Below are 66686 nucleotides of genomic sequence, written 5' to 3'. Positions count from 1 at the left end.
CCTTCTTATGGTGATGACTCCAGAGCTCGATGCAGCACGCCAAGTGGGGTCTCACAAGAGCAGAGTAGAGGGGGGAAAATTCAATTCACTTCCCTCCGCCTGCTGGCCACACTTCTCCTGATACAGCCCACTCTCCACCGAGCCTGTACTTGTGCTTGGGATTGCCCCGACCCAGGTGCAGGACCTTGCACTTGGCCTTGTTGAACTCCATGAGGTTGGCACAGGCCCACCTCTCCAGCCTGTCCAGGTCCTTCTTGGGATGTTGCTTTTTGCCTTGCACAGCATCCAAGGTCACTACAAAATTAGAGTCCAGAGAAAAGCAATGAAAGATTTACAAGTCCTGGAAAAAATGGTGTAAAGAGGATATACTTACAAGATTAAACTGGCACAGACTGATCAGTGAAGAGAGTGTATAGAATAGTGCATGATGTAGAGATGTGAATTGGATTTGGATGCCCTCTCTCTCCCCCCCCCCCCGTTAAACAAGATCATGGAACATTAAGCTGGAATGGAAGGCTAATGATCGTGGTAGAATGAGATCTGTGTTTATGCCATGCCTAGTTAACCTGGTGCACCTAGCTACTACAAGATACTATTAAATTTATGCATTAATTATTAATTAAGGAATTAATTATTTTAATAGCATATTTTAGGTTGAGGTAATAACTGAGATTCCACAAACATGTAAATGAATGGGAGACACAAATTTGGCTGGTGTTTGGGTTTGTTTTTTTGTTTGTTTGGTTGTGGGTTTTTTTTTTGTAATTTCATGTTACATAGCACCATATAAATCGTCAAGATAGTGGAATCAAATCTGTGTGTAGGGCTTGCTATACCTTGAAGTGTAATGGTTTTACAGAAGCTAGATAGAAGAAAAATATTGGCATTCAGCTGTTTGTCATAATGAAGGAACGTTCTACAGCACTTTGGCTTTAGGCAATACCAGATACTTCTGAGACAAAACTGCTAAGAAGACCACTGAGGGGGCTGATCGGTTATGGCAGTTCCTGTGTTGCAGCAGTGACACAGCATCTTTTCTTCCTATTCCTTTCATGGGTTTTTTCAGTATTAGAGCTGGTGAAATCAAATGCCAATTTCTTTTACATGGAGAATATGAGAAATCATTAGTTTGTAATGCCCTATTATTTTTATTTTGCTCTGAAAGAAAATATAGCTTTAAAAAAAAAAAAAACACAAAACACAACTTATATACCAAACTTTTAATGAAGTTATTGCTTAAGTTGTTACTATAAGCAGGAAAATATAACTGAATTTTTTGGTTGTGTTTGGTTTTTGGCCATGAGCATGTTTTCCAAATACTTAGTTATATCCAGGTCTGCTATATCTATTGTTCTCTTTGGTGGTTTTTGTTTTGGGGTTTTGTTTTTTTTTTTTAGTAATACTTAAATGTTTAGCTCTGTTAAGACTGCAGAAACAAGTTACTGTAAAAATCATCGTAGTAGCTGCTCATGAGATTTTGCTACCATAGGAGACTAAATAGGGCAGTTAAAATATAGAATACTACTATGGTTTCAATTACTGAGAATACCAGATAGTCTAATTAAAAATTGTTTTCCAACTGCAGATATTATAAATGCATATCTAGCTAATCTTCAGAATTTTATGAGTGAATAAAATTGAATCATTAACATTAGAAGAGGGTGTAATACCCAAGATCCAATATTAATCTTTGCAAATAATAAAAAAAGTTGTAGTTCAAAGAGCCTGCTTTCAAAATGCTTTCTACCATCAACTTTGCATTCATAACATCATAATTTCATGCAAACCTTGTTTTCCTGCCTTGTGAGTTACTTAACTCCTGAGCCACAAAATTAGGTCATAATCATCTTTAATTACAACATACATCTAAACTGCCAATAGAAATTTCATGGAGTGAAATTCTCACTGTAGTGATGAAGAATCCCAAGAAATAGAGATGGACCTGTCATCTGGCTGCTCTAGTAAATATGCTGTTTTCAGGTTTCTTATGCTTAAAGTAGAAAAGACAAGAATTCAGAGTTCTATTAGAAACCAGAATTAGGGTTTTGCAAAATTCTGGCAAATCAGAGACATTTCAAAGTAAATAGAGAGTCTTTTTGTTTGGCCAGAAATGTTCTGCTTTCTATAAAATCTTGTGTTTTATAATTTAAGATGGCCTACCACCCACAATACAAAATGCATCTAATTGAATTCTGAATGTGAAGTACTCAACTTTAGGTTATGTGAGAATAGTGGGAAGTAGTAATAGATTTAAAAAAAAAAAGTAATTTGAAATGTCCCTTGAAAGTGTAAGAAAATATTCTTTCTAGTATATTTATCTTTGAAAAAATTATGTCAAGTAGTAAAATAACGATCATAAGCATGAAAAGTGTTACCTTCAAGAACTACATTATTATTGCACAATTTGGATAATCTACCCAGAGATCATCAAAACTTGATTCCATGTATATTCAAACAAAGTTTGGGATTATCAGTGTTCACATAAATAATTCATGTTCTCACTGTTCTTCTCCTGCAGTAGGTTGTTGTCAGACTTTCTGAATACTTAGCCTAGCATGTCTGGAAGTAACCTGCCAAGTAATTGATGCTTTTCCCTTGGGCTTGAGCTCTTTCAATGTGGGTGGTTTTGCTGGGGCTCAAAATATACTTAGTAGATGTAAAAATTTTAAAAGCATAGAAAATCTGCTTAAAAATATATCCCAAAATACTAGCTAGAATTTTTTCTATTAGTTTTATCAAAAAAAATCATTTTATAGTTTGTTCTGTTTCTATTTTCTGCTTTAATGGTGCCATTCCTCAGGTTACTGGACCACACTTCAGTGACTGATTATCTTTTAGGAAGAAGAGGGACTCTAGGAAATGTGATAATATTAATGAGGGAAACATTAAAGAATTAATACGATGGGTCTCTTTCAGTGAATGCAGCTGAAAACTTTCAACACTTCATGAAGTGTGTTCATTTTCAAGGTTCAGAGAGGTTGCAGACCCACAAAAAAAAATGTGATATTTGACTGAATTAGAGGGTATTATAGTGAAGTTTATAATTCTGGGCTTCATTCGTGCTTAATATGATTACAGATCTCGCTCTAAAGACATTGACATCTGGTCTGGAACAAACTCAGCTTTCCTAGAATCTATCAGCAAAGCTGCTGTGAAGTCTTCCACATAAACTGTTGAATGGGCATTATGAAATAGAGACATCTTTGCAAATCCTACTTTTGAAATAGTAATTACTATGATTATTCTTGAAGAAATCCTTCTTCTGCAGGAAATGTTACTATCTACTTACTACTACCATCTATGAGGAATAGACAATTTTCCTTAAACATTACCCGACATTAACATATTTCACCTTTTTAGTCCTATAGCTTCCTATTTTTTGATATTCTGTTTTCCCTTGAAAATGCAGTTTGTACTGTTCAAGTTGAATTATTCTCTCTCAAGCATGTGTGTTGCTACTTTATTTGTAAGCTGGTAGCTCTTTCCTTTTGAACTCCAAACCCACTTCTGTGGTTCCTCATGTGTTCTGCCTTAAAAAAAAAATGTTTGTGTCTGTGTCTATAGTGTTATTTGAGTCATTGAAAGGAAAAATATCTGGTTTATAAACAAATTAATACCCATTGGGAAAAAAGAAAAGATGAGATTACATCCACAGTCGTTTGCCATAAGGATCTAGTCTCTTCAAAGATCGAAAGAATCAGGCTGAGCCCCTGGACTGGTCAAGCAGAACCAAAAATACTATTGAGGGACACTCACATGTTTAAGATAGCTCACAGGAGCAAGCTAACTTCTCTGACCCCATTATTTTCTCCTTGGGTCCTCATAGCCTCTTTCTGAACAGGATTGAACTATTTTTATGCAAATTTCAATGCAAAGCTGTAACCACAGATAAATTCCCGGAGGCCAAGACTTGAAACCAGCTGTTCTGAACCATAGTGCTTCAGTCTGAAGGATTTTGTCTCCACTCTTGTTCCTCCTCTTTCTCTTCCTGGCCCTCAAATAGCCATCTAGTTGATTTGATTTCTGAGATGCAGTATTTGTCAGAGTTGAGCCATGACTATGTGCTGATCTCTCCTAGCCTTGAAGAGGCCCAGGATTTTACAGTTTCAGACTAGGCAAGACAAAGTGTCCTCTCTGCCTGTGGCCCTGACATTCATGGATGGAGAAGCTAGTGAGTATTGGCTTAGTCCTGAAGCGCTACAGTGGTTTAGCTGGTTTATATGGGAAAGATAGAAATTCGTGCCAATGTCTGTGGTGTATACAGACCCACGGTTCTGCTACATATCCACAGCTGAGTTAATACTGTTAGACATAAAGGTTACAATATGATGAATCTGATACAGATAGGCTCGTTCTTTAAAAACGCTAGAGAGGAGGGGAAAAAAGCAATTATAAGTTAATTGTGTTCTAAATAAGAAGGTCGTGGCAAAAGAAATTATGTAACTCCACTAGCAAAGCTTCCTGCCAGCTGTTCATTTAATGGGGAAATGTGTGGAGGGGTACAAAATAGCAGGGAAGAAAACGAGGAGTGTGGTGTGGTATCGGCATTACTCCCAAACTTGACTTATTAGAACAGTTTTGACAGGCATCAACAGGGTTCTGGGCACGTAAGTGCATTGCTCTAAGTCTTGTATCTATGGACGGTGTAATAGAAAACAAAATGCAAACTTAATACTGAGTTTAACGTCCTAAAGACTAGTCTGAAAAGACAGAGACGTGTTTGTTCTTGCCGTCTGTGATTAGATCACATTCTGTAGAAACAGCTTCTATGGGAGAGTTCTCCAGTGCAGATTAGGCCATAGAGCAAGCACGTTTACTTTCAGGACTTGAATCACCTAAATAGTTTGCCGGCACCACTCCATTCTGCACCGCAGTCTGGATGAGTTTAATAGCCAACACTGTATCTGTTACAATACTGGGTTTGCTCCACACAGTGACAGTAATGCAGATCTCTTCCTGTGAGACCTGCTCATGCTTAACAAGAGGTCAAGAGGTTCAGAAACAGGGAAAGAAGAGATCAACAGCCTCTTCAGCCCTTCTGCAATGTGTGGCTTGTTCCTTACCTTAGCATGTCCTTGATACAGTCTCATTGTCAAAGTATTACTACCACCTCCTTAGCCACGTACCTCCTGCCTGTTTTCCCAGCCTCCACTCACTCATTGACTGTGCTTCTCCTGCTGCTTCACCCCCTTGGTGCACCAGCTCCTGCACTGCCTTCTTGCATCTTCTGCTGACCCCACTTGTTTCTTCAGTACGGCTGCTGCTTATTCACAACACTGGGATGGGATAGTAATTCAAGGAGCGGGCTGAGGGACACAAAGGTATGTGGGATAGGGAAGAGAACGTAGCGGCAGTGATATCGGATTCAGAAAGATCTAGTATTTACTTCTTACCTCATTTACACACTTGAAAGTTTGTAGGTAAGAAGGGTATCATACTTGAACTGTGGTCTGGAGAATTGGGAGTCTGTCGGTACAGACACTAGGAATTCTCATTAGTTGCCATGTCAGGTGAACACAGCTATTCCAAGATAGTCTTTAATTTTGTGCTTTCCTTTCCTTGGTACCCATACAGAAATGCTGTGCTTGAATATATGAAAACCTATGTGATGAGTAGTTTTTTTAAAACATACCATAAGAACCCTCAATTAGGCAGATTAATTTGGTGGATACCTTAATGTTCTATCTGTAAATCAAGGACAATTTTCTGTGTTTTGGTATCCATAAGTAATTAAAAAAAATTAGTCTTTTTTTTTTTAAGAGACATCAGTCTTCTGTAGTGGCACTTAAAGAAATTCTACCAAACTGCTTTGCAAAGGTCCATATTTGATTGTAGTATTAGTACAATGCTGAGATTATGTTACAGTTACTCAAAAAGGAGGATTAGAAACCTCGTTCAGCATAGGATTTTCAGAAAAAGGTTTTTTTTGGACTGCAAGCAGTGAGCTCATGATTGTGTATAGCAAGGAACTGCAAGGTTATGAATGCTGAAGGAAGTATTACTTAGTCATTGCCTTTACAGCAGTCCCTTTTATTTTCATGTCAGTGTGATAATATTTCCTTCTTTTGTGTTTACTTTTACCATTCACTTAGCCTCAAGTTTATTACTGTATTAACAAGGATTTTGTGTGTAAAATAGATTTTTCTTCCTAGCCCTGCCAATGCTACATTATTATATTCTGCATTATTATATTTTGTCTAAACAAATCCAGCAAACTGTGTTATTTCAGTAGACTAATTCTAATCTGGAATTAGTTTGTCCTTCTGGAATTCTCCTGGAGAAACTGGCTGCTCATGGCTTGGATGAGCAAACTCTTCACTCGGTAAAAAACTGACTGATGTCTGGGCCCAAAGAGTGGTGGTGAATGGAGTTAAATCCAGTTGGTTGCCAGTCACAGGTGGTGTTTGAAATCTGTGATGGGTAAGTTTAGAGTTTGAAAACAAAGTATTTTGAAAATTCCAGTACCTGAAGGGACCTACAAGGAAGCTGGGGGGGATTTTTTACAAGGGCCTGTAGTGACAGGACAAGGGGTAACGGGTTTAGATTGAAAGTGGGGAGGTTTAGATTAGATATCAGGAAGTTCTTCATGGAGAGGGTGATGAGGCACTAGAACAGGTTGCCCAGAGGAGCTGTGGATGCCCCATCCCTGAAAGTGTTCAAGGCCAGGCTGGATGAGGCTTTGAGCAACCTGGTCTAGTGCAAGGTGTCCCTGCCCATGGCAGGGGGGTTGGGACTAGATGGTCTTTTAGGTCCCTTCCAACCCAAACCGTTCTGTGATTCTGTGATTCTATATTTGTTCTTTTTTAAAATACTGAAACTATTACTGTTAAAAAGAAATTCTGTGAAGCAACCTTCTATTTTCTCTCTGTGTTAAATATGGAGGAACCATGGTACACCTTGCCCGCATGGTCAGACGAAACAAAATGAACAGTTGCCAGAGTGTCAAGAACTGTAGTATTTTATTTTTTTCTCTTTTGCATCCAGAAAGCTGTTGTCGACTTTGGGGTTACATTTTAGATGCTTTGTTGGTTTAGGCACTCCAAAGCTGCTCAGTGATACTCTCTAATACATGCGTTTTTTAACTGGGGTTTTAGACATAGTAATGTCATTAACTGGCTGTTTCCTGGAGCAATTCAGGCTGATAGCTGAACACTAAACATCTTATTTACAAGCAGATGAGTACCTCTGTACTTGGCAGAACTGGATGGCCTAATCTTTTTAACACTGAGGATAGTTGAGAAATTCAGAAACAACGTGGTAGGTTTTGCTTAAGGGTGGCTATGAATCCAAAATTCAACTAACAGTCTTAAAAAAAACAAGTTTTGAGGGTTGACTTAGTTTCAAGACCATTCTTCTCCTTTACTCCCTGAGAAATATCTTGCGTTTTGCAAAGTACCAGATCTAATCTCTCCCTCCCTCTCAGGCCTAGGGCTTCAGTATCCTGAAAGAGACTTTCTCCAGCTTTCCAAGCTCTTCGTAGGAACTAGTCCCCACTCTCACAATGCCTTCCTGGGTAGAACTTCCGTTTTTCTTGCACGCATGCCATACCAGACAGGCACTTACAGAACATAGCTGTCCTCTCAACCTGAACTACAGTTCCACAACTGTTTTTCACTGACAGCATTGTGGTACTGGGTCTGGACCTGCAGTGTGCTGCGCTGCTTTCCACAGCTTTCCTGCTCAGTTGTGATGCTCTGCAGGCCTGAAGTTCCTGGCTGGATATGTAGCGTATGCCTGGTTCCAGAAGAGCAAATTTTGAGTGAAACATCATAAGGCCTGTCATTTGTGTTGGATTCTGCTCTCCATGAAAATGAAACTACATGGGTAGTTACCAGATACTTGTGAACAGCCTGGAAGAAGGTAGAGAAAATAATCTGTACCTAAAAACAGTGAACTCAAGAAGGGCACGTATGTTTCCTTCAGCGAATTCTTGTAGTAAGAAAGAGACTTGTTAGAATGAGAAGAGGTTTGTTAATACTGGGAGCCAGTTACATAGAGACACACTAATTACATTGGAAATTAGAGAGTTCACTTAAAACCTTTCAGGTTTGGTGGTTGGTTTTAGCCCTGAGTTAAAGTAACCTGGAGTGATATGAATTGCTTTTGACTGAAACTTGAAGCGTTAAAAAATAGGCAGTTTTTTTCTTGTTAAAATTATACAATAAGATGGCTTATTAGCATTCTCTTTACTCATGCAATAGCAAAAATAACAATTCTTTACACATTGTGTGCATTTTAAGCTTCAAGAAAACTCATAACATCTTGTTTCTACAGTTACCTGAAAACTGTCTCTTACTTGAAAGTAGGTTTTGGTGGATTTTTTTTTTTTAAAGCAGGGTACTTCTTCCTTGTTTGTAACCACACAGAGTTAACATTTTATGGCTGATAGACATTATTTTTCAAACAAGGCATATTCTCTCCTTATTCAGGAAGCTGGTGGGTTTTCTATGTACATGTGTTGGCCCCATTGTCTGTCTTCTTTTTACCTTCCTGCTTTTTTTTTTTTTTTTTCTCTCTTTTACAGATGTCACCAGTCATCAGTAAGACAGGGGACCTAGAATTTAGCACGGAGTGTGACACAGAGAGAGACTCACCTGCAGCACAGTAAGCAAGAAATACTTAAAACAATTTGCAATGTTATTTCTACAGCTGCTGTGAGAAAACTGAGAGAAATATTGGAAAGGTTATTTTGTTTTAGCTTTAGGATAATCATTCAAAAAGTGCTTCACACCTGAAATGTGAAGGAGATAAGCGTTTGTATATCTGTGCACATACACATACGCATGCACACACTCTCCCCTGCTAAGAGCAAGGACTATAATGTACATGAGAATCAAAACTCAGGGATATGGGATGCCCCGTGGTATCTCTTAGCTATGAATTAGGCTTCATTGCTACAAACTGCAAACTGTATTTGCACCTTCTAAGAATGAGTTAATATAAATTGCAAAAGGTTGTAACATACTGAGAAGATGCAAGCTAGCACCACTGATGGTGACTTGCATTTTTTAAAAATTGTATGTATTCGTTGTGTGAAAACTGTAAGCAGATAAGGTGTCAACATTTTCAACAAGAGCTTCCACAATATATTTAGCAATTGCAACCATTTATACTTCAGAAAATACATCTGAAAATACTTCCTGTGTTTGCCATTACAGGCATCTGTCATCTAAGCAAAGTTATGTCAGTGACTGTTTTCCAGACTGGTCCCCTCCCCATATCTTTTGTGCATATATGGTGTATATGCAGATACGTATCTGACTTTAACTTATCTTTAAACCTTAATTTTCTGTCTCCAGCTGTATCTGGATTTGAAAATAAATTGTGAGTGGAAATTTTAACCTTCACGTATGATGAGGAATGGGTTGTATAACTATGCATTGACAGAATTCAGCATTGAATTTTGGGCATAACTATTTTGATAGCATGTACATTAAGGAAGGAAACGCCTTATAAGCACAGTTACTGTGACAGTTGATACAGTCTGTTAGAAGCCAGTATCAAAAATTTGGTATGACTCAACTGTCAGTAGAGGTTCAGGAAACAAATTATTTCAAGTGACCTTTCCAGGGCATCCATTGAAGGAAGAATGTGGGACCACAGATTTAAAATATGGAAACACAGATTATTTAATCAAATTCAAGAGTTTTGAGTCATATCAGATGTGAAATACTCATTTTAAAGGAAGCTAAGGCTCTTCTGAGGAGAGGTCACACTGAAGCGTCATGTTGAAGAAACTGAACCCCCAGATCACTTCAGTTATATTTCAGAAAGGGGAGAGAAGACATCTACATGCCTGAGTCCATACAAGGTATTCCCTCCTCCTGAACTGTAGGGAGCAGGAGCATCATGGACATGCCAGTCTGAAGTCATCCTTCATGCCATTGCTGTCCCATCTGGGCAAAGAGCAGTGTTGCAGAGCCTCATTCACAAGCTTTCAGGGTACTGAACCATTTAGACCTGATTGCTAGTGAAGGATGCCGTGCGGTAGCTAACCTTGTCAGGGGAGAACTGATTTGAAAGTGAGGAAAATAGACACGTTACTGCTGCACAGTGCTGTGTTTTCCTTCTGTGTACATGACATCCGAGTCTATTATGTTTTTGCTGCATTTGTCCTCAGTGCTTGTGTTTCCTTTGACATGGAAAAGGCAGTTTTCACTGCATGTTTTAAGATCAGAATGCATATCTGACTAATGTCTATTCCTGATGTAAAGCTTGAATCCGAAAGTATGTTCTTTGCAAGCTCTTCCATGAACTAGAACTTAATGAAATGTGATTCCCTTGTCTTTGTAATTATAGTAGTGACTGCACATACCTAGTTTTTTTTTCAGAGGAAACAACAAATTTTTGCCTTATTTTGAGAGCTAGAGAGAGAGATCTTCTGGCATTTCTGATGCCAGTAGTTAGAAAGAATGTTCCATATTTCTGTTTATAGGCTATCTATATAGTACAGATGAGATAATAAAACACCTCAGAAACATGGCTGCGCATTTTTTCATTAAAATTCTCACTTCTTTGTACCTGAAACTATGACATGCAGGGGCTGTGACAAAACTGTAGTTTTCTTGTTCACTGCAGTTGATTTGTCTTGAAATAACCTTAAAAAACGACCCGCATGCAAGTGTTGCAATCTTAACGGGAAAAGTTTCGTAGTTTACCATCTAAAAGCATGACTTGAGGCCAGTCCAATCTGTATAAAAAGCTGCTCCACCTAAAATATGGTTATCTACCTGTTTTCTGTGAAATACACTGAGTATCTATATCACATGCTAGTATATAATAGGAACTGTGCAGTAAATAAACTTTGTGAGAAGCAAATGAGATGTGATTGCCAAGTACGCACTTTCACTATGCAGAAGTGAAGTGTTCACACCTGCACCACTCATTATACCTTTCTTTGAGCCTCCAAATAAATGCTGTTTTTCCTATTAGAACAGTATTCATTAAGGCCACAGTACCTGCTGTGAAAGAACATGAATGGCAAGGCCTTGTGTCTGTCTTTAACAATTTCTGAATGGAAAATGTGGTTTTGCAATAGGAGAACAAATTCTACCCAAGGTGGTAGTAGATTTTTATCTTAGCCAAGCAGTTAACCTATCTTCTGCAGACTCTAGAAGAAATAGAGAAATGTCCACATAATAGATGCTAAGTGAACTGAAGTTTTTATCTAAGCATCTCAAAGATTTGATACATCATCACATCTGATGTTTAAGTAACAAAAATATAAAAACTACTTCTCAGAATTTGAGTAGCTTTGTAGTGACAATCCACATAGTATCCTCACCCTTTGCATATTACTGATTACATACGATTTTTTAGTATAGACATTATCTCCTAAGATATATTCCAACTGTACTGTTTTGTTGCGCTACACTAGGTAGTGCTCTCTGCATAAATTTACAAGTGATTGTGCATCGGACCCAGACGAACATTCAGTTTGGTACTTATATTGGTATATTATTGGCACTTGTGTTACTGTTTAATTATGATTTTGTACCCTGTTTTCTTCATGCAGCAGTACTTAAGTTGTTCCAGGAATCCTAACACAGGGGGCTTACACTCCAGAATGTTTTCCTTCAGGATGTTCCAGTGTTAGAGTTGCATCAATCCATGTATTCATAAATACAGTACTTGGCTCACTACTGGGGCCAGTTTTAATATCTTTATCAATGACCTGGATGGGGGGATCAAGTGCACCCTCAGTAAGTTTGCAGATGGCACCAGGTTGAGTGTGGGAGTGTTGATCTGCTTCAGGGTAGGAAGGCCCTACAGAGGGATCTGGACTGGCTGGATCCATGGACCAAGGCCAATTGTATGGTGTTCAACAAGGCCAAGTCCCAGGTCCTGGATTTGGGTCACAACAACCCCCTGCAATTCTGCAGACTTGGGGGTGAGTGCTGAAAAGCTGCGTGGTGGAAAAGGTCCTTGAGGTGTTGGTTGACAGCAGCTGAATATGAGCCAGCAGTGTGGCCAAGAAGGCCGGTGGCATCCTGGCCTGCACCTTTATGAGGAAGGGATTGTGCCCCTATACTGGGCACTGGTGAGGCTGCACCTCGAACACTGTGTTCAGTTTTGGGCCACTCACTACAAGAAAGAAATTGAGGTGCTGTAGCGTGTCCAGAGAAGGGCAGTGGAGCTGGGGAAGGGTCTGGAGCACAAGTCCTGTGAGGAGCAGCTGAGGGAGCTGGGGGTGTTCAGGCTGGAGAAGAGGAGGCTGAGGGGAAACCTTATCACTCTCTACAGCTCCCTGAAAGGAGGGTGCAGAGGTGGGGGTTGGTCTCTTCTCACAAGTGACAAGTGATTGGACAAGAGGAAATGGCCTCAAGTTGCAGCAGGGGAGGTTTAGATTGGATATTATGAAAAATTTCTTCACCAGAAGTGTTGTCAGGCATTGGAAGGGGCTGCCCAGGGTGGTGGTTGAGTCACTAACCCTTTGAGGTATTTGAGACATGTAGATGAGGTGCTCGGGGACATGGTTTAGAGGTGGACTTGGCAGTGTTGGGCTAATGGTTGGAGTTGGTGAACTTAAAGGTCTTTTCCAACCTAAATGTTTCTGTGATTTTACAAATACACAATCTAGTTTTAAAGAAAAAAAAAAAATCAAACTCTAGGCAGATAGTCATCAGTCCATTAGCAAGGCTGATGTGTAAACATTTTAATTTATAAAATACGATTACATCAGTGCAGTGTGACTGACAGTAATGCTCTTGCAGCACCCTTCTGGGGGAAACTGCACACATTTCATTACATTCTTTAGTCTTGATTCATACACTAAGCATTCAGCATGACAGTTCTGGTCACAAACCAAGATCCCTTTGTGCTAGCACAATACAGATTTTGAGCAAGGACAGTACCTGCCCTTGAAAGGTTACAGTCAAAGTATTACTTACATATTTATAGTTAAATAAAGTTACAACTTCTGTTGAGTGGGAATTCATGGTAGAATTGGTGTAACATGTACATAATCCCTGGCATCATCTGCAAGACCAGTCTAATTCTCTTGTTAAGGGCACTGACTGGGAAAGATTTAGAAGCTTGACTGATGCTTTTGGCATTATATGAAGTGTGATAAGCATGAATAGACATTAAAATGTCTGTTCCTATAAATGTGTCATAGTTCAGATAAATTCAAATGGAAAAAGTAGTCTTATGTACTTTGCCTGCCTGTCTTGTTGAATAAATAAACCAGAAATCTCTCTTTAATTGCAAGTATTTTGGTGTTTGAGCTTAGGAAAGAAGAATAAAAAGTGCAATTGCTTTTATGAGAGGAGAAGACTGGTAATTTGTATTTTCTAATTACATCTGTTGACTGTTGATCAAGACTAGCTGATTTTTAAGATCATGAGCTGTACTTTTCAAAGCAATGCTATGATATGTTGAAAAGTAGACTAGTGGAGTGGCCTCATATTTTGTCTTCGTGTTTTTTCTGTCTTTGTTCTGCTGTGGAATGTTAGTTTTTGTAGCTGTTTCAGCATTGTTATCAAGGGGGATGGGCAGACAATTGCTCTAACATCAGCTGTGGATGGAAAAAGCTCTAAATTTGGGCTAACTTTGTGTTTCTTTTACTCTGTTTTTATATCCACCTTCCTCTAGAGGTGCAAAGAAAAAGAAGAAAAGAATACAGAAGAACGAGATAGAAAATCAGCACAACTTAATGGGTCTCGATACTCCTCTATCATCAGTTACAGCTAATGGTGTTTAAAATGAACCTACAGCCCATGGGGGAGAATTGAAGAAGAAAAAGACAGTGAGAGGCTCAAACTTCAGCAGAAATGAAAAAACAAATATTGCCTTTGAGCCTGAATGCTATGACATAGAGTCATAATTTAGTTCTAAATAGAGGTGTGATATTCGGTATATATGTTGAAGGCTGCAACTCGATCTAGGATTTTCTTGTTTCTAGGATTAACAAGAAACAGAAAGTTAAAATACTCAGATATGCAAAATGGCACCAGTCGTGACTTACCAGTGGCGTAAACCTGTTTTGGAATATTTAGCTCTGGGTTTCATGAAATCAACAGGACTTGAATGCTCAGCTTCTCACTGGACTGGTAAAATCTGAAACCAACTTCCATATTTCATGAGAACCTCACTGGCAAATATGGTCTTAACCAATTTAGTATCTGATTACACCTTAACTTAGGCTAAACAGGCATTTCTGTAGACTGTAAATCAATCTGTTGGGAGCAGAGAATCAAGTGAAAAAGTGTGATCTAAAGCAAAACAAGCCCAACCACTACATAAATTATTAAATTATCATTTTAAAATGTGTTGTAAGTAAAATAGAGAAGTGTTCAGAATGGTAAAATTCCAAAGGAACGTGTACCTGAAAACATGAGCTTTTTGAAAATATTTTCCTGACATCAAATATTCACTTGGAGTGTGTTTTGCAGCTCTGAAGCGAATTGTTGAGTAACTACCTATGCCACTGCATTGTCTTCAGTGGGGCTACTCATGCTTACCAATGTAAATAAGTGTTGCAAATTCCAAGCCGTTGCATTTTTCAAATGAGGTTTTCTGCACACGATAAAGGTCCATTGCAGTTTTGTCAGAGTTCCTGGCTGCTAGGGCAGCAGTCTTGCCAAATACACTTTCTGTTGTCTGGATGAAATATTTCATATCCAACTGTGCTGTTTGTTTTACTTGTAGTACTTATTTGCTTGTAAAGTGTTGTTATACTGTTTTTTCACTTGAATATTATATTGTGAACTTTTACTAATGACTTTGCTAATTATCTACAGTGCTAAATATTTTATATTAAAGGAAACACTTTCTATCGGTTAGTGTTAGCATTTTTTCTGGCTAATGATGTCCAGTTTATTTTTACTCTGCTAGGAAATTCTTCCTCCTCCCCCTCTGAAGCAATAAATAACATAAAATTAGAAAGCCCTTATTTAGTAGACAGGGCACTTGATTCCATTAAAAAAAGAAGTGAGAATAACAGTGTTGGGCACTGATGTGTGAAATGCACCCAGATGTAGAGGACTAGTTGCTATATATTGTAATATCTTCCCTGCACATGTTTTAAAGCCAGAAAAATCTGTAAACTCGTTTCTTTTGAGTAAAGCACAACTTTTTTAGCCACACTGGTAACTGTTCTTTGCTAACAGTCCTAATTTTGCTTTGCCTAGAGCACGTGTGTGGAGTTCTCCCCTAAACAGGACTTGCGTGTGTGTACTGGAAACTTGTTAATGTCTCTTTCCCCAGAGGTGGTGTAAAGTTATCTTAGTCTTGGACCTGCCTGGGTCTAGCAAGGCTCTTGGCCTCTTACCTCCCTGCTTTTGCAGCATAGTCCAACTCATCATTCTGCGTCATGTGGAATATAAAGATTTTTATGAAAGAGAAAAATCTCAACATCTTGTGTTTCTTAAAATGTCCTGGATCACATTTTAAATAAAGGCAGAGCATGACCAGGCTCCACGTCAGGGAGAGCTGAGCAGTAGCCAAGATCTGGGAGCTCATTGGAAAGCGTTGTAAAACGTTCATTTGGCATTGTGGACACTGAAGACAGAAATAACACTTCAGATAAACACCACAGAGAGATGGTAGTTCTAATCAAAGGCACAGCACCTCCTTTCATGCTTGCGAACTAGGGCTCCAATTATGTTCACTGCTCTGAAGCTGAATAGAGCCGCTTTGCCACACTTTCCAAATTGAGAGGAGAGGCAGCAGTAGTGTCTTACGAGGCACAGTTCCAAATAACAATTAAGCAGAAGGAATCAGATAAGAGCCAAACATGAAAATGCAGAGAGTTGAAAATAAACTTTTCATAATGTTTTATTGTAATTGCAATAGCTTTTGTTTTGTTTTTACAACATTTTTCTTCCCTACCACATGGCTGGTTAGAGACTTCTGTTGCTTTGTGCCATGTCACTGTAGTACTGGTTTTCTGCATTCCTTTAATAGAAAATGAACAAAAAGATCTGAAAGTTAAAAAAAAAAAGTCTAAGTAGTCCTTCAGTATTAAAATTGGAACATGCAGAATAAAATCTCTTAATTTATTGAGATGGCATAAGGCAAAAACTGTTTGTTTTTTGTTTTTTTTTTTTTTTCAGAAATATGGCCAATTCATTTTAAGAAAAACAGTTTTTTCTCTTCAGTGTTAGTAGATTCTTTATTCTTCAGATGTTGCTGCTGGGATTATAAACTTAGAAAAAAGGATGAAACTTTTAAACTGTAGAAGTTTTTAAATTAAACTTTAATGCTTTTTGTTTCTGTGTTAATGCAACGTATATTTCTAAGATAATTTTAAAATGAATATTGTGTACATTGGCTTAAATTTGTCCAGGTATTTAAAGGACTTTAATTTCAGTGGAAGAAAAGAATTCCAGAAACATTCTGATTGCCTGCTGATAATTTTCTGCCTTCTCTTTTTAGTTGAGGAGCTACATTGAGTATCCTAAAACATGAGTGCCCTGCAGAATTGCTCCCTGAGGCATGAGTTAAAATACATGACTTATAAAAGTCTATTTGAAGCATTTTTAGAGAGCGATACAAGTTCATTGCTGGAACAAAGCAGATAAAACGTTGTTTAAAAAGGGTAAATACTAGATATTTATAACTGCCTGGTGATGACAGCATAGTAGGTCTTTCATTGTTCTGCTGTTTCTAGGTTGTGTGTGCATGGTTACAATGTACAGTTCCTATTACATTTTATGATATGGCAGAGGCATAGAGAACAATGTGTAACTTAACAAAATAGAGAAGAAGGGATGGCACATTTTCCCTGTGTTTCCCAATAGCCATCAGACTGCATTTAATTTTTTCCTTAAAAAAACTTGAACATATATCGTAAAATACAATAAGTGTATTTGTAGCATCACTTAATTCAGAAGGCGGTAGGGGATGGATCACAGTCAAACAAGGGCTAATGAGAACACAGAGGAACATGACAACTGAAAGTCTCTGTTGACTAGTGAACTAAATCTGCCGGCTGGACCCAATTGTCTGATGGAGAATTGAACGTCAGGATCATTTAGCGTTAACAATGGCCCGTTACAAGCAAAAGCAGACAGCTATGAAAAATAGCCGGCATGGTAGCCATTCTGCAGAGACTGTGGATACAAACTTGATAATGAGGCACTTCATTCACTACATCCTTCTGCTCTAATTACTCAGGTGAATAGGAAACACTTCATTTAAGGCGGGAACAGACTAAAGCAAAAACACTTGTTTGGTAAACACAAAGCGTGGTGGGGTTTTTTAATGATCCTTTTCTAGCACATATGAAATTAGTATGTATGCAGTGCAACCTATTTTATGGATGTGGAAATTGGGAGGGGATAGAAGTATTTTCTGAATAGTGAAGGAAGGCTGGAAAGATTTCATGGACGAGTTTTTACGTGCATTCTGTCCGCTGACTATCCAGAATGTTTTGGACAAATTAATTTAGGGATGTACACCTGCACTTGTGAAAACAGCTCGTGTTAGTTCAAGGAGTTTTATTACTCGAAGTGTAAGATATATGCATTAGGAACAAAACTGCTGCGTGTAAGGAATAGAAACAAGAGGAGGTCTGAGAGAGGGAAATAAGCAACTTGAGAAGAAAGCTGCTGACTGGGGCAGACTTGCAAGAATGTGGCAATTAGAAGTTGGAACAGAAGATAGTCAGAAGAATGTTATAGCAGAGCTTTAGTAGCTTCAGTCATGACTTCAGAAATTAGGATATTTAACCACTTCACTTCTTAATATGTTTAAATTTTCTGCTGTTTACAGGAGCTTTTTGGATGAACTCTTACAGCCCAGGAGGAATATTCTCTGCCTTTCCGGTAGCTCATAACATGGCACTGTCCTAACTCTGAGCTATAGCCTTGAAAGGTCCATCTCATCTATGGTTTGCAGTGCTGTTGAGGTAGCTGAAGCTTTGGTTCCCTAATTTCTGGCACAGGTCTTCAGAGGGCACCTTTATAGTTGTTGTCTGTTGCAATATGCACCTTGATTCAGTCCGCTCCAGCCTCTTCATCCTGTGTAAAACGGCTAGAGCAGTGATGAGTATTTCACACCCAGCGTCTACTGCTGTTATGAACATTAAATATCATATGATCCTTTTCTTACACGTAGATCTGTTCTACTCACAGTGGTTTTGGCAAGAGTTTTGTCCTTTGTTCAGTCTGTCGTACCCCGGTTGCTTGCTGCCTTCCCCTTCGGAAGGGTCTGTTTTCCAGCAGTGACGTGTATACACAGAGTCCCGGTCCTACAAGCTGCTTGGAGTAGATGGACCCCTGTACTCAAACCTCCAGCAAAGTCAGCAAGGATTAGGCTTTCAGCAGCACCATCACAGCTGTAGTTTATACAGGAGTGTACACTAAAGGCTGGGAGAACCTTTTCTAGCTTGCACTCATAAATGAAGGTGATCGATAGCTCTGCGTTTCATCTAGAACTCCAGCCGCCTGATTTTTTGTGAGGACCGCGTCAGGCCAAATGAACCTGTACCATGTTTGACTGTGGCGAGCAAGTTTACAAGTCCTGTCTAATGCTCAAATGCAAATATTCAGCAGAAACTGCAGATGCCACTTCTGGCGTAAAAATGTTTCCACACCGGTAAAGCGGTATCAGTAAAATCTATGCTCTGAGCAGACATCAAATTTTTGTTGCACTTAATCGCCTGCACAGGCAGGGAGTATAATAAACTAGTGTGTAGCAGCTGTAAGTTTTCTGAGGATTTATCTAACCACAAATACATCGAAATGGGGAAATAGGGCTATATTAAACTGTGCAAGATGCTGCTGGAACTCAGCCATTTCTGCAACATCCTGTAATTAATTTATTATGACAGGTCTGGCAAACTGAAACACCCAATACACTTGCGACAGACTGTTATGATATAGCTGTTTGAGAACCCTGTAGTCACATAAAATGCAGGTATAGCTGGAACAAAAAAAAAAAAAAAAAAAGAAGACAGCCCGATATTACCATTATTTCTCTGAATCTAAAAATCACATTCACCAACATCGTGGAGTGTCCGTGGCAAAGTGAGTGCAGGCAGGGGTATGAGCTGGAAAGGAAATTGTTGCAGAATATGTTGGCTTAGATCCTACTCTCTGGGAGTCAGAAGGAGAGTTAATGATGCTCGGTGGACACGTTCAACTGAGGAACCTCTTTTCGCACATTTTGTGAGTCAGTGCAGGCCCTGGCCCTGTGTAGTGCTGACGAAATTAAGAAGTGGAGCTGAGACACTCGGTGTCGGTTTAACTTTTGCCTTGATTAGTCCCTATTTCCTATCTCAGCCCATGTTAAAGACGCTCCGGTTTGTTTAATAATAGCGAGGGAGTTCCAGTGAAATTGTCTGTGAGTTGAAAAGAGAATTAGTACAAATTTCTCAGAAATCAATTTTTAATGTCTCTTATTGCTTAGTTCTTACAAAAGTGACTGGAGTAGCTCCTCCGTGCATTCAACTGCTTATCCTAAATTTGTTGCCTCAGCTCACAGTTAGAATGAAAATACTGAATTTCATCTTTTCATACTCAGTCTTGAATACCCTGCTATTAATCCACAGCTAAATATAGCCAATTCAGCACTGCACGGCTGTGTAATTTGGAGAAAATTCCTCTTTCTTCACTCCCAAATTTTGATGAGTAGAATAGGTTGTTTTGCTTCCCCTCTTGCATGGCACGTTTTAATGTGTGCAACTTGAGCCTTTGTGTATCCATTGCTGCAGGTGAGCAGTGCCGAGTAAATGCAAGTAGTTATCATCAACAAGTGTTACTCATCTGGCCATGGGTTTGGTTTTTTTTTTTTTAGTTACGGACTGAAATTGTTCCTTTAGTTCCACTTTGACATTTTTGTTTTGCCATTGCATCATCAGCCGTTTTTTTTCAGTGTATGCCATCATGATTTTGAACATCTTTGTATAGACACTGTATAAAGCCACTTAATTTTGTGTTCCACATTAATTTTAGCACTTAGTGGGGATATACCGTGATGGGTGTAGTAATGACATCAGCCCGGGGCTCATTAAAATAAATGCCATCTAAAGCCAAGCTCTGGCAGCCTGCGTAAGCCTATAATAAGCTTATACGGGGGCGGTTAATCCCCATTGTGATTTGGTATAATGTCATAATGAGAAAGTGACATCAGGGAAAGGGCAGAAGGGGCAGTAAACGCACTCTCCGGTGTGGCCGAGGGCTCCTGCCGAACCTCCTGCTTAACCATCAGCCTGACTGGAGCTGATCAGCTCCGCGCCACAGCGGAGGGCGACTAAAACTGGCTTTTCTGTTAGGTGAGGCAGAATGCTACGGCGCAGTAAATACCTTGGGGCGGCTTTTCCCGGTGATGCAGCACGGAGGCGCGCAGGCAGACGGAAGGTGTGGAGCAACGCATGGCCCTCCGCTGGCTTGCTGCCCGATGAAGGCTACAGCCACGCAGGTCCTGTTCACCTGAGGAAATATCCCGGAATCAGGACTCCCAGTTCATACCCAAAAGCTCCTAATTTGTTGCCTGAATCCAAAGGTTTGGATGCGAAGCGGGTGAGCTGTGCTGGAGGCAGGTCAGAAGGCAGCAGGGCTGGCTCACTCCTCAGAGGGGGGGCACCCACGGCAGGCTCCTCGGAGAGGGGCTGCAGGTTGGCGCTGAGCAGGGCCAGGGCTCAGGCTTCCTGTTCTCAAGGACATGTTGCAGTCACAGGGAAGGAGGGTGGAAGCTCTAGAGAGCACTTTTTGGAGCGTGTTTGGTTGAAGTAGCTACAGCTGCTTTTGTCTTGCCATTCTTTCAGTCAGGGTTAGGTTTGTTCTCTGAAAGCAGAAAAAGCCCTCAATGCCAGCTCTTCGAGTTCAGCATCTCCAGCAATTTTCCCTCTATACTCTGGCAACAAAATAGTACAGGTTTTCAGGTGAGGTTTGGTGTCTGGGCACCTGGCACTTGCTGAGACTCACTTGAGGCAGTGTTTTTGGCATCAGGTTCATAGGCCAAGGGGTACAAGCTTGGCTGCCTCCAGTGAGGCCCCTGAGAAGCCTGAATTCACAGGAAAGAAAAATGTCTGATGGCTCCCAGGTTGTTGGTCAGCTTCTGTGTTGAAAGAACCGAGACCCAAGTAGACATGGGGTAAGGTACAATTTCCTCATTGGTTTGTGCTATCATCTAGCAATAGCTTGACTCGGTTTGCTTCATCAGGCAGGCTCATATTTTTGGCAATGCTTAGCATTCACTGGTATGTTTTTCATGCCAGTGAAACAAGAGGCAATACAAGACTAGTAATGCTGACGGTCAGGTCATACCACAACCAGCAAAGCTTTCTCCTGAGCCATGAAAAACTAGGAGGAGAAAACGGTGAGACTCAAATTGCACTCTTTAAGTGTACTTACTTGGGCCTGTCACGACAGAAGATAAACTTAACGTTTAGCTCAGGTTGCTTATTCTAAGAACAAGTTGTGACTAGTTGAGCACATTGGGGTTGACACACTGGTCAAACACTGTCAAGGCTCGGTCTTTTTGTAGGCTGAGGTTGCTTCACTGAGTCATTTGAACTCCGCCAGTTTCCCACGCTAAGAGCAGCGCTGTAACATCTGTGAATGTTTTGGGGTATCTTTTTTTTTTTTTCTGGTTTTGTTCCTTTTTTGAATGTGTGGTAATACATATTGGAAACTTATCTCTGTATCATTGAAGAAACCTGTTCTTAATTTGGTCGAACTGTTGGTATCTTTTTCTGGAACACTGCCGTCTTTTCCTAGAGCTAGAATCAGCAAAGTTCAGATAACTGCTTTCCTAGGACCTAGCAATGGACTGGCACAGCTTCCAAATTTGAAGATACATGTATTTATGCCTAAAACTGTAGCTGGCAGGTGGTTAACCTCACTCGCAGAGTTCCTTTGTGACTTGGAGTTTTTTGGCATGACTACATTTTGCAGGGCCAGGTTGAATCCTACGAGTTAAGAGTTTAGTGAGAAAGAAAAAGAGGCAAAGAGAATTTGCTTGTCATTTGAACCTGTGCAAAACCAGGGGAGAAGGGCTTGAGCGGCACGCTGGTAGTCTCTTCGCTGCATGGTGCAGCAGTGTGGAAAACAGGCCCTGCTATACGCGGATTTGTGAGCAGTGGCAAATGTCACACGAGATTAAGGGCTCCTGGAAGGACACGCAATTTGTGGTACCGCTCCCATTCTCCCTCCCAGCCGCCCTCAGTTCCCCGCTGGCCTCCCACCTCTTCTGTAAAACTTCAGCTGAAATGGAGAAACGGGATGGGTGGCAGCGTGCCAGATGCACAGGCATCATACCCCACTTATCTCTCCGACGGACACCCTGCCGTCCGCCCCCGGGGTGACTCGCTTCTCCGTGCGCTCATGCCTGGTGTAGCTCAATTGGTCACTCCTGGACAAGTGTGTGCAAATACGGATCTAGCTGCCTTGTTTCATACCGGGCTTTTTGAAGGCTGGCTTCTGTGTTTAGGTTGGTTGGCTAGCTGTTTGCCACTGTCATCATAACTCTCTGACCAGAAAGGTGTGAGTGGAACTGGTTTTTGCTGCTCCTGTCCTAAGGTGCTGAAGTATCTGGTCTAGGCTGAAAAGCATTTGGAAATGCTTTGGAATGTTAAATTTAAAGCTGTCATCTGGAATCCTAGTGCTGTCTGAAAACCAAGAAAATGGTTTCTCAAAAGATGTTGATTATTTGTGCCCATTTGGTTGGGTTTAATTTACATCTGGTTTTGCGACTTTTAACTAAAAGCAGATCAATTGACTTTTTAATCTGAAACTGTTGTCTAAATACTCAGTGACCTAATTCATTCACCTAAGTTATGTTTTATTGGGTTTTAATAAAAAATACCAGCAGTGATTTTAAAATAATTTTGAAAAAAGCAGCAGTTGCATTGTCACAGAAAACTTTGACAATGTTCACGTTTTCTCACAGAGAACTTCTGTGCTTATTTAAAGACCGTTTTTTAGGAAAAGTCTTTGTTTGAAAAGCACTGATGTTGAATACTTGAATGAATTTGCTTCTTTGGCAGTATAACTGCTCTAAGTCAATCGGACTGCATATTAAGTGTGACAAATTATTATTTTTGTAAGATTTTTGGTACTGCCTCATATGGTATTTTTCATAAACAAAGAGGAGAAATATGGTCTAGATGAAACTATCGTAAGGAGTTGATGCATAACTAATTAAAAAAGAAAAGCTGCATTCAAAAAGGAGTTACCCAAGTTTAGTTATCATACCGGGGAGGTATTGCAAGTGAGGTCCCTGAGGTCAGTTCTCTGTCACTTCTATTCACTATTTCCATTAATGAGCTGGACGATGTAGTAGTATTTATAAACCTCGTGCGTGACACCAGGAGTTTGCAGGCTCTTTGCAGGGCGTGATCAAAATCAAAAATTATTTTGGAAAATGGAGGTAATGGTGCAAATCTTGCTTGTGGATAAGCTTTGTTTTATCTGACAGCAGTGTGACAGAGCAAAAAGAAGTATTTCTGGAACCATTTAAATTAGATGGTCATATATTTCCTTTATTTCTCTGTTATGCATACTATTATTAGTTGCCTCTTTCTTCCTCTAAAATAGCATCTGTAAGACCCACCAGATCAGTGTTGGTGAGTAACAATGGTTCTTTGGGAAAAAATGACAGTGAAAGTGTTTTATTCATTATCTCCTCTGTCATAAATCTCTGACCGCAGCAAAACTCCTGACCCTGAATCTTTCTCCAGAACTCATGAGCCTATGGCTATTCAGTTTTAATCGTGCTGTTCCGATGATTTATGGCATGGCCTTGGGTAAATTGAACCTCCACCTCAATTTCCCTGTCTTTAGCTGGAGGTACTAATATTTCTCCTGCAGACAGCCTGAGAGCTAATCTGTATAAGACTGCCTTGACAATGTACAGTCCTCAAGCCCTTGTCTAGCAGAATCTTAAAAGTTCGGCTGTCACGTACCTATGTGACTCAGTAAGTAGTTGGCAAATAGTCCTTATTTATGTTGAGATTATGTTGTGAGGGGGGTTTTAACGTACTTTTGTAAATTCATGTTTTTCAGTCTTATGGCTTGTGTAGACAATTTTGATTGTCTTATTTTTTGGGCTGGCAATATCAGGCACGAGAAGAAAAAGCTCTGGAAAGGGCCTTCTTGTAAGGGTGGATTATTCAGCTGTCATTGGAGACTTTAACTTCAGTACACTCTCCCCTGGCAGCTATAATAGACTGCAGAGCAAGCCCCACTGGTGTTCTAAAAATCTTGGATGGGAGTCTGGCCAGAAAAACTCAAAAGCCTTGAAGTATGTTCCATGGCAAGGAAAGAGAGGTTACTTTGCCCCTCGGGTTTCTCGCACTCATACGTGATAATTACCATCAAAACAGAGAGAGAAGATAAATGCTGGATAAGCTGGCAGAGAAAGGACCCAAGTTGCTGTCCCCCACAAAGAGGAATGCCTGCCTAGCATATAGGATGGGGTGCTGATTCCGTAACAAAACAGAAATGCCTTCAAAAGTAGTTGAGGAGACGGTGCTCATTGTACGGTATGTGAAATAATAACACCGCATGAAAAGATAGGAGGGTCGTGCTGCAATCCCAGTGTTCATTTCAGCTGTGAGCGCACCCTCATTAAGGAGTGGAACTATTTTCAGATAGAAAGGGCACCGATAAAGGCTGTAACCACTTAGGGTCTTGAAAAACATGCAGCCCAATGCTATGACTGGGAAGGAGGGTATTCCTGGTGGATCCTGACCTACACACCTTCGGTTTGTTAGTTCACTGCGCCATATATTTAATCTAAAATAAATACCCCAGTCCAGTTGGAAACATCTCATTGTCGGAGAACTTGGCCTTTTTTCATATCCATTTTTCTTCTTTTGTGATCTTAGTCAGTGAATGGTTTGTAATGATCTCAATTTTTTCTCAATGGGGGATTCTTTCACTGCAGCTCAGAATTAACACTATTTCCGTTCAGGAAATAACGTAGTTGGTGAATGCAACCATTTGGCAGAAAGGAGGGGAATAATAGTCAGGAAATTAACTACACAGTGTTTTGGCTGGGTTGTTTTCCCCACCATTTCCCATTCCCACATCCCTCTGAAAGCACCAGATCAACCCCAAGTATCAGTCTGAGAAAGCACTTTTTGCTTCCAAGTGCAGTGGATTTGCTCCAGCTGTATTTCAGTTTTATGCTACATGGAGTGCATGTGGATTTGATGCCATATACGCTGAAGAATCCCACCAGCCATTAAAATTATTTGGGTTTTGAAGGCAAACGACAGAAGCTGGACATTCCATCTAAAGGGGCTGCTGATGTAGAGCTGAATGCACACACCGTATTTTATTGTCTATAGTGTGCTGCACGCTTGGCCCTGAGAAAGCCCCTCTATTCTCTGCTCCGCAGTGCTGGAGCAGCATTAGGGATAATTTCCACCCCAGGCTGAGCCCTTGTTAACTTTAAAATATGGAGGCTCCGCAAGCATAAATATTGACACGCTTCATTGCTGGGCAAGTCCCACTGAAGTCAATGGGAGCTGCATGGCTTAACTCTTCTGGAATAGTCTAACAAGGGCTCCAATGCACCTCTGGGAGAGTTTTAGCAGCAGCTTCCATGGCAGACAGAAGTTAGAGGGTGTAAATAAGACAGTGGAGCACAAATAGGCTGGGCCTAGTGGTGGCAGCCCCTTCCTGGCTTTCTGGAGCAAGGCACATCCCGTGTGCCCCTGAGGTGCTGCCTGTACCTGCTGCCCACACTGGCAGAAGGAAGGTGTGACTTCAGGCTCTGGCTTCCCAGGTGCCTTTACCGCATGTAGGTCACGTTGACAGCACCTTTTGTTCTGAAACATTTGAAGGGCATCCAAGTTTTGGCATCACTAGATTATTGCCATGGTGCTCGGGCTGCAGAGCCTGTACAGCGGAGGAGTTCTGCTTTACGTTCAATCACTACGAGCTGTTATCTGCAGCTTTCATCTAGTCTCCATTAATGAAAGAACAAATCATTTCATGGACTAAATAGATGTTTGACAATTCAAATATATGCAGAGTGATATGATATGTGAATGGAAGTCATTTTGCAAGCCTAGAATGCCATTTGCTGCAGAATTCCAGTTTAACAGCATGAATCCAGTTAAATCCTGAAATATTAGACTTTGCAGCCCTTTACAGCCAGAGAGCTACTGCATTACCTAGCCATGCTGCCTTTCAGCTGAAGGCCCCTAATGACTGATATTTCTAAATCTCATTCTATTTCATTAGAAGATGATTATTTACTAATACTAACTATTAACATTGCTGCAGAGAAGAAAATAATAAACTGTTCTCCACGGTTTTGCTGGTCAAAGAAGAAGGAATGGGCCTGAATTGCAGCTAGGAAGATTCAGGGAAGACCTTGAGAAAGCATCATGTTAAGACCAGAGAGAAGAAGAAACTGGGCATCTCCCCCAGTGTAGACGTTCAAGAAGAGGTTAAACAAATCTGCTGCAGCAATGCTTCTTGCTGCCTAAAAGCATGAGGATGAACATCATGACCCCTTGAGATGCCTTCCAACTGTATTTTCTATTTTTATAGCCAATAAAACGTCCAATACTTGCTGTTGAAGTGTCTTGGCAAGCAAAGTGTTTTCCCTTTTACTGAGTATGGCATCCCTCAAAGCGAGGGATACGGAAGGCACAACTGGCACAGCCGTGCAAGCTTAACTGCAGCACAGCCAACGATTGCCAAAGCATTGCGTCACAGCCTGGCTTTCCAGCAGTTCCAGCCCTGTGGCGGGCTTCCACCTCTCGGGTCTGGAGGCATCACTTTCCTTGACACTGCTCTCGAGAAGCAGAGTGGGCGGTTTCGCTGAGTGCCAGGAATGTGACTGCAGCTCAAGAATCCCCAACTCCGGGCCGGCAAGGTGTTTTGAACTGGCTTGTTTGAAGTGAATCAGGTAGAGCTCAGCAGCTCTGACACCAGCGCTGAACTCCTGCCCTACCAGCAACGGAGTATTTCCCCCTCTTGCAGCCTGCCTTGTCCGCATTACTCTGGTTACCAAAACTGCCTTATTTACAGCTGCAGACGCTTTGGTGGATCTGAGTTTGGGGTTTGTCACTGCCGGAGAGAAGCCGCAGAGCACCCTTCCAAACTCTCCACTCTGGAAACTGAGGCACAGAGATCATGAAAGCGGAAAGCTCAGCAGAAAACAGAGCGAGGCAGTGAGCATCTCCGTTATTTTTAATTCATACTCCCATCCCTCCTTCTCCCAGGGTCACACCAAAGAATGAGGGTAAAAACAAGCCCAGAGGTTGCTGGCCTGTTTGACCTTTCTGTCCTGCCATCACTTGGATTTTGGTGGTGGGTAGAAAGCTGTCAGTGTTTGTCACATATCAGGGACATGGTTAGGTCTAATTCAACTTGCTATGGAAAAACTGTCGCTGGGGGAAAAAGAAACCTGGACCAAATATACTTTCCGCAAGGGAAGAAGCTTCTCTGCTGAAGAAGTTAGACATGTGCTCCTGAAGTGATTGAAGAAGGAAAAAAAGGCCAGTGCATTTTGTGAGGGCCATGTTGAGATACCAGGTGACCCCAGCAAGAGGCACGGCGGACCTTTCCGCCTCCATGGCCGTGGTGACCCTGGCCCTGGAGGGCTGGAGGGATTCAGCACAGCTCCACCATCACCAGTGGGCAGCTTCCATGGGGGCTGCCAGAAAACTACATATGACTTGGTTAATGACAGCATTTTGCTAGAGAGGAGGTGAAAATGAGGTAAATATTTGGAACACACAAATAATAACAGTGGACATTTTGGTTTTAATGGAGGAGGTATAAATAGCAGGAGTGAGATGAAAATGAGAAGCAAAACTTTGGCTACATGTAAATGGAAAATCCTAACATTGGGATTGTGGGATCATTTCCTCAGGGTAATAGTGGAAGCTCTTCATTTTGGACTTGAACAACCAGACAGTGAAGGAGCATGAGACACAGCATCAGAGGGAACAGTCCTGCCTTTTGCACAGATCATTGGGATTTCCCCTGGCTTCTTTGAGGAAGAAAGTTGAAAGTCATCAGACTCCTTGGCCACCCCTTCTCCTTGAGGATCTGAAGGAATGTTTAATGTTGTCGGCTCAGCCGAACTGCAGCTTTGGGAATTCTTATCTATCCTCAAATTCTTATCTTTAGTTTCAGTTGTTTATATTTCCTGACTTCCTGTCTACAGTCCTTATCCAAGTTTATTGTTCGCTTTTACTATTCCTTGTTTAACAACTGCTCCTTTACGCTCAGGAGTTGGCCGTGCTTCAGCAGTGGGTGATTTCTCTGTTTATCTTTACCACCTCATTCAGGTGTTAGAAATAACATGCTAACCTTGGAACGGCCTCAGCAATCCCAAGATGCAAAGTTTCCCATGCTTTTGCTGCTTCTTTTTAACTTTTGCAGCCACCTTTTTATTTGTGGCACAGTTCTGGACTAGGCCTGATTATTGCATTTCTCCAGCTGTGTAATTTTAAGCTTGGGTGGCAGGTTGGTGTGGTTTTTTGGTGGTTTGTTTTTTTTTTCTCTCTGATCCATCCTAGGCAAAAAAGGGTTAATTAGTCTCAGTAAAACATTGACAGTCACCAGGGACTGTTGCGACTGAGATGAAAAACAAGACTGCACCTGTATGCTGGCAATTTCAGATAGATTCTGGTCAACTATTTTTCTCTAGCGCTTTGTTCTGCCAGCTGCCTCAGGGCTTTGGATGCAGGTGGAAGGATGGACTTTGCTATCTATAAAAAAACTTAATGGTGAAGACCAACTTCCGCCTCACCTCCCCGTGGATCAAAGTTAGTGCATTGCCACACCACATGGCAGAGCCCAAAACAGGCAACAGGCTGTGCGTGGAATTCTCGACTCGAAAGAAATAGCTGAAGGTTTTTCCCGTTCCCCCTTCTTTCTTCCCTTTTTATTTTCAAAGGAGACAATGAATGCATGGAAGGAATCCCAAACCGAGCAACCGTACACGGAAGGGACAAGCCGCCGCTGTGTTAACACGTACCATGCAGTGTCATTGGCGTCGTTCCTCAACCGGGGAGCTGGTGTAGCTCTTCCGGTAACCCAAGGCAAGGCAAAGGATGGATCGCTCGGGAGCTCTAACTGCAGGGCTTGATGGATGCTCACAAAAGAATTTCTCACAGAGCCCCTACAGATTTATGTCATAGTGTGCTAGTGTATGATGAAAATAAACAGTCCCACCTGCCCAGGAAGGTACCTTCATGATACGCATGGACTCTCTGAAGGGGCAGGATCTATTCTTATGGCAACACAATGCTATTGAATAAATCCTGTAACGGCAAATTCTGCTTGACACAATGGGAACTTTCTGGGGTTGTGTTACACCATGTCATCCACTAAGGCTCTCCTTGGCATTTTTGACTGCTGTTGTGGTAGAAATACGCCATAATTTCATAGCAGTATTAAGAGCTGAGATATTTGAATGTGAGTGGGACGTACAACTTGTAGGAAAACATGAAAGGACTTTTATCAGGGAGGAAAACCCAAAATATCCAACAGAAAAGTTAGAGCGCGATGCGCTGTTTGTATGGGCTTTGAAAATACTATATCAGAAGCAAAAGTCATATGACTTTTTTCCCTCTTTTTTCAGTGATATGAACAGATGCTTGATTTAGGTTGTTTTCTAAAGTGGTTGTTTTACATCACTGCTCTACAACACCCCGTCCCCTTCAAAGTGCCATAAAAAGAGGAAAAAATACTGAAGTTGCTAAATGGAGATCAGTGAGTTACAGCCGCTGAAAATAACCCATATGCATGTTGCAATGAAGTATGTGGGGGCTTTGGAGGAGGCAGCTGGTTTGGTTTTTTTTTTTTTTAATTTTATTTTGAGCTACCTATGACCTCCTAGTGCTAATCTGTCCTTAAGCAGTGGATATTTATGTGCATACCATGGGGAGCTGGCTACAAAATAACACTTGGTATTAAGAAAGATTAACAAAATCTCACGTCAAGACATGCAGTACTCCAAAAAGAACGGCTTTCCCTCTTTTCCACCACTGCAGAGAATACTTCGATGGTTTGCAGGTAGATCTCACCTGTCTCTAGAGAAACAGGTACCACCATCTGCTGTTTAAGGCAAAATAGGGCAATTGTCAGACCAAGGATCTTACCTGGTTTAGTACACGTAGGTGTGCTCCTACACGTCTGTGCTGTTTAGACCTTCTAACGTGCAGTGTTAATGCCACATTTAACTTTGTGTAGGAGGGTCTGGCCAATACTCATTTTGCATGAAGAGTTTCATATGTAGTCATGGGACATCGTTTTGTCCCGTGTGTGTCATGTAATTCATGAGCGCTCTTGTAGCTGTGATTGCCTAAGGGTGCAAGTGAGCTGCTGTTATCTGCTACGGAGAAAATCAAAGTCGGTGCTATCTCTGCATTAGTTCAGCCATTGGTGTAAGAAGCTCTCTGAGGCAGACCAATAAAAATATTGCCCTCCCTATAAACCTTGACTTACTCTGTCGTAAATGAGTCACTTTTTGTGATAGCTGGTGAGAACTCGCATGTTGCATGGTGCTTGAGTGGGTTTCTGCGCTTTTTACCCACACACCGCAGTTTTGCCTGATGTTTGGCAGAATATTGACATCAATTAGATAAATGACTCACTATTTCTCTTTGGTTGGGAGAGTTACGTGAACCAGGTACAATGCTATTCCTAAGCCTAATTTTACATCCAGATGTATTAGTAATAGCTAATTATTTTCTGGGAGGCAGGTTGAGTTTAGTGTCACATTAACAGTCTGTACTCCTTACCATAGGTGCTATTTGTAAATTGGCAGTTTTATGTTGTTGTGGGCTCATAGTTGACATAATTTCAGATTGTTCTGTAACGCAAACATGCATTTAGTGTAAATGCCTGTCTAAAACAGTGGAGCTGAAACATGAAATACTCTAATCTGTCAGCAAATGGTGGAAACTGAGGAAGGTGAAAGCTGATCGCTTACACCAATGAGCAAGTTTTTACCTCAAATGGATTGAGGCTGAAAGGCAAGTATGATTTCCCAAAGAGAGCTTCCTTTTCAGATGTGCAGACTTCGGATGGGACACGTTAGCGGGGAAGGCCCGAGTTAAACGCTGTGCTGTTCTGCCGTTAGCCTGGCACTTGGTAAAACTTTGGGTTTAGCCCGTGGGCTTGTGTGTGAGGGCACGTTGGGAATGGCATCACGTGCCATGGGTTCTGTAGTGTGGATGCAGAAATATTCTTGCTAGACAGGTGGTACTGGACATATCTGATGATGAGGAGGGGTTTGGTGCTCTACTTACAGAGCACGTTATTGGATTCCTTAGTTCATCCCTTTGTGCTCTACACATTTTGGTCACTCCTATGAAATATTAAGACTTTTTCTAGACAGAAATCCCAGGTGCACTAATGTCATTCTTGCCCTACCAAAAATGAAATATGTCCATTCAGTCCTGGATCCCTGCACAAACCTATGAAAGACTTTTTGTATAATGAAATATCTAGCACCTCATTGCAATAAAACTGTGTTCAGTAACAACCATATCCATGGGAGTCTAGGAGTAGCACAATGCTGATTTCCAAAAGTAAATGTTATGAAATTAATCCTGACATTGAATTAAGATGAAGGCACTGACGTAGTTCTTGGAATATCTAAAATAAGATCAAATTAAGGTGTTGTATCATTTTCCCTGCCAAAGGTTGATTTTGACTGTCAGAAGACAGTACTGCAATGGTACGCACCTCTGAGGCTTTCCTTGGTGTGAGAAATGTATGTGAGTCTGTGATGTGCAGCTGTATTTTCTTTCAGTCCCAAAGTATAGGGGTTTCTGAACTACTGAAACAGCACAGAAGTGCCAAAACAGCATAGGTGTTTCCAAAGAAGTTTCACAGATGTCACCCCTATCTTTGCTTTATCTGCAGTTCTCTTGTAACGCTATTGAACTATTCCAGTAGCCTTAATATGTTCAGATATGAGTATGAGGAAAGAATGCTGATCCTCATGATGAACTAAGTGCCTAAAACATAAATAACAGTGTGGTTAGTGAAGCTTTGCCTATATGAGTATGCTTGCTCACTTTACCTGGGCTTAACGCAGAAGGGCATTCTGCATATCTGTTCAGTAAAGGCATTTGCATCTTTTCAATTACTTTGCTTGAATGTAAAGTGTTGATGTAAATGGTGCCCATCTGCTGAATAATCAAAAGGTAAATTATCATTTAAAGTATAAATTAAAAGACCATTAAGTCTTGGGAGCGCAGTACTTCAAAAAGTTGGGGGAGTCAGAATTGAGGTTCTCCATGCAATTAATTCACCCTCCCCACTTTTCTGTATATGCATTATAATACTAATCTTAATTAGACATGTTTATGTGTGTGCACATAGTCATACACACATTTACATCTGGATCCTAGCCAGTAGTTCCCTTGGCATCCAACTTGTCTTTGCACCCACCTTGCTCTGTATCCCTCCGCATCCGTCTTGGGTGACCTCGTTCTCATGTAGGCTCAGCAAGGGGCAGCAGGAGGTCCCTTTGGAGACCAAGGCAGCTGAGCTGAGCTGCTGTCTGACACCGCACCGGTCCCCAAAGGCAAGGAGCAGGGCCACCGATGGCCCGCTACAGCCCGTGAGCCTCAACTGGACGGTGTGTGCTGCCCAGGGGGGTCTGCAAGGAGTGGAGCTGCCAAACTGGGCTGAGCCTCTGGTACCCCTGTGCCAAATGAAATGCTCAGAGGGCATGACTTGGTCAAATTTCTATGGATCTAAGAGTCACAACTGGCACTCCCGCATAAAATTTCATGTCCCTGATGCACAGCATGGAGTCAGGAGAGTTTCTTAATTGAAAGCGGTGTAAAACTATTTTAACTGGGTATCATGGCTTAAGACCAAATGACAGTGTGGAGACTAAATGGATTTTTAATCACTGGTATATGCAATGCAAACCAAAAAGTCAGTTGAAGTTCATGGACTCATGCTAGCAGCTATGCTAACGAGGCCTACCCTGGCAAGAAGAGACTGGTTTTCCTCAACCTCATTCTCAGAAAGGGCTGAACCGTTTTTGCTACAACCTTTTTTTTTTTTCTTCGATATTTCTCTTTATTTGTTTTCCAGTCTAGAGTGTGTGCTCTAGTCATTCTTCTACCTGTGGTTAGTGTTATTCAAAGAAGACACACTCTAACCGAAACTTTGAGTTCCTTGCAGCTAATCCAGTACCACCTTGCTTGTCTGAGAATCCTGAAAATTCGTAAAACAAACATGTTTTTGAAGGTGGACAAGGCTCCCTTTCTAAAACAAATGAGAACAAGAAAAAGATATATTAACAGAGTGTGTTTTTTCATCAGAACTTTGCATGTGGCCAACCACCTTGAAATGCGTTGATAATTTAAGTAAACATTTTTCTACCAAAGATCACTCACCAGGTAGATTTTTGGCCGAATATCATCAATTTTGTAATGAGGAGGGATGATTGGGCAAGGCACATATGAGGATGAAAATGGTCCATTCTGCCCTGTGTGTAGAAGGAACATGTGGCCGAAGTGTCACGTCTGGAGTACCAGCTCTGATTTTTACAGATCTTAGCAGTAACTCGCACAAGCCTAAAATAACCAGGGCTTAGACTACTTGTGTTTTGTCATATTCTTAGCAGCTGATAAGCAATCTGTGCGTGCTTTCTCACACAACCTTGGTGAACAATTCTGAAAACTGAAGCTGTGTAAGAAATTACATCGGTCCCAACAAAAATGCAGTATTTGTGCAGCTCTGAAAGCTGTGGATTCCCAGATAGCCAAACCTTGATGGGAGGCCAAACATTCACAGGATGTCCTGGAGCCCATGGTCTTTTCAGTCAAACTTTCTAAATCCTTCTGAAGGAGATGGCTGCAACACAAGTTGACCAAGTGTGTTGTCCGATCAACATGGACAGCTGTGGCTTTAAACAATGGCAGCCATTGTTAGGTCAATTTTAAAGTAGGTCCTTAAAGTTAATGTGATTATGCAAATGTTGCCCTAACTACCGTGGCTGTCTTATATCCTTCACAAATGACTGCATTGTCACTTTTCATTATCTGCATACAGTCCTGGCGGGTTGGTGGTATCATTATATCTCTCGGAAATGGACGACGTAAAGGCCATTCACTGTTGGCACTGCATTGTGCTTTTCCCCAAGCAGACCAACCTTGACCCACAAATGAGGGTGGTAGGGATTTTCAGGCCAAAACCTCCGTGTGTTATTCACATGATTACTCCCATTGACTTGGCTGGAAACTCTTGCATCAGGCATGCAAGAATTACATTAAAACACGGTTGTGAAATTACGTCCAGTCCACTCTAAACTGCAGCATATCTGGAGAAACCTCTGTCAACCTCACTTCTAACAGAAATGGCTTTGTGTGAATTCACTTGCAACATAAATACAAAAATTCATCCATTATTCACTGGGGAAGAGAGAACAAATTGGACAACTTCAGTCTACGATTTTCTCCATGGTGTCTTTGCCATCATTATTATTATTATTATTAATTTGATTTTAAGCATGAAAAGCCCTTCTACAGAAATCTGTGATCACAAATGAGGAAGCTGAGCGTTCTCAGGATCCATGTGCTCTGGAAGGTGGCAGATTTCAGACGACTCATCAGTTGGGGGACATGACTGATTTCAGACTCTTGGTTGCATTGCTTTCAATGAAAACCAGTGACTTGCAGTTTCAGTTCTCATCACAGAAGATGTTCTCACAGCAACCTCTTGTTTGGATCGTTTTCTTCTGAGCGCAGAGTGTGATGTTTGTCTGAATTCTGTCCTTTGTGATTTTTGTTCTGGTGGCCAAGAGTCTCCATGACCCAAGCACATGATATGCAACCTGTGATAGATTTCAGGCTGCTGTTTGGCTTTGGGCCTGCTCAGTAAAGCATCCTTCCTTTATTTTAATAGGGTAAGTAAGTGTATATTATAGAGAGGTACACAGATATATTTGCATGCGCTTACTTGGCATACATCAACATAAAGGAAAATCATCACCTCCCAGGGAAGTCAGTGTTTCTCCTTTGCTGACGTGCAGCATCTCCCTGACAAACACAAACTTCCTCAGCAGAGTTCAGACTCAGAAACTGCAAGGGCAACATATGGAGTTGCTTGGTTGTGGTAGTATACAGGCAGCTTCTCAATAACATCCTCATCACTGTAACACCTGAATGTTGCTCCAAAAACGGCGTGACCTGCCCTTTACCAGCCTGTGTGCACAGCTACTAGAAAATCACTAGGTACAAACCTATCCAGGTAGCAGTTAGGCTCTCCTGCTTCCCCGAAGATGAGTTCTACTGGGGAAATTTGGATTAGGCTATGAAAACGTGCTTTGGCATAGCAAGCCTGAAGTTGTGGCACCCTCAGTGTCAGCTTCAAGAGAGTACAGGAGCACGTTTGGGACGTTGAGCCTTTTGGACAACTTCCTGTGCTCTAGACAAAATCTGATTTCTGTTATTGGAAATCTTTTGAAAAAAAGTCAGTTATGTGTGTTGAAGAGGAAGGAAGACGAATTTGTAGCACTCTGACAGTTATGAAGGCAAACCAAGGTATCATTTAAATTTTCACATCGAGTACATTCAAGCTGTCACATAGATACCTAGTTGCTCCATTGATCAATTGCCAGAGAGGATGGTAGCAGGCAATTTTTGGATATCAGACAGACAGCATAGCAAACCTCAGAAATGACAACTTAACAATGGGAGGGGGTGGGGGAAAATCCAGCAGTTTATTTTAATCATCATGTAAGGGAGTTTGCTGCTTTGCAATGCCTATGGCAAAATCGCAGGGAAGGTGTGTGTCAGGTTGACTCCTCTCTTGTGGCAGTGCAGCTTTTTTTGAGATCCAGAGAGTAGCTATGCCAGCAGGATGCAATGAAAGTCTGCGCTAGGAAGCGATGGTTTTTAGAGCGGTGATGGAGGGGTGACTATCACATCAGTTCTGTAGCCTGTAACCATACGAACTGCATTTGTATTTGTTATGGGTTTTCTGTTAGAGGATGTGGCGACAAATCAGAGGTTGACAAGGAAAGGATTACTCTTAACTTCTTTGATTAAAGAAAGTTAAGGGTGTGCCTGAGTGTGCGCTAGCTCAAGAGATCTCCCCGTGAGCTGCTGCTCCTGGGGTGCCACCGCGGGACATCCATGGGGCACCAGGAGACCTTGTCCATATGCTGGGCCGGTGGGGGCACTGAAGCTGAGTGTAATGTGGTAGGACAGGCCGGCAGCCCGTCCTGTCCATCGCCAGTGGGCCTTCCACCTTGGGGTGAATCCCCCCAGTGAAAGGCTTTTGTGCATGGGTGGGGCTTGACTGGAGGAAGGCACTTGAGATAGGACCCAAGCTCACCCTGCAGTGAAGGTGATGCTGAACCTGGGGGTAACAGGAATGTGCGGGGGTCTCCCCTGGTAGGGGTGGCAGGGGCCTGTCAGTCGTGGGCGGGGAAATTATCCACATCCTTAGACCTCACAAAGCGTGGGCTTGGGCTCACTGAGGTCACAGAGACCAGTGACTTTTTTTCAATCCAATTTCAGTGGGGTTTGGTCCAGACCCCATCAGGGGTGTGTGCCTTGGTGAAACAGAGCTCAGCCCACCAGCAGCAGCTACAGGGGCAGAGGGGGTGGCCAGGAGGATGTGCAGAGCCGAAAAGCTAAGGGAGCTATCCTCTTTTCCTTACTATTTCACTGAAAAGTGTTTTAGGCTCTCAACTGCAGCAAACCATGGCCGTTTCTCTGTTTTATCCTTAGGTGCAGTGCGGCTCGGCCGGGTAGGCAGGAGCTATAAACCCCTGCAGATCTCCATTTCCCTGAAGCCGCCCAGCCTGGCAGCGCCTTTATCTGCACAGGAAGGCTGAGCCGGCGCCTCTGAGCAATCCGCCTTGAGCTTGTAGGAACACAGATACCGAAAACCCATTGCTTACATAGTCACGGCCTCCCTTCGCCTTCAGATAACTCCCGTGCTGATGCACGCTGATGTGAGAGGTCATGAAACACCAGCGGCAGCGGGGAGCGACAGGCGCGGGCGGGAAAGCACCCCTGCAGGCCCCCTTTCAAGCCTCTCTCGGGGCTGACTTTATCGGGAGGGCCACGGCGGGCTCGCAGCTGGGCTGGCAGGAACCGGGAGATGCAGAGGTGGTCTCTATGGTTAGTGTAGAAACCTGTCTGGGGAGAGCTTCCTGAAACTTTCTTCTTTGCTGTCTGAGAGGGCTTCTCCGACAGATGCGTGCGCAGAGCGCGTCTTGGAGCTGTGGCGATGACTGGCGATTTAATCAAGTACTAAATTTGTTTCCCCATGAAATGGAATTTCCTCGGGTGTGAGTCGAGCTGGTCTGTAAATGCGGATCTGTGCAGCCTGAGGGGCAGAGGCTCTTTTAAAAACCAAATTTAAAAATTAGCAACTGCTCTGATACTCAAAAGGATTGGAAAAATACCTTGTAGAAATGTCAAGTATCAAAAGGGATTGTCAAAAAACCAACAACCTGATCACAAATCATTTATGAAGAAATAAGAGCAGAGTGGATACATTTAGCAGTCCTTAACAATGAGCTGTATAACCACTGCCAGCTTGCGAACACGACTGAGGGCAGAATTTGGACCCCTGTGGTCTGTCTTCATTATCTTACCTGCATCAGTCACTGAGAGAAAAAAAGTTACAAACAAGTTTATGCTGGTACCAAAGTCCCCAGTGAAAACTGCTGAGACATCGAAGTCAAGTTCAAAGAAAAGTGGCAAACAGAGGCAACAAGTGCATTTGGTCAGGAAATTGGACTTTTGTTTGATTTAAGACATTAGCCTGGTGATTGAAAGACGTGGCCAGGGCTTTTCCTTGGCCACCCAAGAAAAATGCCGCTGTTGCTCCTGAACAATATCTGGGCTATTGACTGACTCGACCCATGGTAGGGAACAAGAAGAGGGGCAAGATGCAGACCAGTGTCTCAAAATGATTAACTTCCTGAAATGAAATTTTTTCAATATGCTCTTTTTAAAAAACAAAACCAACCCCCCCCCCCCCCCCAAAAAAAACCAACAAACAAAAACCCCAAACATTTTAAACACGTTTCTAGGAACAAGGTTTTCATTCTGTTCTTGGCCACCACCCCATCTCAAAACAAGGTGAGGTATAAATACAATTAAATGTGGCAGGAGTAAGGTAAGGGGAGGTGATGATTACGATGCTCCAGTCACAACCCTACAGAAACACCCTTTGCTTATGTGCCTGACCATGTGGGTTTGAGGGAGGGTTGGTAGCCGTTGACTTAGTTGGCTTGGATAGGGATCAAGATTCTAAATACTGAGAAAAAACCCTTTTCTTCTGACTTTTTTGAAGGATCACTCTGTGCTACAGAATATTCAGGGCTGCGCTCTATGCTTTACTCTCATCAGACTTGTTATTTTGGCTCCTAACTACACATTCTGGCTCTTTCATTCAAGCTGTAATGTTTTTTTCCCAAATCATTCCAAGCTCTGGCACTTTTTCAGTTTAGGCTGACAGCTGTCACATAGGTCAAACCTGTGGGATTTGAACCCCCTGTGACTCTCTGCACAGAGTATGCTTTACTGAGGAGAGCTGCAGAATTACAGGGTCTAGCTGGGAAACACCTCACGATCTGGCATTTTCCTTTATTTTTGCCCTGGCTCCTTTGCCTCTTCATTTTTAATTAGTGGCACATGCTGAAATGATAATTTAAATTCTTTTCAGAAATCAAAAGAATTCCCACTGAAAACATTATTAAGTTATAATTACAGTGAAGAAAAAGGTTAATGGGAATTTGAGCCAAATACCTACTCTCCATTAAATGAGAACTTGACGGAACCTGTTTTCCCTTCATTTCCGTAGGTTACTCTAGGTTTAAAAGGGTCCAGGATGGTTTTACACCTGTGCAAAGAGCCACAGAGTGCAAGACCAAATAGCCATTGCCAAGACCATCTACATGGACCTGTCTCAGGACAGGCCTCGCCTGACCGATGCTCAAGATGGAATTTGACAGACAGGTAGGACTTCTCTTGGATCTCTGAAAGAAGGATGTGCATTTCAGCCAGGAAGCGGAACATGGTCGCGTGGGGACACCTCTGTGAGAATGACATGTAGGAGGTGGCACTTGGTTGCAAAGGAAACTTAGCACGTATTGGTGGGGGAAAATTAATCGGGTTCCCATGCATTCACAGCACTCAGACAAAGCCTCTTCCTTGCCTCACAGTGAGCACCACACGCATGCAGGAACACATGCGAATCAGCCTCAGACCAGGGAGTGTTTGCGTTGTCAATGAAAGGAGAGAGGGTCAAAAGAAACATTTTCCTCTGTGTTAGCTCTAAGTGTGCCCATCAGCAAGGCAGCTATTGAGAGGGTTTTGCATGTTAAAAATGGGTTTTAAAGCAACTGAAGGTGTAGGGGAAAAGAAGCCATTCCTTGTGCTGGGCACCTGCAGGCCGAGCCACCATGTTTCCCGGTGCTGCTTGGCACTGGGCGCTGCATCGTGATCTCTTTAAACTCAGCCACGCGTGGTGCAGCTACAGCTGGAGCCCTGCAAGGCCAGAGCTTTGCCTCGAAGGCCTGTTGTAAGCTTGGTGTTTCTTTTTCCCTTTTCTGTTTGGTTTTTTTTTTTTTTTCCTTTTAAGCTCTAAGGCGTTGCTTAAGCTGTGGCATGCCTCAAAGGCAGACCTTTCCCTCTTCCCAAGTTGCACACCATCGCGTCCCGCAGCACCCCCTCACATCTTGCACAAGTGTTTCTATGGCCTGAGCCCGCAGCCTTTGCACAGGCAAGTGCTCCCGCAGACTTCCCCTTCTCTGTCATCCATACCCAGCGCCGGCTACGGCCTGTGGCAACCGCTGCAAAAATACCTCGGGGCTGGCCCCTCAGCATTTGGTGAGAGCCTGAACCGCACATGCGGGGCAGATGGGAAACGGGCAAAACCTGCTGCAGGCACCAGAAGGGACCTTGCAGAAGGTGGAAAAGGCCTTTTTGCTCCTCCTTTTCTGTGCACAGCATGGTAAGAGGGCCAGTGCTTGGCTTGGGCTGGGAGGACTGGGTGGGCTGGTGGGGAAGGAGTAAAATGGACTGGAAGGAGCTTCTGAGGGGCTCTAGGCACATATGGGGTGGCTGCACAAGCTTGGAAATTAGAATTATTTCCTTCACCGAGCTGAAGTCTGCTCTCAAGAATATCAGCCTGACTTCGAAGCACTTGCATCAACTTACATTTCAGCAAACAATTTATTTTCAAGCTACTAAATCAAATGCAATTCTTTTCCTGGCAGGTTGTACCTTTTTTCTGTGACTTTGTTGGCAATTGCTTTTACTTTCTAGCATTCCTGGGGCTGAAATGTCCTCAGCGCTTATGCTGCAGAAGGCTCTGCAGGTCTGCCCAATTATCTGCTGTGTAGTGTTAAGGCACCAGGTTTCAAAGTATTTTCTCACCCCTGGTTTCTCAAGACAAGCGTGAAGATACCTGTTCTACAGTGTAGGAACTCCAGAACATTTTGCTCTTATTCAGTTGGTTCCTGATCTGCTGGTCTCAGATGAAGAAATAAATCATCCAGTATTTTGGGAGAACAGCAGTTTTGCACAAAAGGCACAGCAAGCCTCCCCTCAACTGAGGCTGCCCTGGTGTCTGGTGTCACTGGAGATGTGCCCCGAGTCCACAGTCTGCTCAACACTTTGTGCTGGGCTCCTTCCACTTCCTTACAATCAGTGAGGATGTTGAGGCTACCTATGGTGTGCTAAACTCTACTCCTTGCTTATCTAAGCGTGCTGGAAAAAGACTTCTTGGCTTGATTGTTGCCTATAACACCACCACCAAAACACTAAAGACAAACAAGATCAGGAGACTGTGCAGGTTTAAGTAAAAAAGAACACACTTTTATTTATCTACAAGGCAGTACATTGTCGTATAAAAAAATTAAGTGCAGGTGAAGCTGCACCAAATGCTATTAAGGCAGCAAAGTCAGAGGCTGTTATAAAAAAAAAACCAAACAATAAAAAAATAAAATAAAATCAGTGTTTTGCCATATCGATAAAGATTTGGTATGGCAGTACAAAGAACCATATATTTCTAAAAACCTGATTCGGTACACAAGACCCAAGTTAGGGAACAATTATCTAGACATGGAACAAAACAGACAACATGAACAAGACAGTGTTCTCCCAAACATGTGAAGGTGCAATGCATGCTGTTACAAACCAATGAGAAACAAAACAACACATCCAGACAAAAAAAAAAAAAAATCTCCCAGGAAGAGTGTTCAAAAATATTGCTTATAAAAAAAAGGGGAAAAAAATATAAATGATGTAAAAAAATTTAAAGTAAAAAGGTCTGAAATGCTAGTGCATAGTCAATTAGCTAACGTCAACATTTGTTTTCTTTCCATATAAAGCTCTACTGCTCCTTTTACACTAGCAGCATGTCTACACGCTAAGGTCTGTAGCAGCAAAACACAGTATTCATTTGGCATTTACAAAATTAAATTACTGAATAAAAATATAATTTTTCTCATAAATCTATGTTTCATACAGTAACATTTTTTAAAGCAAGCTAATTACCCCCTCCCCTCCCCCCCAAAACAGAAACACACAATGTATACTGGTCTAGAACCATAACAGAGCGAAAGATTATTTCAAGAGGCATGGATGTTTGAGCGTTCACAATCTTGATCAGTTTTCCCCTTTGCACAGACTAGCGTTTGTAGTAATGCTTTTCACTTCAGTATTTTACACCTATGAATTTTGTTCAGTGATTTAAAATATATCTGTTTGAGTACCTGCTCGTTTATTATTAAAAAACATTTTAAAAGAAACAAACAAAACCCCACCCCTGGCTAGCACATCACTGACATAACAATACTGGTGTATAACGTCTGCTTGATCTCAGAAAGTACAAAAAAATTATCTTTATTATAAGTCTGCACTGAAGATCATTAATCACTGATTCAAACTTAATACCTAATAATTTAGGCAAGTATCATGTATTATATTAAAAAAATCCTCTTAAGTTGGTTGAAATCCAACAAGAATATATATGCTGAGTGACTAAATGCACTTTGTGCTGCTCCCAACTGTTGTACCACAACAAAGATAGGCTCTTCTCCCATTCATGAAAAGTTTTCATGCCGAGGAACAGGAATTTCCCAGCAGAGGTGAAGTGTTCTCAAAACCATAATGCTTCTCTGTCCGTCGACCCTTTCACATCACCAGAGTCCGGGTGGGGAAGGTGGCCATGTACTTGCGCGCCTGATCCGTCAGGGCCATCTGGTCCTCGATCTTCCCGCAGGACGCGGACTCCCAGGGGTTGTTCAGGTGCTAAATGAGAAAGAGGCAGAGAGATCTGGGGTGAACATCACGCCACTTACCCGTATCCCCAGCCGAAGCCGGGCCCGCTGGAGGTTGTGTGTCGCATGGACACGCAGTAGGATGTTGTCCCACCTCCAGAAAAGTTGGAATGTCAACACAACGGGCAAACACCATCACTCCCACTTCTCAGTTCAGGGGTTGTTCAGGTGCTAAATGAGAAAGAGGCAGAGAGATCTGGGGTGAACATCACGCCACTTACCCGTATCCCCAGCCGAAGCCGGGCCCGCTGGAGGTTGTGTGTCGCATGGACACGCAGTAGGATGTTGTCCCACCTCCAGAAAAGTTGGAATGTCAACACAACGGGCAAACACCATCACTCCCACTTCTCAGTTAGCGGAGGGACGGGGAGACCAGACAACCCGCCGAAGGGCACACCACGAGAGCCAGGATATAAACCTTCCCACTCCTCTCTCAAACAGCCACGGCCGTACCTACAGCCTTCCCTTTAATCCTTCCTCTCCGTGAAAGGACTAAGAAGAGAACTGATTTGCAGGCGGACGTCACAGTCACCACGGCCCAGAATTACAATGGCCAGTGCTATGACCACGCACAAATTACTGCCAAACCATCACTCTAGAAACACAGCTGCTCTGCCCCTGCTCGTTCCCTAAACGACCCCAACAGCCTTGACGGCCTGACCGCAGCGAACGAGACGTCCCGCGCCTGAAGCCGCTCTCACCTGCGCGCAGCGATTAGGATGTGCCCGCTAGCAGAGCCCCTCTGGCAGAGGAGGAGAGAGGGTGGGAGGGGACGGCTCTCAGCAGAAACAGCATTTTAATTATCGTATAAGCCATTTCACTTCTTGTGGTATTTATGGAGGTTACAGACACCATTCAGTATAATGTTAGAGTGAGATAAACATATCTGCAGAGGGCTGTGCCCACTGTATTTATTTACTCACTACACATGTGAGATGTTTCTCATTGCCTTGAGCTATAAACAGTAATGAAATTTCAAAGCTCCTGGAATTTACCAGTATGCATACACATTTACACAGCTTAGATTTTTTTTTTCTATTGAACTCTTTCACTTAGTGCATCTGCTTTTCACGCTGAGATACTCCCTGATTAAAATCTTTATTATTATACGAGGCTAGTTGTATGAATACCCTGCACTACAAACTGCACAAGACTCTCCTTAACGGAAAGCTGCCTGCCAGGGAGGAGATCCCAGTACTGCTGAGGACTGAGAAGGTCTGCGTCCAAGATGCACCAACAAAGACAAGTCAGGAGAAAGCCTTCTCTATTTTCATCTGCTTTCAACAAGGATCATCTTTGGAGTTCAAGACCTACATTGCTCAACAGGATGGCCAAAGCCTTCCAAACATCCAGGACACTGGGTGAAGCGTAATTTAGCGGACTGCAAACCATCTGCTAAGAGCAGAACTGTCCCAGCATGCCCATGGCTCTTTATGCTGCTCCCTAGTTGCTAACTGTGCAAGAGGAGCCTTAGATGACTCTCTTCCCTAAATGTTTAGAGAATGCTCTTCTGACTGTAAACAGTGTTATCTGAGACATATGGATAGCAAAAAGCTGGGCAACATATGAAATACAGATAATTTCTCATAACATGGCCTAATCAGGGCACCAGTACAAACAGGGACCGAGGTTCCCTGCCTTGGAGGGCTCAGTCTAAAAGGCACAAAACCACTAAGTGTGCAGCATGGACAAGATGAGAGCAAACATGTCACTCCTCTGTAAACTTCTGCTGGGCCTCCCTAGACATGGCTTTCTCTTCTCTGCAGACAAGTTCCAAATGTCGTGTCGGCTCCTGATGCCTTTTGACAGGCAAAACTCCTGCTGAGCTCCAGGAGCTCTCCCGTGTGAAGGAGAACCAGGTCAGGCCTCAAATCATGAAGCTTCTGCATCTTTTTGTGGGAAAGCTGCATCTGTGAAGTGAACAAACGTGCCGTACACCTCTATTCTAGAGCGCTTCAGCCGGGGCTGGCTGTATACCTTGTGCTGTGGCTCAGCCTAGGGCACAGGCCGCAGCCAAAAAGCAGGTGTGACATACTTTCTGCACGCCACAGACAGGCATGCGACACGCCACAGCTCCTTTTATGTTTGGGTTCAACAGCTTCCAGGGTAACTTTTTCAAAGGCACCTACATCAGCTGGGAACCTACAGATCATCGATGGGACTCCGGCACCTGCGAATATTTTACCCTATTATTTCAAAAGTATTTGCATCAGGGACCAAATTACTGCCTGGTGCAATGCCACCGGACTTACTTAAGAGTCAGATTTGGTCTGTACACCTCAAAAGCAGTTGGTAGTTCCAGAATATCCATCATTTCAAAGGACAAAAATATGTGTCCAACCAGTATTTCCCCGTGGTCTCCCAAAGCTCAAATGTACTGCTCTAGAAAAGTGAGATCAGCCGTCCCCTAAATAACTGAAAACATGTAAGGAAAAGTCCATCTGTCACTGTATGTCAATTTTTAAAAAACAGAAGTAACTTCAGGCAAGGAGTGTCCCGATTTCATAAATTAGGCTTAATTGTTGGTACCTACACTGAGCTCTTTGTATTAACAGCCATGTGCTTAGAAAAGAAAAAAATAATAAATCTGTATCCTGATATCTCCAACATCTCAGCAGGCTGCTACATGTCACTCATTCCGCTGAAAGCCTGGTCTTCGTTTAACCTGATGTCAGTGCAGCAGAATCCGCTCGGGCAGGCAGTAACCCTCTGCCCTCCCTCCGGGTTTGCCTGCCCCAGAGCCCCAGGGAAGCTCTGGGCAGCCGGCACGGCCAACGACAGGGGGATCGGCCCGACCCCTGACTCCAGCCTGCTTGGAACAATCTGCCCGAGTCTGGCCGTAGAGACAGAGCAGGAGAATCTCCCCACAGAATTTTGACCCTCGTATTATTTTCCCAGAAATACAGTACACTTTTCTTCCCCCTCTTATGACAAATTTACAGGAGAATACTAACTTTGCAATCTCACTGATGGTGGTGAGAGCTTTGGTCTAGTAAATACAGCAGAATTCAGTCCAAAATACTGCATTTTCTAAAGTAGCGTATTTACTGAGGCAGTTTTCAGTTCTGTCCTGGGGAACTCAGATAAAGTGGGTATTTTTAACAAACCTTTTCTGTCTGGAGCCTCGGGTCTCGGCAGCCAGCTGAAACACAGCGCAATGCCTCTGCCTTGCCAGCTCCGCGCCCCAGCACCGGAGGCACGTGTGAAAGTCATCCCGACGTGACAAGTTTTACTTCCCTCCTTGGCAGGAAGCGTGGGGTGCCACGACCCTGGCAGAGCCTTGCCGGGTCTGGGCACACACAGCTATGGGATCCCATAGGGAAAAGCGCAACACCTCCTTCCACGCCAGCATCGCAACCAGTGTCGGCAGGGCTCTGTCACAGCACGGCGGCAGTGCCCCACGGAAAGCAGCACTTAGCAAAGGTGTCAACAAAGAGAGACGAGCAGAAAGCTAGAGGCATGCAGGAAAACAGCACTGACACCCAAGTCAGGGCAATCCTTTTGCAGAATGCACATTTAAAGGTCCAACTCTGCAAATCAAGGGATGGTAAAACAAAAGCTTTGTAACTAGAAGCCAAAAGGCCTGACTCAAAACCCACCAAAACTGATGGGCATGTTTTCATTGATTTAGTGATGAAATTCAGCCATCTACATGAAATTCAGCTACTTAAATTTAGCCATCTAAGAGTGAGGTGTACGTTTTGGCACCTAAATCCCTAGCCTGTGGGGAAAGAAAGGGATTTCCGCAGTACGATTCATTCCATATATATTTTTTCTTACTGCCTCAGAGAGCGGGAGACTACTCTTAGTTTTGCTGTCAATTAAAAGAATTTGCCTTTTCAGCCAGTGCTTCCAGCTGTCTTTTATGCACACAGCAGTTTTCTCTCCGTAAGTTAAAACAGAGAGTCAGGGGGAAGAAGAAAGTATACTACTATGAGTTCCCACAGGATAAAATTACAGACCCATGGTACAATTCCAGCTACGTCATTCTGCCTGGCTCTTTTTTTTCTTTTTTCAGCCTCAGTAATCCTACCAGCACATCCTTCTCCTGGCAGCAAAACCACCTCACTTACCCTGTAACTTCAACTGCCCTCAGGCAGATGCGAACTGTAAACAAACTGTCAAAGCCATAACTGGGATATCCAGTTGAAGCACTTTAAATAAAAACTTGGACCATCTAGAGAAAACAGACTAGAGGATGGAAAGAAAAGACTGTGGAAAAGGTGCTTTTCTAACAGAACTAGTCCTTCTGCACTCAGAGCCTGGACTGCCTTTTCACGTGCACCTGCAGTACCGCGCTCTTAAACAGACAGGACTGTAGTACAAATCTTTGGGCAGAGAACTGTGTTAGAAGACAGATTTTAAATCTCCACTGTACTGGGATCCAGCAAAGTTATTGGTGTTACATACATTCCCATTAATTTAGCCAAGTTGTGCGGGCATTCACAACCAAAAAAAGCCAAAATGTTTAATATATTCAGAAGGCTCAGACTATTAGAAGGCATCTTACAGTGTCTATTGACTGCAAAAAGCTGGATTTCTTGCCAGCTTTCCCTTAGATTACACAGTACAGATAATTCACAGAACATGCCACTGAAAAGTCTTACAGCAGAATTGCTGTACTCCTTCAGAAACAGTAAAACAATCAACGCCCTAAACATTGCAATTTTCTAGCAGAATACTATGCGTATCGTGTAGAATAGTATGGCTTTCTGTTCTGTAAGGATGCAGAACCAAGAGAAGCCCTTTTTCTTATCAAGACCAGGCAGTAAAGACTAATGAAAAGCTCAAGTGAACATAAATGAATTCTACTTCATTTGCTAAGGCAGAGCACTGTTCCTGCTCATGTTGCTAGTTCTCCTCTGGGGCATGGGACAGCCTTCTTCTAAACTCTGGGGCTCCCCCGGTTGCTCAGAAAGACAGCTTGCTAAATGGGAGAGAGTAAGATGGTCCAACTTTTCAGCTTTTATTATAAGCCAGATACCAGAGCTAGAAAGAGCTATTCGGTGGCACTTTTAAGAGCTTAACCCTGAAGCCCTTACTCAGACAAAACTCCTGTTTGAGATGTCTGAGCTTTCCAAGTAAGATCAATGGGGGAGATACAGAAATGGGCTAAGCACCTGCAGCTCGTGTTAGGAAATCCAGTCCCTCTCTAGTTTTGTCCCTAAGTAACTTTTTTTTATTCAGGGATCAGAACACATTGCTGCAAGTAGTTAAAGTGGCACTTTCCTTCTTTCTAAGAACCCAGCGCCTGCTTGGGGCAGCTGTAACTCCTGTTCTGTCTGCAGCCTAAATCCTGCTGCCCTGGGAGGAAAACATGCGCTGAACTGAGCTGTAACTTCCAGCCTCCCTCAGCTGAGCCAGGCACAGCTCCTGTAACACGTCAGCCACCAGCCAGAGAAGGGACAGCCCAAGCAAGGGAAACCCGCAGGGCTACCTTCCCTGGCTGCGCAAATCTTAAACCTCCTGGGGCTTGAGCGCACAGTGCTTCCCCCTCTCCCTGGAGTAAACAGCGCGTGAGGTTTTAGGATCTTCTTGCCCCGAAAAAGCCATGGAGGAAAACCAGAGAAAGTGGCTGCTGCCTCGCCTATGCCTTTTCTCTTACAGCTAGCCGCAAATGAAATTTCACTTTTTTAAACCGAAAAAATGAAGGTTAATGACAGCTCACACTCTTGAAAAGGTTAACCAAGTAACTGTTTTAAAATCCTTTAAACTTGCTCTTTAAAAAAAAATGGTTACATAAACCGCTGAAAGTCAGGAAATTCGAGCTGAAACGTGTCAGTCTGTGGTTAAAAAATGGAAAGTGACAGGAGCTAGGGGTTGAAGAACATTCTCTTTAGCTTGCAGGGCTTCTACCTTGTGTTGTTTCCTTTGTTACTGGGGGAAGAAGATATCAAAGCAGCGCTATTTTCTTAAAAGGTTCCATTTCATGGTGTCTTTTGATAGCCTGCAGGGTTTGGTGGATGGCCTATGATTTAGCCTACTTTTCTGTCTGTTAAAAAGTCTATGTCAGGATAGTTTGTATTATGTACTGCTACAGAACGTAATGTGAAATAGAACATAACTTTTACATAGGAAGGGCCATAACCAGAGTTTTCTATATAACCCCTTACAAGACACTACTCAAGCAAATGCTCAGTACAGGTCATCAGTTTGCCTCAATAAGGGTTTCATGTTATCCCCAAACCTTCCCCCTTGGAAACATTCCCAGTGAGGCCAAAATCTCCCTGCCCCACAACTGCATATTGCTTGACTGTCAAAAATATAGGGCGCAAAAATATAGTTTGTAACTAACTCCACCCATGTAAAGCAGAAGCATTTGGGATCCCTGCAATGGAGTATAAGAGTAATTCCACCCCAAGGCAACATGTGGGTTTGATGAGACATCTCCTGTTTCTGCCTGGAAGAGGGTAGCCGGTGCACAAAAGTGAGATTTGCCATGCAGGACAAAAAAGCTGACTGAGCCTTCACACAGCTGCCTTTACATCCAGCATTTTAAAAGGATTTAACCAGGGGATCAAATCAGGATGAAGCCCAAACTCTCCTCGGGCCTAAGGGGGCTTTTTCTCCCATTGCTCTAGTGCAACACTGATACCACCACATTCTCAGTGCACTTCTATGCACCTACCTGACCTCACACACCAAATGATGCAATATGCTATTCCTCCTAAGTGATGGTGAATCATATGATGCTATCTCATATGGTCATCACCTATTACTTACTAAGTTGCGTATGATCAGTCATGTATCCAAAATGCAGTAAAAAATATCCTTAGAGATTGCTTTGAAGATTTGTCGCTCTTGCTTTCCTTGGAATTTAACAGCAAAACAGTAAGCAATCAGGCATTTTGATGAGTTTACTGCTAGCCAAATATCTTTTTCTTTATGTAAATGCAGCACAAATTATTAAAGCAATGAGAAATACTGTGGGCTGGTAAACATACTACCTCCCTCTCATGTAAGTTCAAATTTAAAAGACAATGGAATTCTAAGAACCAAGCATATAAAAGAAGTTTAGCGTTCTCTTTCCTTCTCTCTTCCCTCTCCCCGCGCACATCCTAAGGTGCAGAGGGTGCTACAAATCTTACTTGGACTGAAGTCAGTGAGAATTTCCCTAAGTAAGAACAGTTGGATCAGGCCCAAAATATTAACAGCAGCAATGTAAACACATGCAGACACAATTAAATTTCACCCAGGTGCGTCGCCGTGTGTCTCATGTCTACCTGCGTGCAATCAATGGCTTCAGTCCAGTGTTTGTGTGGGCGTCCACGTACGTGGGCCATATACCAAATCATAAACCAGAAAGCACGAGAACATGCTAAAAAATGGTCACGTACAAAATGCTACCCATCAGAATCAAGCACAAACATTAGCATTTCCAAGCGCTTTGCACCCTTTAGACGTGCTGTGTCCTCATCACAGACGTCCTGCTCCACTGGGATGGAGGGGGAAAAGCATTAGGGCAGAGAGCAGCGGTTTCTGGCAGGAAAGAAAGCAGGACCACGTGTCCTTCCTGAGCTGTACGGGGCCAAACTCCCCTCTGACGTGAGGCCAGGCTGCCTCACCAGAGGAGGAAGCCGATTCCTCCTTTTATCCATGACACTAAGGCCAATTCAGAGCGCACCGCGATCGGCAGACAATACGGCATTGCTATAAAATGCCTGTATTTCATTCTGAAAAGGCTGCGGATGCCACCGTCAGACACCTCTGACCTCATTCTCCGTTTACGACATTTCAGCTGAAACACTCATCGGCAGAGAGAATCATTTTACCTTCATACTCGTTCACCAAGAAGCTGCATAGTAAAAAATCATTCTTGGGCTTTTCACAACTGCTTTTTCTTTCAGTTCAACACATTTTAAACACTGAGATGAGTGGGAAGTCATTTTTAACTCAGTTCCTACTTAAGGAAAAGTCCTTTTTACCCAAACAATGAGAATACCTGACTTTTAACATGCAAAATGAAATGCTTTTCCTGAGCAAGGTCTGAAGAACGGGATCCAGTATGGCCCACACATTGGCTCGTGTAAACTTCCTGAACAAAATCAGCATGAGTGAGGAGAGGAGGTTAAACAAGCCCTTTCATTTACAGCAGCTTGTAAAGAAATTATTTTTAGACAGCAGGAAACATAACACTGTTACGCTAAAGATGAAAAGATCCTATTTTTACAGGCACCTCAGATGTTTTGTTTTTATTGCAGGCAGAGTGCAGGCAACTACCACTAACACACTTTGTTCAGCTACCTGAAAACGTTGCCCTAAGTCTGCAGAGGAGCCTGGAGCTTGGCCAGGGGGCACGGCCGGGCATCGGTGTGCTGGCAAGGCAGAGGGGCTGAGCATGTGGGGACCAGCAGCCTCCTCCCCAGTGCCACGCATCCAGCTCCAGCGACCCTCTGCCGAGCTGGAGCCCTGGGCTCCTTGACCACGAGACAGGCTGAATTCGGTCCCCAGCTAACTGCCCTAACCCAAGGGCAGGGGGGAGACAGGGGATCTTCAATCCCTCCTCTTAGCCATCTACCATGGTGCAGCTAAGAAACACGGCTTGTGAGAAAAGAGCAAATAAGGAATAGGGAGTGTGTGTCTCAGGCCCCTTGGGACATCCCCAGGCAGAGGGGAGACACAGTCCCTGCTCTCCAAAGCTGCTTTTCATCAAGTGATTCTGCAGTGCAAAATAGAAACCTACCCCGTGGCAAACTGTGCCAAACAGGGACTTGTGTGAAATTTTAATCTCTCGCTCTATAATTCCTGGCTAGAGGTGCTTAACCAAAACCAGGTTGTCTTCATTCCTTCCTACTGTAAATAACCCCTAATGTAAATTCTGGAAAGAGGGAGGAAAGAAGGGATTAGCCATGTGGACTATCTGTCTGAAAGTCAGGAACTACGGAGTTACAATTTCCTTTCTGACAGTGACTCACCCTGGGGAATGACACACTTTCCCTCAATTTGCCCGTGTGGAGAAGGGATATAAAATCACTTATTCATCTACCTCAAAAATACGGGCTGTGGTGGAAGGATAATTGATCATTACCTACACTGCGTTCTGTTCTCTGAATGGCTCGCTGTGGGCCCGACCTCAAGTCCACAGGAGTTGACAAAGAGCCTGATAATGACTTCGGTGAGCTTTGGATCAGGCCCTATGCAACAGCTGTATTTTAAAGTATAGCAAATCTGTATTTTGCTTAACACTTGGAAAAATCATAAATACGTAAAACTCAATCTCACATCTGGTTTACATTACAAAAAATCACACATTTAATTCAGTTCACAGACCCCAAGACACACAACTGGTTGTAAGGGTTATGAGGTCCCTTCGGACCAGCAGTTACGACTGCATTTCCAGTGCAAACTCAGCCTGCGGTCAGGGAAGGGCCATCCTGGTCCTTGGCTGGACAGGCAACACAGTGCCGGCCAGGCAGGCACTGCAGGAGTCTATCCTCTTGCCCTAAGGCCAGTGACCAGTTCTAGCCACCACCACACCATCCAACTCTCCTGCTCTCCAAAGAAGCACGGCCACCTACAAGAATTCTATAGGAAAAGCCTCTGGTCCGCATTAATAATTCCTCCTACCTATTTAACACTGGAGCCAGCTGAGTGTCAAAGCCCCACGGAAAAGGCTTTGCCCTGCATTGCTTCCTGGCCCAGCTGTAGCCACTGTGTCCTTATGCTCCACAGGTACAGCGAGAACCTCGACCACGTTCATCTGAACTTTTCATTCTCCCACACTCAAAGCTTAAAACCAATTTGTGAGAAAGCAACATATACATGTATTATTATATACAAAGGGTATGTTTATCAAAGAATGGTTACCTGAAGAGGACTAGCTAGTGGCCTGTTCCTAGGTACTGCAAATGTTTTGTGAAAACTACCATCCTCTTCAGACACAGGCATCTTTAAAATGGAGCTGGTAAGAAGATTCTGACCAGGAAAAGAAAAAAAAAAACCACAGTGTTCAGTCACTCAAGAGAACAACCTGAATTCGAACATATTAAAAGCAAACTCAGCCTGACTGTAGAGGGTGCAACACTGGGCACAGACACAGACAGAGTGCTCAACCTGGGAGCAGACCTCAGCCTTAGGTCCCTGGGACTTGGCTTTGCAGGAGCATTGTCACGTGCAAAGGTTTTTCGTACAGTGAAGCTCCCAAGTGCAAGAATAAGAGTAATACTGAGTAGTCCTGCTGCAGCAAAGGGAGCCATGCTCATGCAAGGTCTCCTTTGCACACAACAAAACAGACTCTCTTTCTTTTGCCAGCTTTATCTCTGTGACCTAGTCATTCCTATACACAGGTGCAGACACCCTCCAAGTGCAGGCTCTTTACGAAGACTGTGTGCTGCACAATGACTTCTGCTACCTTCTAATCATTGCAGTGATCTAATTAAGAGCGGGGGTTTGCTTCTTATGCTTAATACAAGAAAATGATACAGAAATAATGAATAATGCCTGCTTGTGAGGAAGGTCAGACAAAGTATTCTCTCTCTTGCATTTAAGAACTGAACAGGGATGAAAACCAGAAAGATTATTTGGCGGTGTGAAAACTGGCACTTACTGGCACATCTTCCATAGCAGGTGCATGTGTAAAGAGCTGAGTGTTCAGGTTTTCTCCTTCCCAGTGATTCGAGCAAAAAAAATTTCCAGCTTTATCTGTTGGAGACTCCACCTGAAAGCAGGAAAGGTATGATGATAAAAAACCGTACCTAACTGAGCAGAAGGAGATTTATCTGTCAGTTGCTTAATAAATTGAATAAATACTCTTCACAGCCATACATAATGCATGTTTAGAGTGCCGTCACCCTTGCTCTTGGCAGAAGAAAGAAGTTCACAGTTCTCAAAAAATCACCACCTAACAAAACTTTGAATACTTGCACTCAGCGCTCCGTCAGTATTCAGGAGTTTAATCCCCTTGAAAGGATTGAGAATATATGTATTTTTAGAACTTCAGTAACAAAGTAATATAATGCAACGTCCTCAAATGTTCAGGTTTCTAAGTCACTCCATGGAGCTCGGTCCCCGTGGGGTTCTTCTATAGTCTTCACCAATATTAGAAAGATTCAATCCAAATTCCTGTCTAATTTTTTTTTCTTTTTAAGTTTCAAACGAAAACTGCATTAGAACGGCCCAAGCAAACCCCTGCTGAAAACAGCAGAAAGACTTCTATGGAAATCAATAGGAGATGAATTAGGCATGCCTAGTATACTATATAGAACCGACACTAAGATCTTGGGGCTCACATGAAAGAAAAACAGACACAGCTGTTTAACAGAAAAGGTATTGGCATAAGTTTCTCAGCAAAGAGTGCTGAATTAAATTGCCTCAGGTAAGTTTGAGATTTACCTCTTGTTTGATTTTCTTCAGCAAAGGGGGTCCACTTTCATGTAGCCCAGCCACTATTGCCGATTCCTCCGACTCCTGCTTGATAACGTCCTGCAGATCTTCTACAAGATGAGTCGGAGTTTGAGGCTGAAAGGAAGAAACATTATATCCAAGTCCCAGAACATCCCTCTGCACTAATATCAAAGCAACTTTTACCATTGTTTCCTTCTTACCAGCATCTTCAAAGGACCATATTTGATTTCCTGAGCTGCGAGTGCGTTTTTGAATGGAGTGGGTGTTCTTGGAGAGCTCTCTAATATCGACCTCTTGATTGCTGGAGTTCTGAAACTTTAAAAAGAGGGAGAAAAACTTTAAAGGAACATGCTTGGAAATACTACCGCTTTACAAAAGGATGTCCATACAGGCAGTGGCTGTTGTAAGACTTGGACAAGTATTTTCCTGCAATCCTATAATCCATTTTGCTTTTCTGGCAGAACATCTATTTAACTGTGATGAGGTGGAATGGCTTTATTTAAAAAGCTGGTGAGTCTATGTGCATGATTGATTGTTCTGCATTAATAACCTACCTCTCCACAGTTATAAAGTGGAAGTTTTACTCCAACCTAAGCCAAATCTGAAGGTGTTAGTAAGCAACCCTGCGGGAAGCGCACAGCGGCCCAACACTTCGGTTGCGCGCAAACCTGAAGAAATGGACCCTCGTGAATCAGACAAGACAATGTGGCAACAGACTTACGCATGATTCTCCTTCTGAGCTTTGAAGGTCTGGTCCCTGTGGAATGGCGTGGTAACAGCCATCTTATGGCCACACACTGGCGTGGAAGTTAGTGCAGGGTTGTCCAGGTTCAGGTTTTCGTGACTGGATGAGGTGTTTAAGAACTGCAGGTAGGGGCAGGAAACATCAACAGGAACACCCAGATTACAAGGTTGACTTCTTAAGTTGACGTTATTGAACAAAAGAAAAAGAAATTATTTCCTTCTGATTGACATAAGTGATTCTCCTGACCCTCCGACGTGGGTAGGTGTATGTGGGTTACCTGACTACGTGACAAAACAATACTCAACGCTTTGGCTGGAGCACTCAGGAAGCCAAAATGAACATTTCTGGAGAGGGAAGTAATACAGAAAATGACACTCTGTTCCAATAAGAAACACTCTAAGAGCCAAATCTTAAAAGCCTGATTTGGTTTTTCTGCAAATAAATTTTAACTAATATTAAGAGCAGTGTGCCCAAGTGAGAACTGGGGGAAAACGCGTAAGGGATGTTTCAGGTATAAACCCACAGGGAATGGGGCTAAATTCCACAAAGATTTATATGGGGAATCAATGTGCATTTAAGGTAGTAAATAAAGTGCTTATGACAGGAAAATAAATTTCCTATCATCTCTCTCAAAACAAAAAGTGCTCCATTTTCACAGCATCAAATGAAAACTGCCACCTGTGATGGGTGTGCCGAGTCCTTTGGAATGGAAACAGCTGACCGAAAAGGAGGCGGCAGTATTATTTTGGAGAAAATTGCTTTTTTTGCATGAGTTCTACCTAGTAACCTAAAATACTGTTTCCATTTCTAGTGTCTACAAATCTGTGAGTGTAGCGATATCCTTCATTCTGACCACAATTCACTGTATTACCTTCTAGACTCAACTTGCATCGGATTAAAATATGCTTTATAAAAATACGGCAGAAAAGAAAATATGGATTTCACTGGATAAATGAGATATGACTTAAACACCTACTAGGTAAGGGGAGATACAGTGGGAGAGCATTATTACATGCAATCTTTTACTACCCTTCATGAAATAGTGTTTCTCTGACATCAAGGACTAAAGCCAAACCAAAGCAAAACCAACACAAACAGACAAACAAAACAAACCAAAACACTTTTAAATAGTGCTACAGCTGTGAAACAAAGCAACCATCGACAGGAATTTGGAAGTGCACAACAGGCCATTTTCCTCCTCATTCCTATTCCGCTCCACCCCATATGGCCAGGGGTGAGGATGGCGAGCCGTGATTTGAATTTTCTGGTTGTTGTCAGTTTGTCTCACAACCTGAATGCTATTTAAATGCAGTTTGGGGTTTTCTAGGTCAATGAATCATACTGTAAGTGGACAGAGATGGAAACTATTACAAATGATCAGAAATGTTAAAATCTAGTAGTTGAAGGAGTTTAGAGCAAGGGCAAAGCAAGCAGTCGTATTCCCCTACAGAAATGATCCAAATAAAAAAAAAACCCACAACCCCAAAACCAAGCCCCGCAAATGAATTTAAAAGGAGAGAATCAAAAATTAGCTTGCTGATGATCTAAACTCAGCAGTGAAGACTAAGAGCAGTGAAAAGATTCAAACACGGAGTGAAATCAACAAGCGCAACGGTAATTAGTCATTTTTTCCAAAGGATTAGTTTCTAAATTGTTAAGGCTGGGGTGACTTTTGAGAATTAGTAACATCTGTGCAGAAGTCTTGATCTACCTGCGAGGGAGAGAAGGGCAGGCTTTTGACAGGGGAGCGCTTAGGAGGAGTTGAGCTGCTGACGTCAGCTAGGAGCAAGGCGCTACCGTGGCCACTGGCTAAGGGGCTGGAGAGCCCCCTCCTTTTGCGAAGAAGGACCCACGGAGCCGCGCTGCCCTGTGAGGCAGATAAGGACTTTGGTGAGCCAGGAGAGCCCTGACTCGACATGATTTTGCTCAAGTGTACGATGGGGCGTTCTTGATGTCTACAAGCACTGGCCCCTCTTTGCTGAAGCTGCGTGACTTTGCCTGAGGGAGCTTTGCTAGCCGAGGTGTCTGTGTCTTCAAAGAATTCAAAACTGCTGAGATCACCCCATGATGAAGGATCCTGAAACAACGTGGGAGGCACGGAGCTATAAGACAGTGTACAGTGCCACCTCATGAAAATACAGCGCTAGCATATGCCCGTAACCAACAACAACAACAACGTCTTTCCCAGTTCAATTCAGTGACCCCGTTTGTTTGAGTAGTAACACTGTGAACGTTTATTTGTGTTTTCCATATATACCTTGGTCACGTCATGCCATCTAACATCCTAGCAGCGTTGCTGGTAACTGAGTCCCTAAAGAAACAATGAGTCAAACCTTGTCCTTACAATCTGCTTGCCTGGGGTTTTCTGCTCAGCATGAAGACAGTGCCTTTCGCTACCGAAAGAATGTGTGCCTTGGGCTCTAAACCAAGACTGCTCTCCTCCTAACCTGCACGCCTGCTCCGGATGTGCTGAATGGGACGTGAAGCAGACACTTCTGCTGCTGACGGAGGGTGACACCAACAAACGGATTTCAACGTGCCACTTCTGTTGCGTGCAGTGTCCCAGAGACCGCAATGAGAAAAGGCCCACGCCAATGCCAGTCAGTGACTTGGCACTTAAAATGCATGTTTCCAGTCCTTCACATACGCCAGGGCAAGCTCCTTAAACTCTGAAGCAGCTATTGAAGCTACAACAAAAGCTCCTAGAAAACAGTGTGGATACATGAGCAGCCACACATAAACCTACAGCATGTGTCACTTCAAATGTTAAGTAAGTATCGTTTAAAATCTTTCACAGTGTCTCTGATGTAATTTTAAGGAGACCCAGTATCGAGAGATTGTTTCAAGCTCCTGTTGGGCAGTTTGCTAAAAATCACACTCCCCTACCAAGATGTAGCTGGAAAGAGAGACACCCACAAAGAGCATACGCAGCCACACTCAAGGGCTTCATTTATGACAAGCCGTGTTCTGTTATGTCAGAAGCTAAGCTTCGGATGCTGCAGCAGTTAGAAGTTACTCAGAGAACAAAATAAACACATTTAGGACGGTCCCAGTTCCTCTCCCCTTACTCTCTGACCACGCACGGATCCACCTGAGGTGGCAAGTCTACTTACGGAGTCTATTAACTGGAGTGTTTCTGCAAATTCTAAGAGATTCTTAACATTATCCAGGATGTTGCTCTGGTGAACAATCATGCACCGCGCAGGGGATGCGCTTTCCTCAGGTAAGCAACCGTGATCCACCGGCGGAGACGGAGTACAGTGGTGATGTTCCCCCAGACAGGAAACAGGTGCATTGTCACCACTGGTCCTGGTACTGTCGGCAATGGTGGTGCTGTACCAGCCGGGGTAGTTTGATGTGTGGTTCTGTGTCTAAAGGAAGAAGAAAAAAAAAAAAGGGGGGGTGGGGGGAAAGGCAGAAGGAACTTAGCAATGAAATTGCACAAGGTGTCAGATGCCACTGGAGGAAAGATAAAAGTAGTTGCATCATCATCTAAAAGCTTATGCCTATGAAACAATTGTCAAGATGTTTCCTTTCATCAGTGCAAGATCTCCTTTTAAGTAACATCGGCATTGTATTTGTCATCCCAAAGTTACCTCGTAATTTACTACCAGGATTATATGGCATATATCATTACTGACACATAATCAATTCATACTCTGTTATTCCAAAAGCTCAAAAAGTGTCTGCAAGTCATTTTCTGTGAGAAGAAAGAAACGGCAGGTTTTCCCTACTGAGCGCTCAGCACTGTAGAAGGCTAAAGGGTTTAAGATTTAGAGTTGCTTTTGTTTGCTTATCTCCTTTTCTTCTTCTATCCCTGTCTAATGCTACAGCTTACACCAATGCAATGAAGAGGCTGTCAAATCAACGTGGTTAGGAAAGCAGAAGAACAAATTAACAGAAGTTTCTTTCCAGTGTGATCATGCAACAGAAGAAATTGCAAAACATTAACTAAAGTTAAAAAGTGGCCAAACTAACGTATCATGCATGCAGTTGTTTTACTATGAATTTAAATATTACCCAAAAACAGAATCTGCTGGCTATCACCTATCTTTAAAAACGATTTGGGGATTCTTGGCTTTGGTGACGGTGTTAAGTAACTACGGGAGGGTTTTCACGCATTAACATCCAATGGCATATATAACGAAGTGTGAGAGTTCAGTAATAGCCAGCATTTGCTCCACACATGCAGTTATGAAGAATCTAACATTATTCAGAGAAGTAAAACAAACTGTCAAACATGCACCAAGTCTGAAGCTCACAAAGTGTATAAAACGCAGCTGAAGGAAAGAACACAACAGAGAAGAAAAATCTAATGTACAGGCACTACATTTTCATCACATGAACCATTGCACACTTCCAGAAATGCAGATCCCATTGATTTAAGATCTGTGGGATTTTTCGTTTTCGCACAATCATCACGTTTCCAGTATGACATCATGTTACAGAGCCCAGCCCTGCTCCCACATTGCCAAGTAAAATACCTGCAAATTGATCTTTTTTTCCCCAATAAAAGAATTTACGAAGCAAACACAGATTATATATGTGCTATGTTTCATCCTTTTAAAACGGAAATATAGAGCCTTGATTAGTATCAAAGGCAGAGGGGGAGTAAAAAGTTAAAAAGACAAGCACTGGGGTAATGCTGCTATCCCTCCATCCAAGCACACAGTGACAATCTTACTGGTAATGCCTGCTGCCCTTTCAGTTCATTCTCAGTCGACATTAGTAGCAACTCTAATTCCTTTATTCGTTTTTCTTTCTCAGGGTCTTCATCATTATAGTGTCTCTGAAATTAAGAGTTAAGGGAAAAGAAAAGATAAAGGTCTGATAGGATGTAGCAACTAAAATGCTTATGGCTTGCCGTCCTGTGGTTATAATAGCCAAATTAGACTCAAAGATGAAACAAACGTCAACTGTGTTTTCCACTACCAAAGTCCCTGCTGCATTTCAGTACAGACATTTCAAATGGAGAAAGTGAAAGCTATCACACCAGATGTCAACTACTGTGTTTTAAATCCACTTCAGAAGAAGCAATTATTAGCCATGTTACAACTCCCCCACCTTCCCCATTTTCTCTTCACCACACTTATTACATTAAAACGCTTCCTTTACGTACGACGTCTGCATTTTAACTTATCGAAGGTTTAACAAATTGACTCTTGAAATGAGGTTCAAGTTATCTACCTGAATAGCTGCAGCAGCTGGCTGAGGAACATTGACAATATTTACATGCAGTGCTACTGGATATGGGATCTGACCAGGGACCTAGGCCAAAAGAGCGAGAGACACTAAAAGTTATTATTTCTATCATATTACCTGCCTGAATTGTGAATCTGTGTTCAACATACTTTGGTTTTAGGTATTTAATATTTGTAATCTATCAAGATGAAACAGCAAAAACAACAGCTATGTTTACAAAAAAAATCAACAGTTTTTTTAGAAATATGACAGTGAACATTGCAAAGGAAGAAAGAAAATTCATATATGAAATATTTAACCTTCCTGAATGAGAAAAGATTAATAATTTATAGATGCATTTGTAAGTTTTTTCTAAATTGAAGTGAAAATGCAAAAGGTGCCATTTATTATCATCTAAAACTCTACAATGTAACTGATGAAGCAGCCTGTTTCATGATTAATCATTAACAGAAAAGGAATCGCATTAAAAGCAATACTTGTTTACTTGGTTCCGACAGGCAGCCCACAAACAGAATATTACTGAAGGGAATGTGAGAGATTTTGACACAGAACACAGAACTGACCAGATTTGACTGATTTTCGAGAAATGTAATATTCACCACTATAGGAAACAGCACTGGAAACACGTTCACTGCTCCCAAGACCTTAAAAACGGTGAACCCGATTCCACCACCCGAACGCCGGCGATCAATGTGAAACGTATGTATCTTCATCACTGAATGAAGTCAAAGCGAGAGAAGCCCTCGCAAAAACCAAACGCACACGCGCACACATCCGCAGGTGCTTACGTTTTGCGGCTCCGAGAGGTGGTAGTAGGGGTAGTCACTGCTCAGCGGGGGCTGCCCGGCTCCTGGCAGCTGCGCAGAGGGCGGGTTGTGAGCAAAGGCCATCAAGTGGTTGCCCTTCTGAAAGCCGGTGGCTGCGGAGGAGTGACAGGCTTTGGAGGACTCCTGAAGGTAGCCCTCCTGCTCAACCTTTCGGCGCATGGTGGAATTCCAGTGGTTCTTGATCGCATTATCAGTTCTGCAACAGAAATCCATATGCTTGAGGAGTTTTAAAAACGAGCGTTTCTAGTTCAGACAGATTAATGGGCAGGAAACTGCTGTTGGCATTGCTCTCTAAACCTCGAGCTGTTCCCTGACCTTCCTCCCACCCCCACCTTTACAAATGCTCTTCTGAACTTCTCAGGAAAGATGCTCAGCATAAAAGGCAGCGAAAATGACAAATAGGCTACAGTTGTTTATGTACTTTTTAAAGCAATCTCTAAGCTTTAGGTCCTCAAATTGTAATATATTAGTAACTTCAGCTGCACCTCGTTCCCAGGCTGTGAGGTGACAGCAAAGGCTAACACCCCTTTGAGGCTACCCTAAAAGACTGCCAACATCATCTTCCTAAGTCTTCATATTGCAGTGGAGTTTTATTGTCTCTCACTGCTGGAAAGAAAGACTGTGGAGAACAGCTGTGAAAAGACTCAACCTCCAAGCAACTTGCCAACTGGCCACCTAAACGGTGACAACATCACGCTGTACACGCAAATGCAGTAAACAAAGCTGTTGTGATTTTTTTCTTAACTTCAGAAAAACTGAGATTCAAATCCTCACATGAATGAGTCAGAAAACGCAGGCTTATCAAGTCTGTGAGGCTTTAGGAGCAGGCTTACAAACAGCTCCTCTATTTCTAAAACATCACCACACGGTCTCATTGGTGGTATCTGATGTGTGGAAGCTACAGAAAAACTTTCCAGGGGGTAATTCCTCTCGTGTTTCCTCCTAGAGGGTGAAAGCAGCCTAGGGAATGCGCGCTTAAAAGGATGTCACGATCTTAGGCATTATATTTACATCTTGAAGATGTTTCACCAAATAGCAGAAATAAAAATGGGAAGGGAAGCCTCTCCCTTGCTTACGTTATTTGCTTGACTACAGTTTAGGTTGGGTCCCTTTTACTGCAGAGAGAATAAGACACTGAATCTCTGAAATTACATGCAAGCTGTGCACAAGCTTTCAATGAGACAAGTGTTTCCAGGACCAGTTTGAGGAAATCAGCTTCTCCTATTTTATACATGGATTTTTAACAGGTAAGAATCATATGGATGATGCAGGAACAGTTACAAATGTTGAAGCAGCCTTCTCTTACACAATTTTGAATAAACAGACTGGATTTCATGTTGAAGGTATACCCTCAGCTGTTTGTAAATGAAATCCCACTTGCAGAGCCTGATCCTTCCCTGTTAAATCAATTTACATTTCGACAGTTACTGTGAGCACAAGCAAGATTGCAGACATTTAGGAAACTGTTACAGTCTTGCTCTAGTTATTGGGCCTTTTTACCTATGGCAAACCTTAAAAGCATGTAAAAATAGCGTATTGTTCCATGTACTGACCAAACAGCACAGTTCCCCACTGAGAAAAACGCACACCGATGTCACTGGCTTTCCAGGTTTTGATTCCAAAATTCCTTTGATTTAGAACGTGCAGCCGGAAGCAACTGAAACAGGCTGCACGGACCTGCAGCTTTTTCCTCGTTTCCAATTTAAAAACTAAAGGTTTAGGTCATTACCGTCCAGGCAGCAACTTTGCAATTTCTGCCCATCTGTTTCCCAGCCTCTTGTGTGCCTGGTAAATAATTCTATCTTCCTCTTCTGTCCAGGAGGTTTTCTTCACTTCTGGATTCAAATGGTTGTGCCACCTCTCCCTGCACTGTTTTCCAATCCTTCCCTTCAAATGCTTAGCAATGACAGACCAGCGCTTTGGACCGTATTTCTGCACGAGTTCTATTACCTTCAAAGAAGGACATAAAAACTGCCTGTATTTAATGATGCATAATGAATCAGTGACATTTTTCTGTGGTGGAGCAATATTTTCAACAACATTTCTCAAAATTGCCACGGTAAAAACTGAAACACAATTAAGGTTCCCCACTTCCCATTTATACTTTTACCCAAAAGGAAAAACCTGGTAATAGTTAAGGCATTTCTAGACTGCAATTCTACATTACAGTGCTGCAAAGCAACATTCATTAGTTTGTGTAGAGAACTCGGAAAGCGCTACACAAGTACTAGGCAAGCGATACCAACAGGATCAGTCTGCCTCTGGCCATATTTGTACTGAGACCACCGAAGTCTCTAGGAGTTTTTCCCCAACACATGCAAACCGCTAGTAAGGCATTAATCGGAAGGAAAGGAAAACTGATTACCCTTTGATCCTCCTCTTTAGTCCATGGACCTTTGATAAGTTCTGGGTTTAGTACCTTCTGCCATCGGTGCTGGCACTGAACATCTGTCCGATTCTAGTGAAATGTAAAATATGCAAAGTAGGTCATTCTTCAGACAGGACGAATGTGGAACAAAGACGCTCTTATCTAGGTATGCTTGTTCCTGATTTATTTCAACTGTGACTACTAAACAATATGGAGTGGTACAGTAGGTCTGAGAAGAAGGTGCTCAACTACCCATTTGTTGACTGAACTAGGTAAGATTTCCATCGTTCCTGCAGTGATGACTGCCTCACCAAAACTACACAAACAGAGCCATCTGTTGCAATAGCTGACGTGCTTTCGCACACAGGGCTTCTACAACAGCCCAAGTGTTTGCAATGCCATTCTCTTCTAAACCATACTTACAATTCATCAGTGCTATTTTTCATCTGCACTAACACACTGTTCCACTGTCACACTGACCATCTACTGTGCAACACCCCACCATCCCCCACTTTCACCTGTTTGCTTTTTTTCCCAACCCTTTCTGAGAAGCAAAAGGAAAATTAAAGATAAGCGTTTCCACAATATTATGACTAAATTCCTGAGGTCTCCATCCGTGGAGGTTTTACATCTCCCATCAAAATGTAGCTGTAAAGCAACCACTCCCCTCTCCCTTACTTGGAAACCTCTGATAGAGAGTTGCTACTACAACTGGAAACAGAAACCAATATCCACCTACAGGAAGGAAATTGGCAATGACTTTCCAGTCTTCTGTGCCATTCTGCTCCACAAGCTTCTTCAGTTTCTCATCCTGAATCGTTAAAAAAGCAGACATAATTAATATAGCAATCTCTTATAATGCAAATGAAATGCTTCTTTTTTTTTTTTTTTTTTTAAAGCCTCCTTCCAGGCTTCCATGTTTTTTATACATCTATTTCTATGTCCTGAGAGTAATGGGAGGTGATCTGTACCCTCCTCATATTTTTAATTGCCTAAGTCTTGAGATTTTTCTACTCTTGTGGATTTTGGTAGGTTCTTTAACCTGCTGCGGGAGAAAGACTGACTTTTTCCGTGCTGCTATTTGCCTTGTATTATATATACCTATGCCCATTTTACTGCTCAGACCAACGTAGCTGTTAATTCTTGTAATGGTTTTACAGAAGGGCATGGATGTTTGGATGCCAGTCATCGGAATAACAATGAAATTTGGTAACACTCAGGCACCCAGCTGCTTGGGGCCCTCTGAAAATCACAGCCATAAGCTTTATGTGTCTTGCAAGTAATGGGAGTTCCCATAATTTGCTTGTTGCCTATCAGTGTACAACGAATGCACAATAAAACTAATGGCTCCTTTTTGCTCCTGCTCACTGTGAGGGAGTTTTGCATACTCGCATTAGCAAGAAATTTGGCCCAGTATTTTTAATGATAAGGCCAGAAATACAGACCCTAAAGACAAAAGAAACCAATCTCATGCACTGGGAAACATCGAGATACTGTAAGACAAGTGAGAGCTGCCCCAAGAGATAAGGGGAGAGGAGCAAACCTCCCCTCCCCGATTAGTGCCTCTCAGTATGCTCCCAGTTCATGTGACAGGAAAGTGGCCATTGGGCTCCACGGCCATCCCTTCCTCCCAGGCCGCATCACAACCACATCCACCTCTGTAAGAGCAGACTATGATTTTAAAAAAATTAAAAAAAGCTTGCAAGAGGTGACCTGCCACTGTTTATATATCAATAGACATGGTTAGAGAGGAGAAAGTCAAAACATGACTGAGAACTGTACTAATGTATTTCACAATAAACTCAACCCAGTTAAATGGCCACAGGATATCCACCTGGCAAAGGAGTTTGATACCACAATTTATCTGGAAAGCCAGTGCAAGGGTATCGTGTAACCTTCAAAACCAAAATGCTGCTTGAATGCTCAATTTCAGTACTGCTGGATTTCTTTCTTCCAGCTTTTAATTTATTTCCACTCAGACTCATAATGCTGCAATTAAAGTGCAAATTTCAAAAGGCACAAAAGGACTGCAGCAGTTTCTGCCACAGTTGTTGGCTGCTGTGGGACACTGAACACACGTCAATTCTCACATAGCAACCGATTTCAAACAAAAAGAGGCAGCGGTGACAATCAAGCATTGCTGCAGGTGACTCTTAATCTCTTTCTCCAACAGGGATTACACGGGGACTTGCATACCTGTTACGTAGACCTTGGTGCACATAAAAAAAAATTGTGTTTATACATTGTATTTGTAAGAGAAGAATGACTCTAAAAGTTACATAAAACACTGAACGTAGCTAAAGGGTCGAAAACTTTTTTCTCATTCATACACACGCAGCTGTCACTGAAGTTAGTTTGCAGACAAACGACTCGGAGAAGAACGTGATCCATGCTCTCTCTGTCTACTTGCGTGCAGGAGGTGAATGAACTCAGATTTACCTCTTCACGGGTCCACCTGGTTTTTCCCAAGTGACGTTTTCCAGTCTTAGGAAGCAGACCATCATAATCGTGATCATACATCTCAACATCATCTTCATCTTCATCACTACTGTATATGCTGCAGAAGGAAGCACAGCGAGACACAGAGCGGAACGTGAGGACTCGAGCTACTTAATTACAAAGCACAGAAAGCTCACTACAATCCTTACAAAGGTTACACAGATAAAAGTTTTAAAACTTGCACAACAAGATTTTGTTCTGCATTCTGTTGTTCTAGTATTCTGAACTGGTTCTGCTGTTTTTGGTATCCACAGATACAAGCAAAGGGCTGGCAACCTTCGTATTACTGTGCATGTTTAGACCTGCTCTTACTGTTGGATCAGTGGTGAATTACACATTTGGCAAACTTTCAACCAGTGAAGGTTTCAAATTAAAACACAATGTTTGGGACAATAAAGAGAACGAGAGGCTGTGTCCATTACACAAGCGCATGTTCAAAATCTTTAACTCGTGCCATGCATTCTGAAAGATAATAGAGCAGATAGTTATATCCTTCCCAAATAAAACCGGCTGTGTATAAATACAAAAAGTTAACCAATAATAATAATCGTGTTTGAGAACACAGTTATGGACCCTATACGTGAAGGCAGAAGTTTCTGTAATTAAGGAAAGCCAGTAAGAGGTAGCATTAACATGCAATAAGCTGTAATATAAAATGTGCCTGCCATTTATAGGTCTAGGTGGACAAGGACTGAGGACAAGTCTATTTAATATCCTGTAACCAACAAATGAATGATTGAACCCTTTTATACTGCCCATTTCTCCAACTTCAGACTTTATTACCTCTACTCCATTTCTAAATACCTCATGCTGTTTTTGAAATACTCTGCTACTCACCTAATTCATGACTAAGGGATTTCCCCAGAGGCTATCCATGGGTAGAAAGGACTCGATTACTCTTTTCACAAACAGCACTTGCTCTACCCAGTTAACTAAAAGGGAGTGTTTTGCTACAAGCGCCGTCCTTCTGGTGGGCAGTATTTTCTTTCCAACTTTTAGGGTACGAGCAGCAGTTCTGACACTTCAGCTCAGAGGTGATAACCGCGGGTGTGACAAAGGAGACATTGCCACGCTACGAGACTGAAAACCGTGAGGTATCTGACGGTACGGTATGCTGTGGTATGCCCAGGTGTGACTAAGACAGTAAAGCTATTTTGTAATAAAAGTATCAGTCGCTGTTTATCCCGTTAGGTTGTTTTCAGGAGATGGCTTTTTGATTCGAGCCGCAGTGGAGCACAAGAGGCTGGCAGGATGCGCTCACCTCCCGGATGTGCTGACCTCCCAGATGCGATGTGCGCCCCTCCCAGATGCGCGCACCTCCCAGATGCGAGCTGCTGAACACGTATTCTTTCAAAGCGCACGGGGCTCATCACACCTCGCATCTTCAACCCTCTTTTCTGGCCCGTGGCATGTGCCACGCCAACCCTGCTACACGCTTTTCCGCAGCCTGCCCGCGGGCCTTCCCCGCACCCCAGACGGGTGGCCCCTCACCCACGCACCC

At 42.6% G+C, this 66686-nt stretch overlaps 2 protein-coding genes across 2 annotated transcripts in view; one reads left to right on the top strand and one right to left on the bottom strand.

Annotated features, from left to right (window-relative positions):
• Positions 1-13825, top strand: part of AHI1 (Abelson helper integration site 1) — an 87746-nt gene extending 73921 nt beyond the window's left edge. The window contains 2 exon segments of the mRNA XM_010150529.1: positions 8525-8604; positions 13594-13825. Coding sequence (XP_010148831.1) covers positions 8525-8604; positions 13594-13825 — 312 coding nt within the window.
• A 28113-nt stretch (positions 13826-41938) lies between these two features.
• On the bottom strand, positions 41939-66567 carry MYB (v-myb avian myeloblastosis viral oncogene homolog). Its single transcript, XM_010150530.1, has 15 exons — positions 66447-66567; positions 65126-65292; positions 63426-63497; positions 62684-62776; positions 62048-62268; positions 60280-60514; positions 59477-59557; positions 58974-59078; positions 57403-57660; positions 54266-54408; positions 53745-53859; positions 53533-53658; positions 52748-52858; positions 52009-52116; positions 41939-42172 (listed from the first exon to the last, which is right to left on the bottom strand). Exons 1-15 carry the CDS (start codon positions 66565-66567, stop codon positions 42056-42058), a joined length of 2073 nt encoding a protein of 690 aa, XP_010148832.1. The 3' UTR covers positions 41939-42055.
• Between the last annotated feature and the right edge of the window lie 119 nt (positions 66568-66686).

This window comes from Eurypyga helias, unplaced genomic scaffold, assembly GCF_000690775.1.
Source record: "Eurypyga helias isolate BGI_N326 unplaced genomic scaffold, ASM69077v1 scaffold7044, whole genome shotgun sequence".
Taxonomy (NCBI): Eukaryota; Metazoa; Chordata; class Aves; order Eurypygiformes; family Eurypygidae; genus Eurypyga; species Eurypyga helias.
This window is presented reverse-complemented; position numbering and strand designations above follow the sequence as displayed.

Coding starts and splice junctions, on each gene's coding strand:
- MYB (XM_010150530.1), bottom strand. CDS start 66,567: ATGCGAGGTGTGATGAGCCCCGTGCGCTTTGAAAGAATACGTGTTCAG. Junction 63,498..65,125: donor CCAGGTGGACCCGTGAAGAG/GTAAATCTGAGT, acceptor TTAACGATTCAG/GATGAGAAACTGAAGAAGCT. Junction 62,269..62,683: donor CTAAAGAGGAGGATCAAAGG/GTAATCAGTTTT, acceptor CCTTCTTTGAAG/GTAATAGAACTCGTGCAGAA.